Here is a 72089-nt window from a genome sequence, read left to right on the forward strand (position 1 = left end):
GCCTTGGAGGAAGCTTCCTTCCTCACTTGCAAACAGCCCCTGGAAAACCAGGAACCGGAAACAAAATCTCCTGCCCCTGATAGTCTGCCTCCTAAGGAGCAGAGGGGGGGTAGGAGAAACAAAAGACCCAAACAGACACAGTTTAAGGAGGAGGCACAGATCTTCCAATTTGAGGGAGAGGGATCCTGAGAGGATCCTGGGAAAAGGATCTTCTCCTTCAGAGAGGGGGGAACACCTCCCAAAGAAAAATGGGTCCCTAGGGATGCAAATCCCGACTGGGGAGATGTGGAGACTGAGCTACCGCCGCCCACCATCTCATCCCAGAACCAACAGCAAGAAAATCCCCTGGTTCAAACCCATCCTGGTGACTGCCTCCAAAAAGGGGGGGGCGGCCCGGAACCGGAGCCAGGGGAACCCACAATGGCTCTGATCTCCAGTTGCCAACTTTTTCTTTCAGATTCCCAAGGCTCTCCACAGAATTCTGCCCAAATCTCTTCGCTAGCGATGTCCAAAACCAGAAAATTAGCCCACCAGTTGTCCAAAAATGTACATCATCTGTGCCCCCTTGAGGAGAAGGAGGGAAGATATTATGCCCCGGTACAAGTACAGGGGCAGGGTACAATTTTGGCACTGGTGGACACTGGATCTCAAGCTACCCTTCTGTCCAGAAGGGCCTTTGACGAACTGAATGCAGGAAGGGGAGGGAATTACCAAATTCCTCTCACCTCTCTTCCTGGGCAACTCCAGAACTTTGACGGGAAGGAAATTCCCGTCGAGGGGACGGCAGATTTGGACATAAAAATTGGGCGACATAAGTTGAAACACCCGGTCATAGTTGTGACCCCAGAGGGCACCCCTTGTTTACTAGGGAATGACCTCCTGAGAAGGTTGTCACCCCTAATAGATTGCGTAAACAAGGTCCTCTGGACCCAGACTAGCCGACCAATAAAATTAAAACAGAGTGTCAACCATGTTAGTTTAAACGGCACCTGCCACATGGTTGAACAAAAATCTGACCAAGTAGAATTTCACTTCCAGAATAGCCAAATTCCAGACGTGACAGTAATAGCAGTAGGACAACAGACTGGTGATGGGGGGTCCTCTCTATTTCTGAAAATCAACCTCCCTTCCAGTCTAAAGTGGTACTCCACGCTGGAAGGAAACACCCTGAAATTCTATACTAATCCACAATCAGAAACTCCCACTCCTACAGTCCAGAAAGATGTGAAATCAGCTCAAAGCCTGGCTGAGATTCAGCAAATTGGAGAGCAGTTGTTCATCCCTGCCCAATTAAATGATGGGAAGGACTCTGTTCTCGCTCGAGTGTGTGTGAAAAACGGTAAGAGCTTCATCAGCGAAGCCATGTTTCGCCAACTCCCAAAAGATCCAGCCATTCCCAACTTCAAACTGATAGACAAATGGGAAATGGACCTGGAAGCACCTAATTCCAAACATCTCCTGCCAAGCAGGTGTATGCTCAAAATCTCCATTGGCAACAAGAGCATAGTCCACAATTGTTGGGTCGTGCGAGACGTCCCTGCCGCCTTTTACTTAGGCAGTGACATTCTCAATCGCTTTGCCATTAGTTTGGACCTAATAAACGTCAAAGCTTGGTCCCAATTAGCGGATAATCCCATGGGCTTTGATGATCCAGAAAAAGCATTTAGGTCAGCTCAATTGCTACCTTATGCAGTTGAAATTCAGGTTAAAGAGAAAGTCACCATCCCAGAAAGGACCCGACAATTCTCCCTGGAAGTGAAAGTTAAAAGGGGACAAGAGTTGAAAAACCCTGATGCTTACATACATCTAAATGCTACTCTCCAACAGCAAGGGTTGGGGGTAAACCCAACTCCATTAGTCAACATAGAACATGACACCATTCCAATAGAGGTGGATAACAGCGACTTAAAGAGTATTACTCTAGCCGCAGGCACCATTATTGGAATGGCGGTTGATGACCAACATTTTTCCATCGACTTAGTAAATGAACTGTTAGGACTAATCCCCAAGGACTGTTTTGACAGTGACAGTGATGACAATACAACACCAGACAGGATTTTTACCCGGCATGGGGGGAACTTCCTGGTGTACACTTCCTGCCCCTATGGTAAGGAAGATGTGACTTGTGACTTCAGGAGGGATGAGGTGATTTTCCAGGTCCATGAGGGCTGCCTTTCCCACCTGAAGCCTCCGGTCCAAATCAGCACTCTGACCAGGGACTTCTCCACCCAGCTGGAGGAGGCCGCGGAGATAGCCAAACCAGAAGTCTTTCCAGGCTTCAGGCAGATGGTGGAAGAGAGAGTCAACCTAGCTGACGCCTGTGTGACTCTGGAACAAAAGCAAAAGTTGAAACAAGTTTTCTTGGATTTCCAAGATCTCTTTGCGGTAGACTCATATGACTGTGGCCGCACCGACATCCACACAACAACAATCCCCACGGACCCTGGCATGACTCCTGTGTTTGTGAAGCAATATCGCTTGCCTCTCGAATCAATGGAGTCCCTTACTGAAATAATTAAGAACCTTGAGTCCAGGGGAATAATCCGTCCAGTCCACAGCACCTTCAATAATCCGGTGCTGGGAATATTGAAGCCAAACGGCCAGTGGAGACTCTGTGCTGACCTCAGGGAGCTCAACAAACGGGTCCATACTTCCCGATGGCCTCTGCCCTACATTGACCAAGGGCTGGCCCAGATCCAGGGGTCACAGGTATTCACAGCAATAGACCTGACCAATGGATACTGGACCGTGCCTGTCAGTAGGGAGGACCAATACAAGCTGGCTTTTACCTTTGGGGGCCAGCAGTATACATGGACCCGGACTCCCTTCGGATACCTCAACTCCGGCAATGAATTCAACATTTTTCTACATAAGGCCATGCCCGACCTGGGTGCGAGGGGTAACCTGGCTTATGTAGATGATGTCCTCATCAAAAGTTCATCTGTGGAGGAACACATAGCGGAGATCCGTTATGTTCTGACACAGTTGAGGGCCGCCGGAGCAAAACTTTCCTTTCAGAAAGCACAGTGGTGTAGAACCCGTGTTAATTTCTTGGGGCATGAGATTACTCCTCAGGGTCTCTGTCCCCAGGAAAAGAAGGTGGAAGCACTCCAAAAACTGAAAGACCCCACAACTCTGCGGGAACTAAGGAGCCTCCTTGGACTGACTAATTACAGCAGAAAGTTCATTGAGGGCTACGCAGAGATCACCAGACCCCTGATTCATCTCCTGAAGGGGGGGGTCAAGTGGGAATGGGGTCCAGAACAAGCCGAGGCAGTAAGACAACTCAAAAGAAGCCTCTCACAAGCGCCTTGCCTAGCTTACCCTGTCAGAAACAAGGAGTTCTTCCTGGAGACGGGGTTCTCTAATACGTGCTTGACGGCAGTATTATACCAAAAGCATGACAAGGTCAATAAAGTAATCTCCTATGCGAGCAAAACTTTATCCTCTGTGGAGGAAAAATTCAACGATTGTGAGAAGCCACTCCTGGCAACGGTGTGGGCATTGAAGAATTACCGCCCGTTTATCCAGGGGGAACACATCATAGTGGAGACTCCACACCAGCCTCTGCAGTATCTCCAAAGTGACAGAATCCGGGCCGGAAATGTGAGTAATTCCCGAATTACTTCCTGGATTCTGTCAGTGCAAGGCTTTCCTGTGGAGGTCAGATATGGCCAAAACAAGAAGAGTCCCCTCGCGCAAGGTCTGGCTGACTTGCATGATTGTGCCAGAGAAAACTGTCTCGAGGACGAAAGTCTAAAAATAAAGGACAACACGGAGGCATACCTTAATTCCCCACACAAAGTCTTTGAAGAGGACAAGTGTGAGGGAATGCCCACTGTCTATGTGGATGGATGCTCTTACCATGTTGACAACAACGGGGAAAAAGAACTGGTGGCTGGCGTAGGGAATGCATGGGTGAATGAGTCCCCAGAACCCTCCGCTGGATACAAAATTGGTCCCCGAAGTAGTCAGGTGGCAGAATTGATGGCTGTGCATCAGGCCATCCTCACTGCTGTCCAGCATCAACTCCACGAACTGGTCATAATCACAGATTCGGATTATGTACGGAACGGGTTCGTGGAGCACCTGGTTAATTGGAAAACCAGAGGCATGTTATGTGCTAACAACAAACCCTTGAAACATGGGAAGTTGATCCAAAACATTGATGATCTGGTCACCTCGAATGAGATGACCATCTATTGGAAAAAGATCAAGGGTCATTCCAAAGTAGAGGGACCAGACAAAACTGGAAATGACTTAGCTGATCAGCTGGCCAAAACCGGGGCCATCCAAGGGGATCTAATTGAGATTGAGTCCCTGTTGGGGGAAATCCAGGTCACTGCTATCACTAGGTCCCAGACAAATGCTCACAACGACCTTTCAATTGCACAATGGAGCAAGGAGACCCCTGATGCTGATTTGATTACAGCTCAGAAGGGGGATCCAGTTATTGGTAAGTTTTACCAACACCTTGAGGACCCTGAGGACTTTCCCCTGACGGATACCGATTACATTGGGAAAGAGGACCTAAGAGTGTTGATGAAATGTCCAAAAATGTTCCGGATCCAAGACGGTTTGTTGGTAAGGAAATCCAAAGCTGGCCACGATCAGTGGGTGGTTCCTACCTCATTCCGAAGCCTGATGTTAAGTCACGCCCATGATGCGGCCACCGCTGGTCATAGGGGGTTTCACACAACATTGGAAATCTTAAGAGAGGTTGCATACTGGCCACACATGGGGCAGGACCTCGACCAATACTTGAAGGGGTGTCTTGTGTGTGCACAATTTCAGCCATCATCCCTCACGCACCGTGCGCCTCTCCAAAAGAGGGGGATGACACTGCCATGGTCAGATTTACAAATCGACTTTGTAGGCCCCGTGATTCGCTCTGCTAGGGGGAATAAGTACATGTTGACTGTGACATGCTTGTTTACCAAGTGGGTGGAATGTCTCCCAGCCCCAAATTGCAAGGCAGAAACTGCAGCTGCCTTGATGATTAATCACATCTTTTCCCGTTTTGGTCTACCTCAAAGGATTGAGTCAGACAGAGGTAGCCACTTCACCAGTGAAGTAATGACAAAGATGTGGGAGATACTGGGGGTCAAAAGGAAGCTGCATATTGCTTATAGACCAGCTTCTTCTGGGGCAGTAGAGAGATATAACCGGACAATTGTGAGCATCTTAAAAAAGTTTGTGGCAGATTCTGGGCCAAGTTGGGATATCCGATTACCTCTGGTCCTAATGGCCATCAGATCTACCCCTTCATCTGCAACCAAAATGTCACCATTTGAGTTGATGACTGGGCGCAAGATGGTGCTTCCGCAGCATTTGCTCTACAGGACCCAAGAGCAGACCCTGATAAATGCCTCCACTACTCATGAGTATGTGGAGAATTTAAGGAAACACCTTCAACATGCTTATGCTCAGCGGAATCTAGAAAGATCGGCTGATAGCATGAAGACCCATTATGACCTGAAAACTTCCAGGAAGGAATATCAGGTGGGAGACCGGGTCTATCTATACAACTTCCAAAGGAACCAGGCCAAGCAGCGGAAATTCTTGCCTACATGGAAGGGACCCTTTGAGTTGAATTTAGAAGTGTGCCCAATAGCCTCTGTGAAAGTTGAATTTAGAAGTGTCCCCACTAGCCTCTATGAAAAGTTGAATTTAGAAGTGTGCCCAATAGCCTCTATGAAAAGTTGAATTTAGAAGTGTCTCCAATAGCCTCTTTGTTAAAGTTGAACTTAGAAGTGTGCCCAATAGCCTCTCTGTGAAAGTTGAATTTAGAAGTGTGCCCAATAGCCTCTCTGTGAAAGTAGAATTAGAAGTGTCCCCAATAGTCTCTCTGAGAAAGTAGAATTTAGAAGTGTGCCCAATAGCCTCTTTGTTAAAGTTGAATTTAGAAATGTGCCCAATAGCCTCTGTGGAAAGTTGAACTTGGAAGTGTGCCCAATAGCCTCTTTGTTAAAGTTGAATTCAGAAGTGTGCCCAATAGCCTCTGTGAAAGTTGAACTTAGAAGTGTCCTGAATAACCTCTCTGTTAAAGTTGAATTTAGAAGTGTCCCCGATAGCATCTATGAAAAGTTGAATTTAGAAATGTGCCCAATAGCCTCTGTGAAAAGTAGAATTAGAAGAGTGCCCAATAGCCAAGTTGCCCAGTAGCCCCTGTGAAAGTTGAATTTAGAAATGTACCCAATAGCCTCTGTGAAAAGTTGAACCTAGAAGTGTTCCCAATAGCCTTTTGTGAAAACTGACTTTAGAAGTGTGCCCAATAGCCTCTGTGAAAAGTTGAACTTAGAAGTGTGCCCAATAGCCTCTCTGAGAAAGTTGAATTTAGATGTGTGTCCAATACCCCCTGTGAAAGTCGCATTTAGAAGTGTCCCTGATAGCCACTATGAAAAGTTGAATTTAGAAATGTGCCCAATTAGCCTCTGTGGAAAGCTGAATTAGAAGTTTGCCCAATAGCCAAGTTGCCCAGTAGCCCCTGCGAAAGTTGAACTTAGAAATGTGCCCAATAGCCTCTGTGGAAAGTTGAACCTAGAAGAGTGCCCAATAGCGTCTGTGGAAAGTAGAATTAGAAGTGTGCCCAATTGCCAAGTTGCCCAGTAGCCCCTGTGAAAGTTGAACTTAGAAATGTGCCCAATAGCCTCTGTGGAAAGTTGAACCTAGAAGAGTGCCCAATAGCGTCTGTGGAAAGTAGAATTAGAAGTGTGCCCAATTGCCAAGTCGCCCAGTAGCCCCTGTGAAAGTTGAACTTAGAAATGTGCCCAATAGCCTCTGTGAAAAGTTGAACCTAGAAGTGTCCCCAATAGCCTTTTGTGAAAACTGACTTTAGAAGTGTGCCCAATAGCCTCTCTGTGAAAAGTTGAATTTAGAAGTGTGCCCAATAGCCTCTGTGAAAGTTGAATTTAGAAGTGTCCCCACTAGCCTCTATGAAAAGTTGAATTTAGAAGTGTGCCCAATAGCCTCTGTGAAAGTTGAATTTAGAAGTGTCCCCACTAGCCTCTATGAAAAGTTGAATTTAGAAGTGTGCCCAATAGCCTCTATGAAAAGTTGAATTTAGAAGTGTGTCCAATAGCCTCTTTGTTAAAGTTGAACTTAGAAGTGTGCCCAATAGCCTCTCTGTGAAAGTTGAATTTAGAAGTGTGCCCAATAGCCTCTCTGTGAAAGTAGAATTAGAAGTGTCCCCAATAGCCTCTATGAAAAGTTGAATTTAGAAGTGTGCCCAATAGCCTCTCTGTGAAAGTAGAATTAGAAGTGTCCCCAATAGTCTCTCTGAGAAAGTAGAATTTAGAAGTGTGCCCAATAGCCTCTTTGTTAAAGTTGAATTTAGAAATGTGCCCAATAGCCTCTGTGGAAAGTTGAACTTGGAAGTGTGCCCAATAGCCTCTTTGTTAAAGTTGAATTCAGAAGTGTGCCCAATAGCCTCTGTGAAAGTTGAACTTAGAAGTGTCCTCAATAACCTCTCTGTTAAAGTTGAATTTAGAAGTGTCCCCAATAGCCTCTATGAAAAGTTGAATTTAGAAATGTGCCCAATAGCCTCTGTGAAAAGTAGAATTAGAAGAGTGCCCAATAGCCAAGTTGCCCAGTAGCCCCTGTGAAAGTTGAATTTAGAAATGTACCCAATAGCCTCTGTGAAAAGTTGAACCTAGAAGTGTTCCCAATAGCCTTTTGTGAAAACTGACTTTAGAAGTGTGCCCTATAGCCTCTGTGAAAAGTTGAATTTAGAAGTGTGCCCAATAGCCTCTCTGAGAATGTTGAATTTAGATGTGTGTCCAATACCCCCTGTGAAAGTCGCATTTAGAAGTGTCCCCGATAGCCTCTATGAAAAGTTGAATTTAGAAATGTGCCCAATAGCCTCTGTGGAAAGCTGAATTAGAAGTTTGCCCAATAGCCAAGTTGCCCAGTAGCCCCTGCGAAAGTTGAACTTAGAAATGTGCCCAATAGCCTCTGTGGAAAGTTGAACCTAGAAGAGTGCCCAATAGCGTCTGTGGAAAGTAGAATTAGAAGTGTGCCCAATTGCCAAGTTGCCCAGTAGCCCCTGTGAAAGTTGAACTTAGAAATGTGCCCAATAGCCTCTGTGGAAAGTTGAACCTAGAAGAGTGCCCAATAGCGTCTGTGGAAAGTAGAATTAGAAGTGTGCCCAATTGCCAAGTTGCCCAGTAGCCCCTGTGAAAGTTGAACTTAGAAATGTGCCCAATAGCCTCTGTGAAAAGTTGAACCTAGAAGTGTCCCCAATAGCCTTTTGTGAAAACTGACTTTAGAAATGTGCCCAATAGCCTCTTTGTGAAAGTTGAATTTAGAAATGTTCCCAATAGCCTCTTTGTGAAAGTTGAATTTAGAAATGCTCCCAATAGCCTCGTTAGAAGATTCTAGAAAACACTCGAATGACCATATAACCCACCTTATGCTTACTCTATCCTTACACCACCACTCAACTAGAACACAGAGATACTATGACACCATTCGGTATAACTGTTCTCATACCAACATCCGTCACATACTCCACATCACTCTATGTAAACACTGCTGGTTACACACCCCCAGCCAGGCGTTCTCCTCAGGCCTAACGCAGCCACATCCGGTCTGGATAAATCCTGCCAGAACGAACACATACTCCTGACCCCTCAACCACCACACCTACCGCTAAGAAGCAGCTATTACACGAATACCACACAAGCTGCACACATACATGGTGCCCACACGCATCTTTGACTCTCTCTACTCCCTCTACTGATCTGAACTTCGGTTCCCAATGGCGTTCAACCTACCAGCGCCTTCAGACCATACCAATGGTATATAAGGCGCTATATAAATGCAAAATAACAATAACAATAACAATTATAGACAAAATCTCCCCTGTGGCCTACAAAATCCACATCCCCAAAGGTCCTTTGGCAGCGGGGGAAGACAAGTGGGTCCACATAAACCAGTTGAAATGTTGCCATCCCAGGCACACTCTGCAACAACTGGAGGAATCCTCTGGAATCCTAGCGGGTACTGTCTCAGATTAATTCAGTTCCAACCATAAAACATACCACATCTAGTCTCCAAAATATTGTGATTTGCATGAAACTGTCTCTTAGTTATACTGTTTTTTTTGTCAAAATAAGAATGTAATGTTTCGTTATGATGAAATGCATATGCTGCCCCACTATCTCAACAGTGGTGGAAAAACGTCTATGAATAGGTATTGCCGCTCTTCCTTTGTCGTCCTAGGAGAAAGAAAACCTTGAGACGGGCCAAGGAGGACGATCCGGAGACCGGGAGCAGAGACGCAACGGGCCCGGGGTACCGCCCAATATTCCCATCAGGACCGGCGAGGAGAACCGATCGATCCGACTGGATGGAGGAAAAGATGTTGAACTGTGCCATCTATTGGAAGAAGATGAGGAAACATCCCAGGTCTTGCGAGTCCCATTAGTGAAATAGAATGGCCATCGCAAGAGGGGGGCTTGTGGGATGTATTTACCCATGCATCCGAGCCCTACCTCAAAAACTGTGCAGTACTGACATGGAAAACATCATGATGGCCAGAGCTTCCCAGAAAATGCACAGGGAAATGCATGAAGAATAGGCTGCCACTCATTTTTGCCGATGTTATGGGCACAGAAGGACACTGCCTAAAACCACCATTGGACTACCCACACAGTAGTCTGAAACCATTGGGAATGGCAATGCTGATTGCCAAAAGCAAACCCATAACTGTTGGGAATTCATTTTCTTAAATCCCAAAAAGGGGTGCAGTACCAGTACTCACCACTATCCAAAAGCCGGCGTTTTAAAACAACACCAGATTTTACTTTTTGTAGAAAACTGAATCAATGAACCCAAAACATGCCAAAGAAAGACATTTTAAGAGGTGGATCCAATGTAAAGTTATATTCTGAAGTGACTTGAAGGTTTATAACAAGACTGGCTGAGCTGTGGATTTCAGCAGTTTAAGTAAATTTGGACTGAAAGACACTACAAATCTAAATGTTTAAAAGAAATGAGTGACCTACTTTGAGTGTCACATAGGTTGCAATTGTTTAAATGTCATAGTTTTAAACTTAGAATCAGCATCCTAGCTGCATATGTAAAAAAAATGTCTTGACTTAAACTGGGGAACAGAAATGACATGTAGCTAAAAACTGTCTTAAAGAGATTCCAATTTTGCCTGGCAACTACCCCCCATCAGGAGTGAAACTTGAGTCACAGCTGTGTTCCCAGGCCTATCTGCCTTTTGCTGGCCACACTAAGGATATGCCATCTCTCTGATAATTGAATTAAGGGGAGCCCCCACAGAATACAGGAGCTCTGAACAAAGCCCTGTCCTGACCCAGGCAGATGGTTTATTGCAGATGTCGTAAATGTAGCTTCCTCCTGGAAGGACAAAGGAGGGGCACTGCCTGTGAGAGCAAGCTGGCTTGGCAGAACTGGAAAAACCAGAAATTCAACCTTGTGCTGGGGGGAAACCACACCCCTTTGGGGCCAGAACATAACTCTAAAAAGATGAATAACTCATAGTACGGACATGTGAACATTTTATAAATGACACCATAATTCTTGTGATTTTTCTGCCCACATTTTAAGAGGTTTTTAGAACCGGTGGCATGTTCAGGGGGGTTTTAGCGGAAAAGAGGATATTACTCAAAATGTGTGCATGTGAAAAATCTGACACTTCATCAACTAATGTCCATACTCCTTGCGCACATGTGTGTAAATTTGGGTTAATGTCCGATATTGCAAACCAGTTAAAAAGTGCAAAATAATGCCATTTCTGAATGCAAGCCCCCAGGAAGAGCAGATTTGGACAGGGTATACCTCCTGTGATATGTGATGGGTGCGTGTAATTTTAAAACAATATGTACCTCTGCAAATATGTATTTGGTTCAAATCTAGATTTGTGTGCAAGTTGACAGGAGGAGTGGACTTTCTGCAGGCTGTAAAATGACATCACTCTGACACAACTTAGCTCCCCCAATCAGGGGAGAAATGAAAGCTTGGCCAAGGATAAGTGGAGAGGGGTTGGCTAGTGATGCTGCTCACACACACCCATTTTAAAAACACATAAAAGCAGACAGACAGGACAGATAGGGACCTTCAAATCCATTTGCTGCGGGACGCTCTGCTGGAAAATCCATACTTTACCTCCATCAATCTCTAGAGAAAGCTGTGCAGAAAGATCCAGACTTCAAATCCATCAGGCCAGACCAGAGGCAGAGCAGAGCTGACCCAGATCACTGTGAAGTGCAGAGACCAGAGTCCAGTCTAAAACCTGACCAGATCCGTGGCGAGGCCCATTTAATTCAAGAATATAGTGTGAGTGCCTAGAAAACTGTGCAGAACCAATCTCTTAGTTAAAATAATATAATTCAATCCTATTTTAATCTAAGTAGAACTGCCTCCTAACTGTCACCTGTTATTTGTAAAGCTGTCACTTGTCATTTTCTAGTCGCAAGCTGCACTTGTCTTTTTGAACTTTAAAATTTCAAATCTGAAAAACGACCTTTATTTAATCGCTCACATCTCCGTAACCGTTTGTCCTAGAGACTTGCAGTAACTTTCCTCTGAAAGCTGGGAATCGTGGCTTTTAAACGAATCCAGAACTGCATTCCTATTCTTTATAGTTTTGCCGTAATCGTGAAAAACGCACTCGCGAATTTTGCCGCGATTTGCAAATTTCTCCACATGTGAAAACAGAAGCTTCTTGCTTTCATTTGCCAAAAATTCGTTTAACCTACCAATTACTCCTAGATCCTTGCTAAAGTGAGCCTGGACTAATATTAACTTGATTTCACTCACCCTGAACCTCCTAGAGGGAATTAAAAGCATTTTAGCATATTTTTTTCTACATTGCCAGCACATTTAAAAGCATTTGGGCCTGTGTTTTCAACGTCTGTAGTCTAAGTTGCTGGGTGAACTGAATCACATTTGATTGCATTTCTGAGAACTGTGTGCCTTCCTTCCATTTCCTTGCATTGCATAAAAGGGGGGGGTGAATTGTCCAAGAAAGTGATTACATTGTCTTTTGCTGCAATCCTATCAAGTTATTTTCTGTACTGCATTTCATTCCACATTGCATCCATTTGAAACCATAAAAGTATTGTTGCTATCTTATCCATCCTATAACCACTCATCATTGATTATAAAGAAGTGTGCTAGTGCCAGATTCTCCGTTGTTAATCTTTATCATATCAGATTAAGTGTGATATTCAATTATTAATTTATTATAAAGCGTGATATGGGATACATTACTCACCGTAATCGTATTTCTGATGCTTGTATCTGCTTAGATTCACATGCTGTGCATAGGCCGACATCTAGTGGAAGCTGCGGAGTATTACAGTTTGTTTTTCGAAACTCGAAAATGGGCGTCGACACAGGTGTGCCAGTAATACTATCCCTAGTGTGACGTCCACCGTACCCAAGATCCCTCACGCGTCTGGGATCCTCAGATTGTATTTTTTCTGACATGAGGAAGCATGAGGAGTAGCGTGAGTACAGATAATCCAAGCAGATAGACAGAAAGGTAAGACTACAAGCAATCATGCGCCTTCTCTCGGAGGGGAGGAAGGGTGGGTCGCATGTGAATCTAAGCAGATACAAGCATAAGAAATACGATTACGGTGAGTAATGTATCCCTTCTGAGGCTTGTGGAATCTGCTTAGATCACATGCTGTGCATAGATTAGCGAGCAGTACCCGAAGAAGGAGGTGGGATGTGAGAAGGGTCATGAGCAAACAGGTGTCTTAGAACCGCTTGTCCCACTTGTGTATCTGTCTTGGAATGAGTGTCAATGCAGTAATGCTGAGTAAAAGTGTGAATAGAGCTCCAAGTAGCTGCTTTGCAAATGGTGTCGAGGGGAACATTTGCAATGAAAGCCAGAGTGGCCCCAATGCCTCTAGTAGAATGGGCCCTTGGCGTAAAAGGCAGAGTTTTTTCAGAAAGAGAGTAACACAGCTGTATACAGTTGATAATCCACTTCGAGATCGCGCCTTTAGAGACGCGATCCCCCTCTCTGCCTGTAGCTACGGAGACAAACAGTTGATCTGTTTTCCTTAGCGGTCTGGTTTTATTTACATAGTAGAGGACCGCCCTACGCACATCAAGGGTGTGTAGTTTCACCTCAGCTGAGCTTTGCGGGTTCTGGAAGAAAGCCGGAAGCTCGATGGACTGGTTTACATGGAATTTAGATATAAATTTAGGTGAGAACCTAGGGTGTGTGCGTAAAACCAGTTTGTCTTTGTGGATAGTAAAGAAAGGATCCTGCACTGACAGAGCCTGAATTTCACTGACCCTTCTTATAGAGGTAATGGCTACTAAGAAGGCCGTTTTATAAGTCAGGTGTTTGAGACTACTTTTATGCATGGGTTCGAAAGGGGGACCCATGAGCTTAGCTAGCACCACATTGAGGTCCCATCCTGGCGGTGGGTTCGAAATAGGAGGGTGAAGTCTCTTTACTCCTTCCATGAAGGCTTTAACTACTGGTACTTTCCACCACGATACTTTGTTATGGGATGTGGTGTAAGCCGAGAGGGCTGCCAGGTGTACTTTCAGAGAGTTAAAAACCAAACCTGCGTCCAGCAGGTGGAGCATGTATGTTACAACGTTGGAAGGAGTGCAATCAACTGGGTTGATTTGTTTATTCTGGCACCAAATAACGAATCTCTTCCACTTGTCAAAGTAACAGTGCCTTGTGTTTGGTTTCCTGGATTCTTTTAGGATGTCCATACACCTCTGTGGTAAATTGAGATGGCCAAACTCTATGACCTCAGGAGCCATGCTGCCAGGTTCATTGAGTTGGGTTCCTGGTGCACTGTTTGACCTTGTTGCTGGGACAGTAGGTTGTACCAGGCTGGGAGTTTGATGGGCTCGCACACCGCCATCCTGCGTAGGTGTGGAAACCATGGTTGTCTCGCCCACATGGGAGCAACAAGGATGAGCGTCATCGATTCCTTGTTCATCTTGTACACCACCTTCCTGATGAGAGGAGTTGGTGGAAAAGCGTACGCAAACATCCCTGACCAGTTCATCCACAGGGCGTTCCCTTGGGAGTCTGGCTGGGGGAACCTGGATGCAAATCCTGGGCATTGTTTGTTTTCGCTTGTGGCGAATAGGTCTATAGTGGGGAAACCCCACTGAGAGAAGAGATCTTCTACGATATCTCTGTGAAGGACCCATTCGTGTTCTTCTGGGAGGGAGTCTCTGCTTAGGGCATCCGCTAGGGAATTGAGCTCCCCTGGAACATGTTGTGATGACAGGAAGATGTTCCGTCTGAGTGCCCATATCCAGATTTTCTGGGCAAGCTTGGACAGATTTGGCGAACGAGCCCCTCCTTGTTTGTTCAGATAGAACATGGCTGTCGTGCTGTCTGTCCGGATCTGCACCGACAATTTTAGCAGATGGGGCTCGAACGCCCGAAGCGCTCGGAATACTGCCAGAAGCTCTAGCAGGTTGATGTGGTTCTTGGCTACTGAGTGAGACCAGAGACCCTGAGCTGTGTGGTGGAGATGGTGAGCTCCCCACCCAGTCAGGCATGCATCTGTAGTCACCACTGCCTGTACTTCGGGATCGTAAAAGGGTTTTCCCCTTGCGAGATTCTCTCTTGTCCACCAGTGTAAGCTCTGTACGAGTGTTGGCGAAACGACCACTAGATCGTCCCACTGACCACTTGCCTGAGACCACTGTTTCGCCAACCATTCCTGCATGGGACGCATGCGCAGACGCGCGTGGGGGACCAGGTAAATGCATGACGCCATCATGCCCAGTAACCGCATTGCTTTGCGTACCGTTATTTGTTGACCTGACTGATAATGTGGAATTTGCAGTAGTATATTCCGAATTCTCTCTTCCGAAGGGAAGGTCAACCCTTTTTGAGTATCTAGGATTGCTCCTAGGAACTGTTTTGAGGTGCTTGGCACTAGACTTGACTTCTTCTCGTTGATAGAGAAGCCTAATTCGTGGAGGAGGTCGATAGTCCTCTGAATGTTTGACCTGCAAATTCCTGGGGTTTCCCCCGTTATGAGCCAGTCGTCCAGATAAGGGTACACTGGGATTGCCTCCCTGCGTAGGTGTGCAGCCGCCACCGCCAGTACCTTGGTGAATACCCTTGGTGCTGAAGCTATCCCGAAGGGCAGTACCTTGAATTGGTAGTGGCGACTGTCCACTTTGAAGCGCAAGTATTTTCTGTGCGCTGGGAGCATGGAAATATGAAAATAAGCATCTTTCATATCCAAGGTTGCCATGTAATCCCCCCTTTTTAGGAGGGGGATTACCTCTTGTAGCGTGGTCATACGGAATTTTTGGGGCTTGACATACTTGTTGGCAAGCCGTAAGTCCAATACTGGGCGCATTGTCAAATCTTTCTTTGGCACAAGGAAGTAAGTTGAATAGATACCCTTGTTTACCTGGTGTCCTGGGACGAGTTCTATCGCGTCCTTTTCTAGCAGAATGGCGATCTCCTCGAGAAGGATCTTCTGATGTTCTAAGGAGTGTATTCTTTGTCGTGGAGGGTGGTTCCGGGGACGCTGCAGTAATTCTATACAATATCCTGTGGACACTGTTGATAGCACCCATCTGTCTGAGGTGATCCCTTCCCAAGCCTGGGTGAAGTTGGAAATGCGTCCCCCTACTGGGGTTGCGTGAGAAGGGACCCTGAACTGAGCGTCACTGCTTTGGTGGAGGCGTGCCACCTCCCTTGTTGGGGCTGCCTCTGCCTCTTCCACGACCTCTCTTGTTACCCCTGCCGTAACTCTGGGTAGACTGCTGGTTGTTGTTCCATTGTGTACCCTGTCCTTGGGCATAGTTGCCTCTTTGTGAATTTTGGCCGCGTGGGCGATGAAAATTACTGTTCCCCCTCTGGTTAGGGGGTTTGTTGGTAAGCTGGCCAAGGGATTTGAGAGTCTCGTACTCGTCCTTGGCATTTTTAAGTGCGTCTTCGACCGCTTTCCCAAACAATAGATCGGGTTCCACCGGCTTGTCTATTAATGAAGCCTGGGTTTCTGTTTTGAACCCCGACTGCCGTAACCACGCATGTCTTTTGATAACAGTACCTTCTGCTATCAATCTTCCTGCGTTGTCCGCAGCGTCGAAAGTTGCTTTTAATATGCAACCAGACACGGCTCTCCCTTCTGCCGAGATCCGAGCCAACTGGCCCTTTAACGGTTCAGGAGCAGAGGCTATGAGCGCCGCGACCTCTTCCCATTGATGGCAGTTGTAACTAGCCAACAGGGTGGTGGAGTTTGCAATCCTTGCTTGGTAGGCGGACGTTGAGGCTACCTTCCTGCCAAACCCGTACAGTCTTTTGCTCTCCTTGTCGGGAGGAGCTTCTGACGACGATAAGGGTGTCCCAGCCCTCTTCCGAGTGTTGGTAACCACTAGGGAGTCTGGTTTAAGATGTCCTCTTATATAAAGAGGGTCAGACTGGGCTGCCCGAAAAAGTTTTTCGACTCTGGGGATGACGGCTCTGGTGAGGTTAGGATTCACCAGGGATGGATCTATTCTACGTTGGATGGATTTAAGGATAGGGATGGTCTGAGCGACCGGCCTCCTCTCTCCCACCAACTCTTCTGCGAAGTCCCTTTCCTCTTGTACACCGTGGGTGTCGATGTGAAAATGTTCTGCTGCGCGAGCGAGAACTTCATTAAGGAGGGGCTGGTTATCAACTGGCGAGTCGGTAACTGGGGCTTCGCTCTCTACCGGGGAATCTACTCTGTAAATTTCCTGTTCATCTTCTACCTCCTCCAGGTCCTCATCATCCGCACAGTATTCAGTCCCGGTTTGTTCCTCCATAATTGTAAACTCCTGGTCACCTTCAGGGAAAGGCTGTCCTTGGTATCTGGGGTGTGGAGTAGAGTATGGAGTAGAGAAAGGCTGCACCTCGAAGGGTTCAGGTCTTTCGAACCGGGCCTTCTTACTTAGGGGGATAGGATCAGAGGAGCCTGAGGGTGTGGCCCCTTGAGGGTCATACGAAAGGAAATGTTCTGGGTTTTTGTCATAAAAATCAGCTAAGGAAGACATCCTTGACATGACCCTGTCTATGTCTTCACTGGACCATTCTTTGGAACAGGGTATGACTTTAGTAGGCAACTTAGAGGACTTATCAAGGGTACCTTTGCTGGAAGTTTATGTCCCAGTAGATTTATGTTTGTCTGTCTGCTTAGGGTGGAAGGATGGTCTTACAGGAGTGGAAGGCTGTGCTTTCCGCTGTTTCCCCCCCCCTCCCCGTGCGTGGAAAAATGTTTTCCCTGCCCCTTGGAGGCCCCAGAGACTTTCGACGCCTGGCGTCGAGGGTCTGGAGAGGTATCTTGTTTCGAGCGTGGGGCCTCGCTGGTGTTAACTGCGGCCTCGGTCTCCTGGAGCGCGGCCTGGGGGTGGAAGTCGTCTTCGTCTTCCGACGATCGAACTTCCGTTAATCTAGGGAGCGAGGCACTCTTGGCAAGAGTGGATGATTGCCTTGCGTCATGAGGCGATCTCGATCGAGAGCGCCCAGAGGACACCGAGTCGGACCGTTCTATTTGTGCCTCTTTCCGAGAAGTCGACGTCGTCGAGGTTCGGTTGGACTTAGTGTGCTTAGTGTGTGTAGGGTGTGTAGCGCTTGCGTCGCCGGGGGTCTTTCCCATAGCCGCCCTGCCGGACAACCTTCCGAGGTCGGGGACCTGCGCTCGGCAGTCTTTCGACGCCGTAATGCCCTCGCCGTCCGAAAGTACGGCGTCGCTGCCATCGCTGAAGGCGCCCTCCGCTGCCATGGCCGCCTGCCTGGCGTGGTGGGCCCAACGCTTTGTCGAACGGTCCTTAAGTGTCTTAGGCTTAAACCTACTACACGCTCTGCAGTTCGCTTCGGGGTGGTCCCTCGGCAAGCAGAGATTGCACGTGGCGTGCCTGTAGACCCAAGGGTATTTGCGGTTGCACTTGGGGCAGAATTGGAAAGGGGTACCCTCCATACGCACCTTGAGGCAGCGGGCTGGTAAGTGTAGGAAATATATAAGGTGTACCTATATACCAAGAGTGAAGAGTATGTACCACCCCCCACTCTCCCTACTTGCAGGGCCGAGGCCAGCGGCCTACTAGGCCCGGGCCGAGGCCAGCGGCCTTCCGAGGCCCAGATCCGTCGTGCAGCAGCCGACGGTCGATGTCTTCTCCAGCCGTCGTCGAGTGTCGAGGGTCGACGTTGGGGTGGGGAAGGATGTCAGTAAATAATTTTAAACTTCTATAATTAGCAAAAGTATGGCTAAGGCCAGGGGACTCCGCAAGATGCTTCCGACCAGTATGGCGGAAAAAAACAATCTGAGGATCCCAGACGCGTGAGGGATCTTGGGTACGGTGGACGTCACACTAGGGATAGTATTACTGGCACGCCTGTGTCGACGCCCATTTTCGAGTTTCGAAAAACAAACTGTAATACTCCGCAGCTTCCACTAGATGTCGGCCTATGCACAGCATGTGATCTAAGCAGATTCCACAAGCCTCAGAAATATATATGGAACAAGTTACTTACCTGTAACTGTTGTTCTCCAGCATGGGTCTGGCATGGATTCACATGCTCATGAATATTCCCCGTCGTCAGGCTGGGAATCCTCGGTAAAGAAAAAACCAGTATCAGTTTCGTTTCTGATCTGTCTTTCGTAGTAATAACCAATCACTGGTCTCTGCGTCATACTGACCACAGCCAATGACTGCCCTCTACCTAAGCACCGCCTCTGGCAGCCATCTTCAGATTTGGAAGCACGTGAAGTGGCAGTATGACCAAGTGAAGAGCCGCAGAGGGGTAGGCGGGAGGGTTCGCATGTGAATCCATGCCAGACCCATGCTGGAGAACAACAGTTACAGGTAAGTAACTTGTTCCTTCTCCAGCATGGGGTCTGGCATGGATTCACATGCTCATGAATAAAGAATACATAGCAGTACACACATGCACAACCACGGGAGGTGGCAAAGGCTCAACATTAAGCATCACATCAACTCAACATTAAGCATCTTACCTCCTCACCAGGCTCACCTCAGGCGAACAGGTTGCGCAGCACTGCTTGGCCGACCCTGGACTCCTCTCTGGAATCCCGGTCGACGCAGTAGAATTTCGTGAAGGTGTGCGTCGACCTCCACGTAGCAGCCCTGCATATGTCCAGCAGGGGCACACCAGATAGGAACGCCGTGGTAGCTGCGATCGCTCTGGTGGAATGGGCTCTCGGACGGCCAGGCAGCGGTCGGTTTGCCAACCGGTGACAGCACATGATACAGCCGGAGAGCCATCTGGAGATGGAAGCCTTCGAGAGAGCCTTCCCCTGATTGACAGGTCCAAAGTTCACAAAGAGTTGTGACGTCTTCCGAAAACCCTTCGTGCGGTCCACGTAGAACTTCAGCGCTCTAGCTACATCCAGCGAGTGCAAAGTCCTCTCAGCCGGCGACGAAGGCGACGGGAAGAACACAGGTAACACCAAGGGTTCGTTGAGATGGAAGTCCGACGGTACCTTGGGCATGAAGGAGGGGTGCGTCCTGAGCACTACCCTCGTGTCGTGGAAAGTCAAGTACGGGGCCTTGCAGGAAAGGGCCTGGATCTCTCCCACTCGTCGTGCGGAGGTGATGGCCACAAGAAAAGCTGTTTTCCACGATAGAAACTTCAACGGGGCCGAGTGCAGAGGCTCGAACGGAGGTCCCATGAGCTTGGTCAGCACCACGTTGAGCTCCCACGCCGGGGCCGGAGCCCTCACCGGCGGGAATGATCTGAACAGTCCCTTCATGAACTCTTTCACCAGACGATGAGACCACAAGGACGTCCGCCCCGTGGTTCTGGTGTATCGGGAGATCGCAGCAAGATGAATCTTGATGGATCAGACCAGCTTTGGCCAGCGTCAGCAGGTACGGCAGTACTTGGGGAGCCGTAATCCGTAGAGGGTTAATCTTCTGTGCGTGGCACCAGACAGAGAACCTCTTCCATTTGTGTCCGTAGCATTTAAGAGTCGAGGACGCCCTGGCCTTTGCAAGAACCTCTCTGCAATCGGCCGGTATGTCGTATCCTCCAAACTCTAGCGCTGCAGGAGCCAGGCCTGCAAGTTCAGCGACTTCGGGTCGTGGTGGAGGATGGCGCCTCCTTCCCTGGAGAGTAGATCTGCGTCCGCCGGCAGCTTGATCGGCGGGGACGCTGACAAGTCCAGCAAGTCCGGGAACCATATCTGCCTCGGCCACGCAGGTGCGACGAGGATCATCCTGCACCGTGACCTCTTGAGCTGGTTGACGAGCCGGATTAGCAGAGGCAAGGGAGGGAACGCGTAGAGGAACAGGCCCTCCCAGGGGAACGAGAAAGCATCGCCCATGCTCCTCGTCTGGGGAAACCTGCTGGCGAACCTCCGGCACTTGGTGTTCGTCGCCGTCGCGAACAGGCCGATCTGGGGTGTGCCCCACCGTCGGAAGAGGCGATCCACCAGATCCTGCCGTAGTTCCCACTCGTGGCACGAGCGCAGCTCCCTGCTGAGTGAGTCGGCGATGGTGTTTTTTATCCCTGCCAGATGAAACGGCACCAGAAAAATCCCTTGGGCGACGGCCCAATGCCACAGGTCCTGCGCCTCCTTGGACAGCGCTGGGGACCTGGTTCCGCCCTGTTTCCTGATGTAAAAGATGGTGGTGGTGTTGTCGGTGAAGATCCTCACCACCTTGCCCTTGAGGGACGGAAGGAAGGACCTGAGGGCCCAAAACACTGCACGGAGCTCCAGGACGTTGATATGCAGGGACTTCTCCGTCGGGAGCCAGAGTCCCCTTGCGTGCAGATTTTCGGTGTGCGCTCCCCACCCTTCCAGGGAGGCATCCGTGGTCACAGTCTCCTGGTGGGCTGGGGTCTGGAAGTCCATGCCCGCCGCCAGATGCGCGCGGGTGCCCCACCACCGTATCGCTCGTCGGAAACTCTCGTCGAGCTTGATCCTTTCCTCGAAGCTGCCCGTCGTCTGGATCCAGCGCGCATCCAGGAATTCTTGCAACGGGCGCATCCGGAGCCTGCACATGGGAATGAGGTAGATGCAGGAAGACATCATCCCGAGGAGGGACTTGATGGACCTCACTTTGGCCGCGTCGGCCACCAACATCCGTTGCACCTTGCCCAAGATGGTCCTGGTCCTCTCCTCCGACGGGGAGGCCAGAAGGGACACTGTGTCGAGCCTCGCTCCCAGAAACAGTGCGACTTGCGCGGGCACCAGGTGGGATTTGGCGTAGTTCACGGAGAATCCCAGGTCCGTGAGGAGTTGGACGGTCCTTGCCGTGTGGACCACGGCGAGCTCCCTCGTCTTGGCGCGGATGAGCCAGTCGTCCAGGTAGGGGTAGACGTGAATCCCCTCGCGGCGCAGCTGCGCCGCCACCGGTGCGAGGCACTTGGTGAATACCCTGGGTGCCGACCGTAGTCCGAAGGGAAGGGCTTTGAACTGGTAATGACGCCCCTGGACCACGAACCTGAGGAATTTTCGGTGCCCCTTTAGGATGGGAATGTGGAAGTAGGCATCCTCCAAATCCAACGACGATAGGAAGTCTCCTTCCTCCAGCTGACCCAGGACGTGCTGGAGGGTGACCATCCGGAACTTCTGCGCCTTGATGAACTTGTTCAGACGTCGCAGGTCTAGGATGGGGCGCCATCCTCCCGTCTTCTTCTTCACGAGGAAGTATCTCGAGTAGACTCCGGAGCCCCGAAGCCTCTTTGGGACGAGTTCGATGGCGCCCTTTCTGAGCATCGCCTTTACCTCCAGGAGAAGTTGAGGGACGTGAAGTTCTTTCCTGGCCACGGGGGGGACGCGCGGGCACCTTCTTTGAAACTCGAGCGCGTGACCCCGGACCAGGGCGTCCAGCACCCAACGGTCGGTGGAGATGGACCCCCACACGCTGACGAAGCCCGCCAGCCGGCCTCCCACCGGAGTGCTTCGGTGGGGGCCCGACCCCACGGCCGGTTCAATCCTGCTTGGACGCGGCCTTGCCGCCTTGACCTCCTTGGCGACGACGGCGGGGTCCGCTAGACTTGCCTCGTCCTCTGTAGGCCTCTTGCGACGACGAGCGGGCCGCTTGACGGTAGGAAGCGAAACCGCCGCCGGAACCTTTGGAGGCGCCCTTGCCTCCGCCGCTCCGAAAGGGCGTCCGTCGTTGCTGCAGAACTCCAAGGGCCCGGGCCGTCTCAGTATCCGCCTTGATGGCCTGAAGGGAATCGTCCACTGTCTTCCCAAACAGGTTGTTCCCGTCGAAGGGCATGTCCAGGACTCTGGTCTGGACGTCCTGCCGGAAGTCCGTAGCTTTGAGCCATCCACGACGTCGAAGGCAAACGCCGTTGCCCAGCTGGCGGAACCCAGTGTCGGCGATGTCCGTCGCCACGGTGATGGCGTGGTCCGAGGCCACCTCACCTTCCTGCAGGATCTCCAGGGCCTCCGCCCTCTTGTCGTCCGGCAGAAAATCCAGCAGGGGAGCTATCTTGTACCAGAGCTCACTGTCGTAGCGAGCCACGATAGCCAAGGCATTGGCCGCTTTAATCGTCGTCGCTGCCGACGAGATGACTCTACGTCCCATAGCATCCAATTTCTTTCCCTCGCCGTCCGGCGGGGAAGTCGATGTGGAGGCCGCACCCCCCCCGCTTTCTTCCTGGCTGCCGCGGAGACGACGGAATCCGGGGTAGGCTGCGCCCGGAGGCATAGGGGGGCCGTGTCCGGGACCCGGTACTTTTTCTCGTACCGGTCTCTTCTAGCTGGCGTCGTGGAAGGGTTCTTGAGGAGGGAAAGGCCCTCATCCCAAATGTCGTCCAACAGAGGCACTGCGAGGACCGTCTTCCTCTTGGCCTCGCGCCGCTGATAAAGGAAGCCTTCCTTTTTCTTCTCCTCAGGGCAGAGTTGGAAAAGCTCGGAAGCCCTGGAGATCATGGAGTGGAAAGATCCGATCTCGTCGGGCGGAGAAGCCCTGGTGGGAGGCGACGACGGAATATCCTCGTCGTATGCCTCGTCGTCCGTACCCGTCGCTGCCGTGTCAGTCCCCGTATCATCCCCTCGGGTGGACGGGGAGGAGGGCTGGACGGGGCGCGACGGTTGAAAAGGAGGTGGTGGATGGATCCTTCTTTTCTTGGTAGGGGGAACACCAGAAGGTCCCGGTTCTGGATCCCCCGACGGGAGAGGTTCCTCCGTCGGTAATGGTAGCCTCGTCCTTATCTCGGAGCATAAGGACTGTATGGCCAACAAAATGGCCGCCGAGTTGTCTTGCGGCGCTGGCAGAGGGGAATCCGACGGGCGAGCAGGGGCCCCGTCGGTATCCTCGACGATGTCGTCGTCGTCACCTGCGTCGGGGTCCATTCCGACGGGCTGGCCTTCTTCCACGCCTAGGCCGTGGCTTAAGACCTCGATCAGCTCCTCTTCTGAGGTTGAGGCCGAATCTACGACGACGCCCTGCCCCCCCTTCTTCTTCCCCACGGAGGGTTTCACGGGGGTCCTATCGATGGGCACAAAAGAAGACTCCCTCCGAGGAGGCAGGGAGATTCTGGGCCCTGAGGTCGCCACCACTGGTGCAGCCTCCACAGGCTGAGCCAGGGCCGCCGCGACCGTTTCGATAGAGGGCTTGGTCGGATGGATCAAGGCCTTCACCACCTTAGGTGCGCTCACCGCCTTATCCTTGAGGGAGGGGGCACTGCCACGCTCCTCCTCTGCCTTAGAGCTCGACCGGGGCCTCTCCAGGAGCTTCGCCGGGTGCTCGGCCTTCCTCTTACCCGACCCAGAGCGTTGGCTCGTGGTTGATGGTGCCGGGGAGGGTGCGCCCTGCCTGGCGCCCGTAGAGCCCGACCGTTCGGCGCTCCCGGTGCCAGCGGACTCGCGGTGCTTGGCCTTATGTTGGGCCCCCGTCGCCGGGGCGCCCTCAAAGGTCTTAGAAGACCGCTCGGATTTCTTCTTCTTCTCGCCAGACGGGCTCTTACCCTCCAGCCAGTTGGCGAGACGTTGATGGCGGTCCTTCATGGTCCGTTCCGACATGTTGCCGCAAAACGCACAGTCCTTCTCCACGTGCGTCTTGTCCTCATGAAGGCAGTAAAGGCAGAAAGAGTGTTCGTCCTCCTTAAAGACGTTCTGCAGCTGGCATCCAGGGCAGACCCTGAACAGCTTTCCGGGCGTCGAGCTTCCCTTCTCCTGGGCCATCTCCGAGACCGGGCCTGAGAAGCTTCTGGAGTCCTCCGAAGTGTAGCTCGACGAAATCTTCACCCTTGAGGGGCACAGACAAATCCGACACGGGTCCCCGTTGATCGGATGTAGGATCGGTGGAGCTTGAGGCTCTTTTGACCGAAAGAATCGAAGTTTTTGTGAAAAAAGCGCGAAAAATAGCACTAACGCTCGAGAGCAATAGCACGAGGATCCCAACACATGAACGTGCGGTAAAAATCTGAAGATGGCTGCCAGAGGCGGTGCTTAGGTAGAGGGCAGTCATTGGCTGTGGTCAGTATGACGCAGAGACCAGTGATTGGTTATTACTACGAAAGACAGATCAGAAACGAAACTGATACTGGTTTTTTCTTTACCGAGGATTCCCAGCCTGACGACGGGGAATATTCATGAGCATGTGAATCCATGCCAGACCCCATGCTGGAGAAATATATATTGTTTAAATTATCAATTAAACCTTTTAACTTGCAAAACAGAACTACTTCTTGGCTCAGTGGGGTCAGGAGGATTCCAAGAGAGGGGTGTTATATAGGGGTAGTCATCCAGAAGGCATGAACTGGACATAAAGATATATCAATAAGGGTTTTCATTCAGTATTCTAGACTAGGCGTTGACTTGGCTGTAGTGCTGAATTGAATCCTCTTACAATAGATATCTGGAAGAGTTTACGGACAGACCCAGGGCGTTATACAGTTTTCTCACCACCACATCAAACATACACAAGGATAGATCTCCTCCTGATCCCGAGAGAGCGGGAGGGGGAAGTGAGGGCGCCCAAGGTGGTGGTAATTACATGGTCAGACCACAAACTGATGACAGCGACCTGCCAGGCGACATGGCAGCTCCCTAAACCCCGCCAAGGATTTTAGGTGGAGGTACAATGATACCTTGTTGAGAGACAGGGGTCTTCAAAGACTTCCTGGGAAAGGAGATGCGGATGTACTTTGAAACTAATGATGATGGGGAGATGGCCATAGCAACAGTCTGGCAAGCAGCCAAAACCACCTTCAGGGGGTTACTTATTGCTGAGGGGTCTCATAAAAAGAGAAAGAGGGGCCTAATTGAAAACAGGCTATGAGAAGAACTGAAAAGCCTGTGGTCCCAGTTGACTCGACGAGGTGCAGATAGGGAAGGGCTCCTTGGTGAGATGAGAGATAAAGGCAGGAACTCTGCACAGTGTTGATAGGGGAGGTGGTCAAAAAGATGAGGTTCACTCGGCAGAGATACTATGAGAGGTGGGGACTCTCTAGGCAAACAGGGTAAGAGCCCACATGGTTGAAAGGCGAATAGAAGAAATATGGGACACCGAGGGACAGGTAGTGAAGGGGGCAGAGGATATTGCGGCCTGCTTTGCGGGTTACTACAGAGGCTTGTATGCCACACCAGAGGGGCAGGACATGGGGGAAATGCAGCATTACTTGGCTGACTGCGGTCTCCTTGGACTTACAAGGGCAGAAGATTAGCCCCTAGAAGCCGAGATAACCCGGGAAGCGGTACTAGGGGCCATTCAACGGCTGAAATCGGGAAAAGCCCCTGGGTCAATGGATTCACAACTGACTTTTACAAACAATACCAAGCCACACTGGTGACCCGTGGCTAAATTGTTCAATTCCATAGTGGGGGAAGGTACAATACCCCTGACATTCTTACAGGCCCTTATAGCGGTTATACCGAAACCAGGGAAGGATTAAACTAATTGCACCTCATACAGGCCCATCTCCCTCCTCAACATTGAAGCCAAGATATTCGCGCGAATTCTCGCATTGTGTTTGGAATCCTGTCTCTCTCGATTAATCCACCCCGATCAGACAGGCTTTGTCCTCCGAGGGCAGGGAGACACACAACATGAGAAAAATGATCCACGTCCTCAACGTCCCGGTTGTAAAGAAAGAGGGGGCGTTGCTGCTGGCCCTCGACGCCGAGAAGGCATTCAGCCCGGGTGAGCTAGGCTGTCATGATGGAGGTCTTTGAAGTTCTGGGGATGGGCCAGAGGCCGGACTGGCTGGATGGCGGCCCTACACTCGTGGCCGACAGCCAGGGTAGTGGTCAATGGGATTGAGTCGCAGGCCTTCCCCCTGTAACGAGGCACATGCCAGGGATGTCCTCTCTCCCCATTGATTTATGCACTGGTTATGGAGCCATTGGCGGCAAGGGTCAGGGACTGTGAAGGGATTAAGGGAATCAGGGTGGAGGGGCTGATTGCAAGATTAGCCTGTTTGCTGGTGACGCCCTGCTCTACATTTCTAATCCATCTTTCTCGGTGCCACCTTTGCCAGAAAGTCTGGAGCAATACGGGAGGCTATCAGGGTTTAAGGTCAACCTGGGAAAGTCAGTGGTGCTCCCTGAGTAGTGGTGGGGGGGGGGGTTTGCTACTGACAGAAGGGGAAATAGAGAATGTTGCGGGATTACCATTTAAGATACAGGAAGATACTTTCCATTACCTTGGGATCCAAGTGACAAGGATCTCTTCCCTGAGAACTTCCTCCCCCTGTGGTCAACTGTAAAGCAGGATCTGGAGAGATGATCGAAATCGGGACTGTCCTGGATGGCACATTTAAATTGCATAAAGATGGTGGTACTCCCAAAATTCCTGTTCCTATATCAGATGTTGCCCATAGGGATTCCGACATCATTCACAGCCGCGGTGAAGGTAGCCATGCTGAGATTTCTTTGCGCTGGGGCCAGACATACGGTAGCCTATAGGACACTAATCCTACCAAAGGAGGAAGGGAGAGTGGGATTTCCTGACCTGGCAACGTATCACAAGGCGGCTCAACTACGGGACCTAGTAGATCACTTTAACCCATTCTCAAATAAGCAATGGGTGACGATGGACAACGAAATACTGGCCTCAGTCACGTTAGACGAATGGCTATGGGTCTCCAGAGCCAGCATCCCAAAGTAAGTGCTCTATCACCCGATTTTGGAGGTTCTATGGTCTCTATGGAGGGGGGGCAGGGACAATAGATGGCTCACAACGTGGCCTTCACCCTTGAGTTGCATTTGCCCCCCCCCCCTTGAGGGATGGAATAGAAGAACCAATGGCTTTCCAGTCTTGGTATGAGGGTGGTTATAATAGGGCAGGACAGATGTGTGAGGGGGAAACTTTCATCTCCCTGAACAGGCTGGAGGAGGCTCTGGGACTCTCCAAATTGTCACCTTTCTGATTTTTACAACTGAAAGAGGTCCTGACGGAAGGCAGGTGGGGGGTGAACCTGAGGAGGGAGTTGACGTGCTTCCAGAAATGTTTGATCACACAGACAGGATCCAGAGGGCTCAGAGCTGGAATGTATAAGAGGATCCTCCTGGCAAACCCTAGCGACCCCCTGCCATTGGGAATCAAATGGGGACAGGATATTGGTAGGGACATTGAGGACACTCTGTGGGTACAAATGTGCAGGAGGGCTAATAGATCCACGACCACACTCCAGCATAGACACCAGGCCCTAAAGCTGATACATAGATGACACTACCCCCCTGCGATGATTGCTCAAATGAGTGAGCGATACGACCCACACTGTAGGAAATGCCACTCGAAAAAGGGAGACTATATTCACATGTGGTGGGGCTGCTTGAAGGTGCAGACATATTGGAGAGAGGTCCTATCCTGGATAATGGGGGTGGATGGGATTCAGAGATACTTTTTGCCATGGCTTCTCCTGTTTGGGGTGTAGTCGAGGAAGAGTCAGAATTGGAACAGGGACACATGTTCCTGATTATGATGCTTGCTGCTGGATGCTGCTTGGCCTAATTGTGGAAAAACCTGCAAATGCAAACCGAAAAGGAATGGGTCTCAAAGATCTGATCTATCTATGACATGGAATATCTCAACCATCTCTTAAACGAGGCCAGGTCTGACATCCAGGGCCTGTGGCTTCCCTTTCTTGAAAAATACAGGCAATAAGGCGGACAAGGGATTGAAAGGGAGCTGACAGGAGGCGGAAACCCACCTGCTGCAGGAATGGCTAATGCGTCCTTCACTTTACCAGGGGCTCAACAGAATGTAATACATTAAAGGGGGAGTCTCCCGGTCAAGCGTGTTCTGGTGACACTTGGTTGGAAATGCAATACCATTCTTAGTTTGAACTTGGAGGAGACAACTACACTTCGCTGCATGGAAGGGTGGGGCGTGGGGGAGGGATTTAGGGGAGGTGTTATAGGTGGAGGCACTATTGCTGACATGTGTTGTTATTGACAAAATTCCAATAAAGTTTCATTTTGAAAAAAAAAGTTTATGAGCTGGCTAAAAGGGACTGAGGTGAGGTGCCGGAAGGTGGGCTTCGGCAGGGCGTTCCCACATCCGAGGCCACGCCCCTGCCTGTTATTCTAAATTTAATGGAGAAGCTACATTTTTCGCTGCCAAAGGTTCTGGTACCGTCCCCATGTTATGGGAGGCCCATAAGGATGGAGGAAAGGGGATGGGACATATGAGTATGCTGCCTGCCACCAAAGTGAGAGGTTGGTGCCCCTCCACCCATACAAACAAACCACCACTGTTCCATTCAAATTGTGCAAAATAAAAACAAAAAAGATAGCAGACAGGAAAGGACCCCAGAGAAGTAAAAGGGTGAGTCAGTCTTAGATGGTAGGTCAAGGGATAGGAATCCTTAAGGTCCTGAGCCAAGGAGTGCTCCTAAGCTGGGAGAGAGGATGGTTTCAGGGTCAGAGTCAAGTCGAAACATGGCTCTATGTGAAGTGTCACTGGAGACAGCCCTATGTTGAGAGGATTTTAAGTCCAACAGGAGGAAAAAGATTGAGTATCATGGGTACACATGTGTATTATAATACCTGACCCCTGCCAGACAACCTAACGGTGCTGTGTGATGGTTCCTGGTAGCACTGTGCATGAAGATCAATGCAAGAGCTGTAAGACTTCTATGAAAGCCTAAAAACACACTGGGCCTCACTACAAGTCTGGCGGTAGCCGTGCCGGTTAAACCGGCATGCTGCTGCCAGATTTGTGGATTTTTCCATCGCCTGGCTTCACGGAAACACCGGGAGATTATGACCGTGGTGTTCCTGGAAGTCAGGTGCCGGAAAATCGTTAATCCCATTCCCTTTGAGTCCCATAGGACTCAATGGGAATGGGGATGACGGAAGCACCGGCACCATTAATAACGGTGCCGGTGCTTCTGTGAAAGCCTGTTGGCAGTTGCCGTTCTGCAGACTCGGAGTGTGCCAGTCCGGTAACAATGGTACCGGTAGGCTTACCGGCACCATTGTTACCAGAAGGGCACACTCCTAATGAGGCCCACTGAGACAAGAAAAATATTTTCAGGACACTATAAGATTCCAGAGATTGCAAGTTGCAAATCACTGTCTGAACCGGACCTGAACTAAGGCAGAGAAGGAAGGACTGATGACTACAGTCGTAAATGAAGGTAACAACCAAATTCACTGCTGCACTGTTTGCTCCTCTGTTTCCATTACGCCAGTAGTGTTTAAATCAACAATAATACATTCTGTAGTAAAAAAAAAAACGAATAGAGAACTTTAAGTTGGTTTTGCCCATCTCTCAGCTATTACAGGATCCTCACATAGCCCTCAACACATCATCAAATAACCTTTAACATACCATCACCACTCTTGAATATAATTGCGCCATAAATGCACACTGATGTGTTCTTTACATTATGCAAATAAAACATTGCTTGCAGAATGAGGAAACTGTTTCACTTCCATGATGTCACCGTTAAGAAAATCTCCTTCAACCAGCAACTGAAATTCACTGAGATATTCAACTTATTCCTGCCGTACAGACTCATATTAGGGACTTGCGAAACACTCTTCCTCATTCGCTGTTAAAATGTAAGCTAATACTAGACCAAAATTGAGACTAAGTTTACCTCCACTTTATATCACTTCGTTATGCTTTTTTTTATTATGCTTACTTCACGTGAGCTGACAAATCTACGAACCATATGGGAAACCGACATAGGCCCATTGGACCCCGAGGAATGGTTGGAGGCACTGATGTTCCCTCACGAGGACACAGCTCGAAATTCTACATATAACCTATTATGCATGTACACTGCTCTTTAGATGTGGCCGTGTACAACACCCACAATGTGTATGCTGTAAGACGGCTGATGGTATCTTTCTTCATATATTATGCCAATTTACTGTAGTACAACAATTCTGTTACTTGATGCAGAACAAACCATGAAGAGTTATGGGTACAGATCTACTACACAACCAGAGGTTAGTATCACTGGTAATATGGACTGACACTTTTTTATTTTCTATGAAAAACTATTTTTATCCACTGCCATAATGATTGTTTAATGTAACATTGTCATGATATTGGGCATTGGAGAAAGTCCAATTACCATAAAATGGAACGCAGATGTTGACATTTGCATGTTACTAGAGGAGCGTATTTATAATTCACGAGGTTGCACCTATAAATTACAAAAATAACAGACAAAAGATAGAATGCGTGGTAAATTGCATTGAATATTTTCGGAGGGAGGGAAATGTCAAACACTGGGAAGAGTGCAGTACTGTTCAATGTTATGGTACGCTATGTTACTTGTGAAGTAGTTCTAAAATGATAAAAACCAATAAAAACATGTTGGCAAAAAGAAAAGAAAAACTCCTTATGTGGTGATACAAGTTCTAGACAATTAACGTCTAACATATGCGATGAAGGCTACAAGAGAACACAGGAGTTGTCCGTAGGGTTCAACACCTTTAATATTACTCTACAGGTGGGGTGAGTAAAACACCGATAGAATGTACGGGATCACTCTTAAACAAATAAATGCTAATTGCTAGAAATGAGTCAGTATGAGATATCTTAAAATACTGTATTGTTCCTCCTATGGAACCAGAGATTTCATTACTACTCTCTTCTACTGCTCTTAAACAACCTTTGGATTTATAGTCTCAGGGCTACAGCATCTGTCTCGCTTCTAGACTTCAGTCTTTAGAGTATAGCGTCCAGTTTGCTACTTGATCCGACAGTCCCTGGAATGGAGCAACCAGCCCGTTTCTTGACGCCGCCTAGTGGCAAGTACTTCTTCCTGCCTTGACCTAGGGTATGACTTTGATTAGATATTATCACCCCCTAGCCCTTGGTCACCATCTTGGGCTGACGAAAATCATGGTGATGATGAGGTTACCCTTTGCCACTGTCCAACCAGCAGGTATTTCGTCTCCCCAACTAAGGGCTTTTGTCAGGCTGTGTTTTATAACACACCAGCCATAGGTCACCTTACTAGGCCAATTTCTTTTCACTCTCTACTTGGGTCTGTTCTCTATTAGAGGTTTACGCAATCTCTTAACATACTGCTATCCTTTCTCTGGATCCTGCCATTGTCTGAGGTATTGAAATCAGCAGCCTTTTTCCTTTTCCTACCACCTTCTTTGGATCTGGTCCCTGTCAGCCTCTACGAAATAGCCCTCATCTAGTGCAGTATTTCTTCTTTCAAGCATTTCACTCGTCTCACCCAAGCTCTGTACCTCTCTCTGGTATTCCTTCCCTACATCTTTTACCTCCAGGGGGCCAGCCCAGTCTATGGCACTCCGTGTCTGAGTCTGTGTCCTTTTATAGTGGGTTTGCAAGAGCAGGGTACCCAGTCCATTAACAGTTATTTCACTTGCTAGTTTAAAAACTGATTGATTACAGGTTTTGCAAACACACTGCGCACAGACACTAATTAAGACCACGTTGGTATAGTAGTTTTAATTAACACTAGGGTAGCCTGACACGTGTTTCGAGCACTTGCTCTTCCACTGAGGCTACAAGATTTTTGTACATGCAAAGTGATGTAGTACAGATAAATTAAGCAAACTCCATATGGAGGACCCAAGGTAGCAAGGCAAACACAGAGGTGAACAACAAAACAAATACATTGGTCATTCATGGCACAAAATTGCAAATTGTTCAGTTCATAGTGCCAGGAGCCGAAATTTTAAACAATTAGGAGACAAGACAAAATAATAAATCATCCATAAGCAGCGTAAATTCAGTAAAGCCCATACCATGTGTATATTAGGAAACCATCAGGTCAGGGAGAGAAGAAAGGAAGGGAAAAAATAAACAAAGGTTTCATTAGCTTTTAAGTTCTAAGTGGGCCATACAATTAGAAATGGCTATTCAGGAAGTTTAATCTTTTACCTACAGTGAGGTGTGAATCAGTTGCGAACTAAGGAATAATGGGATCCGAATGAGGCAAGTCCATTTAATGATCATTATCAAATATACGTGCTAATGCTTCGATTCATTACGTGGAGTAAATTGGCTGTGCACTTACCCATAAGTATGGTAAGTGATTGAAGAATAATTCTCACAGGCTCCACTGTAAATTTAAATCGTGTGATGTATTAGACATTGGGCCTCATTACGACCCTGGCGGAAATGGAAAAATGATGGCGGAAATGCAATACCGCCATCGAACACCGCTCGTTGCGATTATGACCCGTCACCGTAAAGTACGATGCCATTAGCGACACCGCAGTGAACGGCAACGCTAACTGCACCAAGTACGCGCACGCGCGCCTTGCAAAACCGGAATCACCGCCATGGCGCAACGGTACGCGAATTCTGACCCTAGCGGACATGTACTGAACGCCATCAAGCACGTCGTAAAGTACCATTCCGCCATGGCGAGAAATACGGCATCGTGAACCAACCGTAAATGGCCCACTGAGTGCCTGTACTCCACTCCCTGGCCACATTGCACAACTCCTGGCAGGCGCAATGTACTCACACTATGCAACCAGTGAAATCTACAATTCACCCATGCATGCCAACGTAGAAAAGCATGCAGGGGCTCAAAGCGCCCCGTGAGTGGGCATCCATGTACGGCATGTCACCATAGCCGTACTGATGCAGCACAGGCATGTGAAGGTACAATACATCAAAATGAAAATCAAGAACACATGACACAAAACAACAGTAGTCCCCCATCGCTTGCCACCAGCGCAAGGCAACATCCAAAACAGCATCCTGAGGGGGATTGCACCAGCCCTGTACTCTTGCCAGTAAACAAACCAACCATCAGCAGAAGCATGTACCACACAAGTTGGCAGAGTGACTGAGCAGCCAGGCTCATCCCAAGAGGGGCCGATGGGAGCTGCAGGGCACAGATGGCATCAATACAGAAGCTATTCCAATGGACATGACCCCAGTCCCCCTCCAACAAACGCACGCAAACACAGTCACCTGTGACCAGCCACATTCTGAACATCCCATCATTCCACCAATCGACCTGGCTGACAGGCACCAGTCGGCCAAAAGCCAATCCCCCGCCCCTGAACAGCACATCATGTAAACAGTCACAATGGCAGCCCCTATCCGTGACCATACTGTGCTACGTAGGCAAACGCGGCCAGTACTGTACCACACAACTCAACTCAGAAGGCGGAACACAATGCAGATCATCTCGCAATACATACCGCCACAAATCGAAAATCGCCACATCACCTGCAAAGAACAACGCAACACGACAAATATCGGAATACAATTTAAATGCACATCCAAATGACAAAGGCCCCACAGCAATTTGCAAAATAACACCAAAACAACCATCATCACCAAGGGCTGCATCTGCAATAATTGACCAGCTTCCACTTGTGTGACGCCCTGTACCATCATGGCACACAGGGCCTACATCAACGTTCCAAAAGGCAACATGGAAGCGGCAAGAACCGCAGGTCCGTCCCATGAGGCAGGCACTAGTCGAGCTGAAAGGCCGAAATGTTGCACCTAGCCACCAGTACAGCGTAAGGGCATGTGGCCCATTGGCGATCGTCCCATAAGATCGAAATGGTGCTCCACTGATTCACCCGAAGCTGCAGGAGTCGAGAGTAAAAACCATCTGGAGGAGTGGCGTAGAGATGGCATCTGCAATAGGGCAGGAGATACCTGTCACCCAAAAGAAACACAAATTAACCGATTGCATTACGGGACTCATGATGCATTACAATCTTCATTCAACACACCAATTCCACACCCATATGCATGCTAGCCCACTCCAAAGGAATAAACAGACCCCTAAATCAGTATCGAATCATAACGAAATCAATCGAGGTAAATACACCATTGGCAACGTCGGTTACTGTGCATGCGTCCGTCAAGATAGAACCCATGACATGGGATTAGTAACGTGCCTAGACACAAGTGTATGAAGGCGCGTCGAGACAGGGAGGATCCGACAAGGGCAGATAGACGTAAGTCCCACTATGGCAGCCTTGCATCACATAGCGCAGGGGAAGGGGAGTGATTCAAAAAACCCATGTACATGGCAGACCCTAAACGGAATCATCTGTCCATGCATCCATTCATCATTCCCTCATCCCGCAATGAAAACGCATGAATATTCACTCACATAATATGTGAAACTTCCATCGCGTCTGTGCGTAATGCAGTCTGCAAAAACCACTGTGCTCCTGGCCGGATCTGTAGTGTTGTGAAGCAAGATGGATTTGGGAACGTCCTGCCTTATCGTCCACTACGCTATTGCGCATCCCATTCAATTCATATCATTCATTGCCTGCTCGTTATGGGCCATGTCCCAAGGACATTCTACAATAGAACGTTACATTTCCAGCCAGACCTGTGGGCGTATCCTCGCCGCTACTTCAAAACCAAAAATGCTGGCCTTCGAATTCCTCACTTGCAACATTACGTCGAAAAGGCTTCTGTGAACGCTTGCATTCACAATTACATCAATGTAGTGCGGCTGTGTGTCATAATGCTAACTGGCTGCAATCACAAATGGGACGCCACGCCCGTCGGTGAAGTACGTTACTGTGCTGCATGAGGGTCGGCCATCGATCGAGCCCTACATACCACTGACTCTTCACAGGTATGTAAGCGGCTGCAATCATAGCATGTGTAACAATGGGAGCATAGCATGAAAATCAGTCAAAGTACATCACACTGCCATCGGGATTTGATACATGATTCCAATCCCAAGATGCCATGCGGCCAAATGCAGCCTTACGTGCGGGACGTGCTCGGCCAGAAGGGATTGCATCTGCCACAGATTCATTCAATCAGCACAGGTGGAGGCCATACAGGCCGACAGCACATATATAGCAGACCCAAACCCCTCCCACAACCACTCCCACTCCAAAATGCTACCGGCAGGACTAGCGATGTTGGGCCTGGGGGACCAGATAGCACTGCAAGTGCTACAACTACAAGAAGACGACGAACAACAACAGGTACAACAACCGGGCGCACAGGGGAGACGGAGGAGAAGGAGGAGGAGGAGGGCAAGGCAGGGTCAGCAAGGCCCACAAGCACTGCCACTACCACCACGCAGGCGGCCCGCAATCCCACGCCTCCGAGCCGATCCGTTCAACCTCACTGCTGAGCAGATCCACACCCTCTACCGTTTGGACCGGGACACCATAATCGCCATTGTGGACATGACACATGCTGACCTCGTGAGCATGATAGATAGCCCAACCGCCATCCCACCCCTACTGAAGGTGGTGTCTGCACTCCACTTCCTGGCCACAGGCACCTACCAGCACACAGTGGGACAGTTGCATGGCATTTCACAGCCACTGTTCTCACGGACACTCTTCCAAGTGCACGATGCCCTCCTGAAGCACGCCGACGACCACATCACACTACCACGCACGTACCAGGAGATTACCAACGCAAAAGTGGGATTCCATGCACTTGGCGGCATCCCGGGTTGCATTGGTGCCATCGACTGCACCCATGTTGAATTGGTTGTCCCACATGCCATGGAGGTCCAGTACCGCAACCGGAAACAGTTTCATTCAATCAATGTGCAAATGGTGTGTGACTCCAACAAGATATTTACGCATTGTTGTGCCAGATTTCCAGGATCTACCCATGATTCTATGGTCCTGAGGAACACAAGAATACCACGCTACATGGAGCGACACGCAGGGCACAGATCCTGGCTACTCGGTGAGTCTCATTCCATGCATGACATCGTGGCCCATTTGATGCGTCAATGACCTTGCAGGAGGGGGGGGGGGGGCTACTTAGCACTATCATTCCACTGACACCCTTTATTCGTCTCATACAGGTGATGCCGGGTATCCACTGAAGAGATGGCTCCTTACACCAATCCGGAACCCACAGAACGAGCATGAGGAGGACTACAACCATGCCCACTCACGTACCCGTGTGGTCATTGAACAGGCATTCGGCCTACTGAAGGCTCGTTTCCGCAGCCTCAGCAGGTCTGGCGGGGCACTCATGTACAGCCATGAGAAGGTTTCTAAGATGGTCATGGCATGTGTCATGCTGCACAACATGTGCATACGTAGGAATGTGCCCATGCCCCCTGACGCTGTACTGCATGCACCTGAAGATGATGATGATGATGAGGGTGGGGATGTGGAGGCACCTCAAGGAGTCCATGAGGCACAGGATGCACGTGCAATCCGACAGAGCATCATAGATGCATGCTTCTAGCAACCACGCATGGTGCCTATTACACGGAAAGGGGACCTGTGGCACTGTGTGTGTGTAGTACAGGCACATTGTGGACTGTACGCCTATGAAGGCCTCGTACGCAAATATCAATGTCCACACATGTCATTGGATGATAATGAGATGCTGTATTGTTAATGTGATTTGATTTATACACCCTATGGACCCGCCACCCAGTGAAGCCCAACACACCCCCTCCACCCTACTACCTCCCCCCCCAACACCAGTGTCCAAATATGCATGCTGTCCGTGGTTGGACGCTATTGCAAGCCCCCTCTACGGGTATCAGGGGCACCCCTGCCCGTGGAGCGCAGGTTCCTGCCAGATCTGCGTTGGGGGCTGCCCTGGACGGAACTTGCCACGGATGATGTCTCTGCCTGCTCGCGTCCATGCATGTCTCTGAGGGTTTGTGAGAGCTCCGAGAGCACACGGCGCACAGCAGCGAGTTCAGCACAAACGTCTTTGGACGTCGCATGCAGTTCCCCCCTCAGGCTCTCGGTGCTTTTCTCCATTTGTGCTCTCAGGCTCTCGGTGCTTTTCTCCATTTGTGCTCTCAGGCTCTCGGTGCTTTTCTCCATTTGTGCTCTCAGGCTCTCGGTGCTTTTCTCCATTTCTCCCCTGAGGCTCTCACTACTTTTCTCTATTTGTGCCCTGAGTGTCTCGGTGGATGTTTCCATGGCTGCCCTGGAACCCCCGCATTCATTTGCATGGTCCTTGAGTAGCGTGGACACTTCCTGCTGTTGCTCGATCAGCAGGTCGAGGGACTGTTGCCTCTGCTGGGCCATGGACATTTGCGGTGGTGTGACAGGGGGGCTGCTCAACACATGTTGCCTTGGCACAGGACTTGTGGGGGTTGGCCAGTCGTCGTCTTCAGGGTGCCCCTGCGTGGTTTCGTCATGGTGTAGGGGATGGAACATGCAGGGGGATTGGGAAAGGTCATGGATGGTACCTACGTCGCCAGCACTGTTTTCCGTGTCGGAGCATGCTGGCATGACAGCTGTGTCACCTATGGTGCTGCTACCACCAGAGGCAGTGCCATCAGATACGTTCTTTGGGGGGACCTGTGGTGCTGGGGTTGTGGACTTGCTGGCTGCTGGGGTGCCTGTTGCAGTCCCCTCCAGTGTGCTGCCACTTGATTCCTGCTGCTGCCGTGTCTTGATCCTTGCACCTGAGGTGGAGGCTCTTGGGACGTTGGTCCTGGCCCTCTTTGCAGGCGTGCTGGTAGGGGTGTCCTGCAGCTCGTCGTTGGTATCGGACCCTGTGGTGGAGTAAAGAGGGGCGAGCGTTAGTTATGGGTCTGTCGGATTTGGAATGGCAACGTATCAAATGCATTGGGGTGGTACATGAGGCTGATTTGGGACTGGGCCTTGGAGGTGGTCTCATTTTCGTGTGGATTGAGGATGCATTCATTTGGCTGCCTGCAGTTAGGGGGTGCATGCTGCACATGTAGGGGTTGTTTATGGCATCTTGATTGATTTGTTTATTCATTCTGACTTTTAGAGGGCGCTGTCAGGGCAAAGTATGTATTGCACTATGGGGTCACATGGTACTGCACATGTTCGTGGTTTGTGGATTTCGCATTGTTTCTCTTGGCCAACCTACCTGATTCTCCGGATGTCGGCACTCCTTTCTCCATCCCTCCGACTCCCTCTATGCTCTCCATTCCTATGGTGGAGGCGCAGATATCCTCCCAGGGGGTCAACTTGATGGGCGACTCTGAACCCCCCCCGGTAGCTGTGGCGATGTTCCTGTTCGCAGAAAGTATGCTGCGTACGCGGATCCGCAGGTCGTCCCACCGCTTGCGACATTGCTGTGGCGTGCGGGGTGTTGTCCCCACCGCACTTACGCGCTGTGCCACCAGGGCCCATATGGCCTTCTTGTTGGCAAGGGCCGTCCTGGTCATTTGACTGGAGAAGACGACGGCGGCATTTTCCTGGAGGGTCTCGGTGAGCACGGTCAGTTCCTCTCGGGAGAAGTGTACCTGCCGCTTGCGGTCACACGCTTTCTTGGCTACCTTTCCCATATTTATTTTTTTAACTGGGGTTGCTAACGGGTTGGGATGTGTGTCAGGGTCGGATTTTTAATGGTTGTGTTGGGATTCGGATTTTATAGTTGTGCGGCGTGCTGTTTCCCGTTCCGGCCACATGCTTTTACTTCCGTTTCCGTATATTTACGGTGCCCGTAATTTGCGGTGCCCGCTCGTTACGGTGACCGCTCATTACGGTGACCGCTAAGATGGGTGGCGGTATTGCACCTGGTGCAGCGTACGGCGGCGGTAAGGGCCGTTTTGGGGTCATTTCCGCCATCGCAGCCTTTCGGATTCCGCCATGGCGTAATGCTCGTGCCCGATGGGTCGTAATTAGCCGCACTTTGCTCCTTCGTGCAATGGCGGAAACGCTATTTACGCTGTTGCGGTCCGGTCAGTCACTTTCCGCCAGGGTCGTAATGAGGCCCATTGTACTAATGCATAAGCAGAGCAATTAGTCATTTTGTTATAAGGAGACATATGACATAAAGGTACCTGTCACTTGCAGTTGCAACAACAATTATTAAAGTGTTTCCGCGTTGAAGCTTAGGAAGACAATGTGGGTTGAAAGGACGAGCGTTCATCGCGGGCCCAGCAATGAGGGGAAAATAGGAAAGAACAAAACAGACAGCCCAATTAGTAAAAGCTGTGCGTCTGGCTGAGTAATTAATCCACGCGTAGACCCTCAAAGCTCTAGGGGTCTGCGCGCAAGTGTGGTGCTTACCAGCGTCTCCGCTGCAAATCCGAACTGAACCGAACTGGAGCCTGCCGTCCGCGACTTCTGCTGCCAAAGTTATTGACAGTAATGTATGCACAGCAACGTGCACGGCCGTACGTGTGGCAAGGAACGGCCGCCATCTTGTGTGTGTGTGAAAACCAGGACAGCCAATTCAAGGCGACGGCTGGTTTAGGCTTGAGTTTAAGCGCCTGGAAATGGGTTGGAAGCCCTGGAGGGTACTTTAATAGGATTAGAATTAAAACAACACGATTCTATAGCAATTCATAACCGTGATTAATATGCAAAGAGAGCAAGGGTGTGGGGTACCGAAGTTAATTCTCTTATAATATCTGTCGCTTTCATTAATGCGATGATGAGATATCCGCATATTTGCTAAGAGAGGGGGGGAGGGGCAAATAGCTGGTCGCCCGGCCTCGGGATAGAGAAGAAGTATATAAAAAGCAGTCAGAGGAGGGGGCAGGTTGTGCCCCGAGGGGCAGCCTCTCCTATTGCACCTCATGTGGGCAATTGGGCATTAAAAGTTTTGTCTGAGAGGGAGCTAATTGTATGGCAAACGAAGAACCACAAGCATGGAGGAAGGAATTGAAAGAGGAAACGTGAAGTCAGTTAGACAGTACATTTATAGATTGCACATTGCTCATAGGAATACAGAAAATTCATGGTCCGTATTGAGGCCATGTGTGACAGTGCGGTATTGGCAGATGAGCTGCGCTTCTAATTGTCTCAATTTGAGAACCAAATTCCCACCTCGTTGTGGTAGCGTAACCTTGGCCATCCCAGTGAATGTAATTTCTGCTTTGTTATCCATTTGGTGGGCTTGTTGCCAATGTACTGATAATGGATATTTAGAATCTACCTGGGAAATAGAAGCCAATTGCTCTCTGATTCTAATTTTTAATGGCCGGATTGTACTGCCAATGTAGCACTGTCCACATACACAAAGAATACAGTATGCACAAAATTTGGTATTGCAATTTATAAAAGAGGTGATTGTATGTGTACCCAAATGGCCAAATTCGAACTTGCTTGTTTCATATGCAAAGGCGCACATGGAACATCCCCCACACTTACGAAATCCACAGATACTTGCTAACTGTTACCAAGTTGGTTTGTGTTGTGGGTTAGACATAAATGAGGGTGAGAGGATGTTCTTTAGATTATTCGCCTTAGTGTAGATGAAATTTGGCGAATCATCTACCCAAGGAGTAATGTCTCTGTCCAGTTGGAGGATATGCCAATGTCTCTTGACTATACTATACAGGCTGGAACTTTCTGTATTGTATTTGGTAATAAATTTTAGTTTATTACTGTGAGTACTCTGAGGGCGTACTTTGGGAGTGAGTAAATCCTCTCTCTTTAAGGATTTCACCTCCCGTTGTGCTTTATCTAGGAGGAGAAAGTCATACCCTCTTGCCTGCCAGAAAGCGGTTGCGAATAAATGTGCATTCCGCAAGGAAATCCTTGTTTGAGGAGCAATTGCGTCTGGCACGGATGAATTCTCCTTTGGGGATATTACACGAGACCGATTTCTTATGGCAACTGCTCGCGTGGAGTGATGAGTTGACTGAAGTAGATTTGCGATAAGTCTTACTTACCAGTTTGTTCTCGGAGATAGTGATGGTTAGATCCAAAAAGTTGATACTACTATAGCTGACGGTGTGTGTAAATTGAATGCCCCATGTATTAGAATTAAGATAGTTCACAAAATCATTTAATGTATCACAAGAGCCCGTCCAGATCAGAATCACATCATCTATATATCTCTTCCATATGTGAATATACGGTAAGAACATAGAATTTGTGAAAACAAAAAGTTGTTCAAAGTGATGCATGAATATGTTTGCAAGAGCGAGGGCATAGTTAGCTCCCATTGCTATGCCAATCAATTGACGGTAATAAGTGTAATTGAACAGGAACGCATTGTTAGAAAGTGCACATAAAAGAAGCTCTTTGATCAATTCAATATGTTCGAAGAACGAGGCAGAATGCTCACGAAAAATATAATCAATACTGGTGACTGCCTTGTCATGGTCGATAGAAGTATACAATGCTTTAACATCAAGCGTCACTAGTAACATATTAGGTAGTACAGGTAATTGATCCAATATATGTAGAATATGCATGGTATCTCGGATGAAGGTAGGAATAGAAGTCACCAAGGGTGCAAGACATTCATTAATATAAATGGGAGATTGGCTCAAAAATGCCACCGCCCCCACTCAAGATGGGTCTCCCTTCTGGTATTATAGTAAAGGCTTTGTGGATCTTGGGTAGGAAGTAGGCTGTGGGCATAACTGGGCCATCTACAATAAGAAACCGTTTTTCAACATCTGTTAGAAGGCCTCTGGTGTGCCATCTGGCCACAAGTTTGCTCACTATTGCCCATAGTGCGCCAATTGGATTTGATGGCAAAGTCTCATAGCAGTCGGATGAATTCAAATGCTTGAGGCCCATGGCAATGTAGGCCTTCTTATTCATTATTACCACATTGCCACCTTTGTCTGCCTCTTTGAAAATCAAATTATCGTTATATGCCAGCTTTCGCAGAGCCATTTGTTGTTGGTAAGATAGATTACGTTTGCACCCTTGCTTGTTATTGGTAGTGTCTTGCAATTTGTGTATGTCATTGATGACCGCTTGGTGAAATGTGTCAATTAAGTTGTCTTTCGGGAAAGTATTCACAAATTTTGATTTACTCGATAATTCCTTTATTTTCAAATTATGCTTTTGTATACTGAGATCTTCTAGTAAATCCATCACATTAACAGTTGAATCATGTTCGCATTCATCGAGAGACATGAGAACATGTGTACTTAACATAGTCTGTAGTGTGACGTCTGAAGGGGCAGGCTGATGTGGATTAGATTTGAAATACTTAACTTGCGTTGCAAAATATTTTTTTAATTTTATTTTGCGGATGAATTTGAACAGATCAATCTGAATCTGAACATAATCATTGGGGTTAGTTGGAGCGAACGAAAGTCCTTTGTTCAGGAGTAAGCGTTCGTCTTTAGAGAGAGGAAAGTCACTCAAATTAGTGATCAGATCTATCTTGTCTGATTCCTGAGATTTTGCTGGTACAGTGACCGAGTTGCTCTGCGTTGCGGGGGCGGGGGGGGCATTTGCACCTATGGGATTGGCCACCCCTTGTGCCCCGAGGCTTGGGTCTGGGGTTGTAGTACTTGTGACTAATGATGTTTGGAATCTGACTTTTTTCATAGCCGCCAATGCGGCTTGGCGATTGCCTTTCTTGTAACAGCGAATTTGCTCTAAAAAAGGGGTAGGTTGGGTAATAAAGGCACGGTTGCCATTGGGAGCCTCTTAGTCATCAGAGAGGTGCAACTCTGTATGGCTAGACACCTCTGAAGGGTCTCTTTCTGTATCTGAAAATGTATTATGTACAAAAATAAAGCAATGAAATGAAAGCATAACAAAATAGCAAACATGAAATGAAAACCATGTGCAAAATATGAGTAAATGAAAAGTATAACCAATCCAAAGTAATCCTAAAGAAAAATAGTCAAAACTCTCCCTCCACCATTGCAAATCCAAAGGAAACGTAAAAAGAAAAATCCATTGATCCATGGTGAAATCAAAAGAAAAAGTTCAAAATAATCCATTGTCCAACGATGTACAATCCATTGTCCAAAAGAAAAATCCATTAATCCATGTTCAAAATCAAATAAATCTATTGTCAAGGGTCCATGAGCCCAACGAAAGAAATTAAACCTACCTAATAAAAAAACTATATACAAATGTGTGTGGCATAGTCAATTCACCACAAATCAAAGGAAAAGGAAAATGAAACCTAACTCTAAAAACTATTTACAATGGCAGCGGGCTAGTCCAACGGCTCACTTTTGGATGTCCCGGGCCAGGGCATCATCGAACTCCCGCTCAATGTCCTGGAGGCGGTCCTCTTCCATGGCCCGAGGGTTTGCAGGGATGACGACATGTTCACCTCCAACTCCCTGCGAATTGCCTCGAGGCACTCGCAACGCCTCAGGGCGCTCCGCATGGAGTTCTCCGCCCTGACCATTGTGAGCCGGGCCTCTTCCGCCCGCTGCCGCTCCGCATCTATGGCGTGGCCCAACCACTGCCACAAGGAAGACACTTGAAATCCTGGGTCCTCCTGTCCTATGGCCAATGCCTGCCCCTCCGATGTTGAAGGCCCCGAGCCATCATTGCTCCCACCATGTTGCTGCTGCTGTGCCTGTGCCTGCGCCCTGGCTCTTGCTGTCTGCACGTCCTCCTCCGGCTGGGGTGCAGATGTCGTGGCGGCCACCCCTGCTGGACGTTCGACTCCCAACTGTGGCAGGGATGTGTCCTCCACCAGCCTGGCCACTGGGTCAGGGGCAGCTCCACAGGGTACCCAGGTGATACATGGGTGGGAAGATGGCATGGAGGATGACTGGCGCGTAGGGAATTCAGGTGAGGAGGGGGTCGCAAGAAGGTCCAGCACACGGAGGAATCCAGCACCAGTGACCCGTCCCAGTAGGTCAACGTGGTCAAAGAGGCATGCGAGACGACGTGCAGTCTCTCCACGAAAAGACTGCAGGTCACCTCGCATGCCCCGTTGACGCAACGTTATCCCAGCCAGGACAGGCTCAACACGGTCCCAGATAGCCACGTCCGCAGGGAGAGGAAGGCCAGTTGTTGTGCGCTCATCCCCTCCCTGAAAACGGGTCTGGACGTAGGCATCCCTGCTGGTGCCAGATGATGCAGTGACAGGAACAGGGACAGGATTACACACAGGCACCTCCACAGCTGCCTGTGCTGCCTCCTGTCCCTGCCCCTGCACTGCACCACTAGCACCAGTGGAATCCCCACCTCCAGACCCCGTGTGTGTCCCTTCCGCGGCCTCCTCTTCCACCAAACCCCCCACCAACCTGGATGACTCTGTGCCATCTTCCTCCGTCGGACCCTGTGGGGTCTCAGCTGCCCCTTCTGCTGCCGAGGAGTCCACCTCCGACCTCCGCCTCTTGGACCTACCCTCGGCAGCTGCGGCTTGGGACGCGGCACCAGACTCCTCACTCCCCAACGAGATGACAATCTGGGAGGGGAGCCGGGCCTTGCGTCTCCGGCTGGTGGTGCGATCCCTGCCGCTGTGCTCCAAAGCACCCTCTCCGCCCTCTTCATCAGTTGACACTGCAGACAGGGAGAGATAAAACACAGGCATCAGAGCATTGTACAATGGACTGATACACACATGACAGTTGTACATGAGTGGCAGTGTCTTCAGACATGGCATCACACTCCCCAACACACATGTCATTTGTACTCACACACATGAGCAATTCCACAGCAATATTGGACCAGCCAGCACCATCCATACACATACAACAGCATGAGCATCCAAAGGTGAGCCTGACGTCACATGAAACACGGGGAGCGCACAACACATGCACACACGCCACCACACTTACATGCATGTGTACATGTCCACCAACTGTCACAGTGATGAGATCGCCATCCATGTCACATCTGGCATTCAGCCTTCTACATGTCAGTGTCACATGCATCAAAGTTGCTTTACAGTTGCACACTTGTCAAATACACACACATGCACATGTACACGGTGCAGATATATGCAGCAGGAACCACCATCCATGTGTGACACCACAACCATGCCAACGTACATACACAGAAATTCAAACATGTGTGCTCCCACACCTGCATTTGCCCAGCATGCTTACCAACACATACACCATCGATGTGTCTCACACCTGAGAGGACTCACATGTGGCAGCCTCACGCCCATGTTCATACACATCCCTACATGGCCCTACAAAAACACATGTGCAACCTGCACACTGCTGGCACACCACGACACACACAGCGTCCAATCAGTATGCATTTACAATTACCGCTCCACTCCAGACGGGTCTGCCTCTCAAGGACCTGGACATTTGCGTTCCAGGACCCTCATTTGGTGGTCGGACAGGTGGCGCTGGCGCCCCTTGGCATCCACTGCCTTCGAGAGGCGCCGGGCCTTGTTGAGGGTCCTGAACCTGAAGTCCTCCCAGCGCTTCTTGACATGTGGTAAGTCGCGGACTGCCACCCCCTCCGCGTTGATGGCAGTCACGATGTCCATCCAGATCCTGGTCCGTCCTTCATAGTCGGCGCGCAAACTTCCAAAGAGGGCATCGTACTGCCCCAGGACTTGCTCCACCAGGACACCAACTTCCCTGGCACTGAAGCTGGTGGCCCTCTGCCTCTCTGGCTGGGGGTTGCCAGTGGTGCCAGATGGTGTTGGACCCAAGCTACTCCTCACTGATGATCCCCAACAAGGGTGAAACATGTTTGGGGATGCTTGTGGTCTCGTGCAGAAGGGATGTGACCTAGCAGTTCGGGCTGGACTTGCCCTTTTGGGGTGGGGCCAAGCCTGATTTGCATATGGTCTTTCCCCTTCTGTAATGGCTTGGCAGGCGAAGAACGATGGTCTGGAGGGTTGCCCCGAGCAATGCCAGTGGTCAAGATTCAATCTAAACCTTCCAGCCATCACCTCTTTGTTTTTGCTTTGTCACCCCGAGTGGGACGGGTATGCCCAGACGTGGGTCCCGTGCCTGCTGGGCCTAGAGACCCAAGCTACTCCTCACTGATGATCCCCAACAAGGGTGAAACATGTTTGGGGATGCTTGTGGTCTCGTGCAGAAGGGATGTGACCTAGCAGTTCGGGCTGGACTTCCCCTTTTGGGGTGGGGCCAAGCCTGATTTGCATATGGTCTTTCCCCTTCTGTAATGGCTTGGCAGGCGAAGAACGATGGTCTGGAGGGTTGCCCCGAGCAATGCCAGTGGTCAAGATTCAGTCTAAACCTTCCAGCCATCACCTCTTTGTTTTTGCTTTGTCACCCCGAGTGGGACGGGTATGCCCAGACGTGGGTCCTGTGCCTGCTGGGCCTAGAGACCCAAGTTACTCCTCACTGATGATCCCCAACAAGGGTGAAACATGTTTGGGGATGCTTGTGGTCTCGTGCAGAAGGGATGTGACCTAGCAGTTCGGGCTGGACTTGCCCTTTTGGGGTGGGGCCAAGCCTGATTTGCATATGGTCTTTCCCCTTCTGTAATGGCTTGGCAGGCGAAGAACGATGGTCTGGAGGGTTGCCCCGAGCAATGCCAGTGGTCAAGATTCAGTCTAAACCTTCCAGCCATCACCTTTTTGTTTTTGCTTTGTCACCCCGAGTGGGACGGGTATGCCCAGACGTGGGTCCCGTGCCTGCTGGGCCTAGAGACCCAAGCTACTCCTCACTGATGATCCCCAACAAGGGTGAAACATGTTTGGGGATGCTTGTGGTCTCGTGCAGAAGGGATGAGACCTAGCAGTTCGGGCTGGACTTCCCCTTTTGGGGTGGGGCCAAGCCTGATTTGCATATGGTCTTTCCCCTTCTGTAATGGCTTGGCAGGCGAAGAATGATGGTCTGGAGGGTTGCCCCGAGCAATGCCAGTGGTCAAGATTCAGTCTAAACCTTCAAGCCATCACCTCTTTGTTTTTGCCAGATGGTGTTGTGCCTGACATGGCAACCCCAGAGGCAGGAGTGGGTGGGCAACTGGGTCCTGGGGCGGGGCTCTGGAGCGATGGTATCCTAGTCGGGAGTCTTCGGTTCCAGCAGGGGTGGTCACAGCAACTGCACCCCTGGCTGACGTGCAGGCAGCAAATAGCAGGGCACCTGGGCAGCAGGCAGTCAGGCAGCAGCAGATGGCAGGTGGGAGCGTGCTCGGGGCTCTGGGGGGCAGTAATTCGGCCTTCTAGGCAGGAGCGTGGTCTTCCGTGTGTTTTCGCGTGGCCAGCTTGATACGGAGTGATTTGGCACATGGAAAAATTGGACGTCAGCGTGTAATTTGAGGAAAGGCCCTTAGCGCGTAAGTGCGTCTGTGACGTTACGCGCAGGCGTTTCCCTTGTGACGTGGGCATAGTGGTTCAGCGCACTTGAAAAAACTGCACGTCCGCGTGTGAATGCGTGTAATCCGAGGAAAGGGCCTACGCGCGTAAGTGACGTGATGCGCGCGGGTGTTTCCCTCAGCAGGGGTTAAAGGTGAGCGGGGCCAGCAGTTCGCTGTACGTGCTTTTTGTGGAGACCGCCGTGTGTTGCTGCTTCGTGTTATTTCGCGTGCCATCAGAACTTCACAGCTATTAAGGACGTATCTCTTCTTTTGGCGGGGGTATTGGCTACGCGTGTTTTTCTGCATCGAGCTAGTCAGACGGTGAGTCGCACACGCCATTTTTCCCACTGCGGGGGAGCCGTGTGTATTGCACCCGTTTACGAGGTCATAGTAGCCTGCGTGTCCCACGCGTACGCATTTTTCGTGTTACTGGGTGCCACCGCGTACTGCGGGAGGTTGATTCCACGCACGTAGGCTGCAGGGTTGCGTGCACGGTTTTAATGCAGTTTTGGGGTGCCTGAGCGTTGCGTGACCCGTCACTAAATCACTGGGGTCACATACAGCCTTGCAGGTGCAGGGGGGCTGTTAACATCTTGCATCCCACCCCTTCACCCCAATTGCCCAGCTCCCATTGGCACTACTCCATCTGTGCCGGCACTACTACATCTGTGCCATGGTTGGGAGGCCACCAAAGGTGAGGGGCGCCTCAGCTGGGCGTCCCCCTCGTGGCGGGCGTGGTCAGGGACGTGGCCAGGGTGACCAGTGGTTAGGGGGACTCCAGGGTGTCCAGAGTGGCCGCAGAGGGGGAATAGGCAGGGGTGCGCCACTTGAGCACGATGTTGTGCCATGTGTCGGTGCAGTCATGCCACCATCCCATGTGGTTCCGGGAGATGCAGCTTCTGCATCTGGCACTGGCGCCCGTGTGACCCGGCAGTCCGTTTCATCGACTGCCACGGGCCCAAGGGTAGTGGTAGCTGCAGGTGCAGCTGTGGACACCACCACCCAGGCTCAGGGTCTGCCAGCGCAGGCTGCGTTGGCACTTGAAGAGCCCTTGGAAAATTTCCAACAGGCCAGGAGGGAAACCGTAGGGGCACTCGGGGCTGCCCTGACCAAGACACGTGTCCCTGGGGCAGTTATGTTATCTGCTGCCCCGAACAGCTGGGTGTTGGCAAGTGCAGGGGCAGATGCACCCAACAACACCCCGGTTGTGAGTCTGCCAACCAGGACAGTTGCTGTCAATGACCCTGCCACAGCGGATGTTGCTGCGCAGGGTTCATTAGAGGGCACCCAGCTGCCACTGACACAAGTCAGGCCTTTGGTCGTCCCTCCACCTGCCACTCCCTTGGCTCAATCCACCGAACCCACTGGCCATACTGATCAGGGCGGCATTAGCCAGCCAGGGTCTGCGCCACAATCCAAGAGGAGGAAGGTTGCACCTGCAGCACAGGCTGGGACCCAACACACAGCCACAACCTCCTGCATGTCGAGGAAGAAGCCTTTCTGCCACCAGGAACTGGACTTCCGCGTGGACTATGAGCGGGACCACAGCCGTGACATGCTAGTGGGTGCTAATTGCCAGACTACGGCTGCCCACTGTGATACCCACTGGAACATGTGAGTGCAATCGGCCATGCACCCTACTCACATGCTGGTTACCAGTATGCCCCTCCGGTCCATGTTCCAGCTCACTGGCCCTTCTGCATGTAGCGTGGGGTGACCTTCCTCTCAGCCCAGGGACAATGTCATAGCATGAGTGACGTGCATGTGTCCTCTGCCTGCATGCGGGTATTCCATGTAGGCATGCTCCCTTGCCCCTCCACCCCCCGCTCTGCACCCCAATTCCACCTTTGCACTGGTCTGCTTCAATATTGCCGTTGGGTACTTCCCTGTTCATGCGTCCTGTGTACATGCTAACTTCCAGCGGCCAATCTGCCAGACATATGCTGTGTGGTACATCCTTAGTACTTGATGCAGGGTATCTCACTTGTACTGTACAGAGGTCAGATGCCCCGCAGGGACATGAGTGCCCATTCATGCTCCATGTGCATTCCACGCATGCCCCTATGTGTCCTTGACTGGATGATCACTGTAATACAAATCCTGGGTGGCATACATTTCATGGCATTTCATCAGCCCTCCCATGTCCACTGTTGCTCAGTACTGCTTTGCACACATGTTTAGGGCCTGACAGTCTGTGTGTGTCACAGGCCTCAGCCTGTTTAATGGCCAATGACTCTGTCCAACTGGTGTAGTGTCTTCTTCACACGTGGGTGTACTCCAGAGGTTTCATCATGTGTCCTGCTTACTGTCCCATCATCATTTGCTGTGTTGTCACTTGATTCACATGATGCTGTTGATGCAAGTCAACATTGTCTGTCAATACACAGTTCTATGTTCGGCCTTTTGATACCATGCTAGGCATCCCTGCATTTGCACTTGGGGGAGGGGTGGTTTGCTTGTAGACATGCTACCCATTGAATGCACATTGCACGTGATGCCTGAAGTTGACCTTGCACTGCCTTCACATTTTATGACACACATCATGAAGTTCTTGTACATGTAGATAGTGAGTAACGTACATATTTGCTGCACTGCATTGACCCACTTCAGTGCAAACTGACACCCTTTGACATGCCTAATCACAGAAGCAATTTCAAGTTGACCCAGCATGCATGGCAGGTTCTATTTTGTGTGTGACATGTCTGCTTTATGTGTTTGGTGTCTGTGTGTGTGTGTTCTGTGCTTCTAACATGTGTAGTGACCTTATTTCTCTCTACTTTTCAGATGATGACGCAATGGAGCCAGAGGATGGTGTTGTCATGCCAGGCACAGGGTTGTTATCACTACAGCAACCCGGCACAAGTGGGGGTTGTGGGGTGGTAGGCCACGAAAACCCACATGTGCTACAGTCCATCTTGTCTCTGGCTAGCAATGAGTCCAGCCCTGATGACCACTCTGAAGTCCATGTCGAGTTGGACGAGCATCAGGTCCATATGTCAGGGGTGAGTGTTTCTGATGTGGACACTCCTCTGTCCGCGACACCTGCACTGAGGGGTCAGACAGTCTTGGAACCTCCGCCTGTGGTGGATCGGGATGCAGGGTCACCCTCCACACCAGTCACTGATGTGCCTGGGCCATCACGTCGACGGGGGCATGTAGTCGTGCAGCCGCGGGAGGTGCCAACACAACGAGGACACCCAGTCCTTGGGTCCCGCAGGGGTCAAGCCCAGCAATGCGGTCGCCACGTGCAACCGCAGTATACGGAGTGGGAGCAAGACATGACTGCCAATTCTGAACGGCAGGGGGCAGCAATGGAGAACATCGCTGAGAGCATGGAGCGTGTGACCCAATCGGTGCTCCCTCCTGCTAGGCAGGTGCTTCTCCAGCAGCAGGCAGCACGGTCCACGGCCCGCTCGCACAGAGTGGGCATGGCGGCCTCAGACAGGGCACGCCAGGCTGAAATGTCATCTCTGCGTAAAGCAATTGCTACTCACGCAGAGGCACACATGGAGGCCCTGAGGCAAGAGTATGCTTCCCTCGGATCCACTCTGGGTGTCCTTATGATGTCCCAGAGGGAGCGGGCAGAGGAGAGGTTTGCGCAGCTTGAGCGTACCATCTCGGCTGAGCCCAAATGATTGCAGGGAGGTGCAGCAGTTGTCCAGCCAGGGCTTGCAGGAGGAACTCTGTGTTACACGTGCTACCTTGCAAGAGGAAGCACGTGTATCACGGGTGGTTCTGCATGCAGACCTACGTGTGATCGCCGCACAGAACCAGGCTCACTCGTCCGGCAGACTTGCTGCCGACGAGGGGCAAAGTGCGGCTAGGTGTGGTCAGGCTCTTGCGCCACGTCCTCCTTTCTAGGAAGAGCCAGACTCGGACGACAGTCTATCTCCCACATAGGTCCGGCTGTGCAGGCGTTGAGCCCATGGAGGTTTTTTTTTTCCTCAACATCATCGCATGTGGGTGTTAAGCAGCACCCTGTACCTCCCCCCTCCTGCATGCCTCCCCCCCCCAGGTCGTATGTGGCCATTTTTGATTTTTCTTTTAGTTTAGTTAGTTTAGTTTCAATTTGATAGTTCGTTTAAATAGGTAATGTAGGTTTTTCATAGTTAGCGTAATTAGTTAATATAGTTTAAAATTGTATGTCTATTGTGCTTTCATGTGACGGTGTGGTGCTTTGTGGCTTTTGAGAGCATCCACTGTCTGTTCCAGCTGGGCCCTTCAAGCTTGTCTTGTGTATGTGTTTGCAGCTTGGGGTCCTTGACTCACATATGCCACTCCTGCTTCCCTTATCCATGGGCTCGCAAGGATGGTTCGGTGTAACAGCCTATTACACAAGGGCTCTGGAGTGTCATATCTGTGGCATGTCTGCTGCTGTGAAACTTGTGCTAACCCCCCTAGTGTGGATGATAGGGATGTTATTGACCACTGTTCTTCATTCGCTAGATGGGGGGTTTCATGATTGATGTGTACATTCATTGCTTTTCATTGTGTAGAATGTTTATTATCTATACTGTACATGTGCTTGTTGCAATTCATTGCGTAGATGGTGTGTTCAACAGTTTGCCTGTGAAAGACGGAATGATGGTGTGATTTGTGATGTACGTCTCTGACATGGTCCAGTCATGTAATGCCTGAAGAGACAAAAACAGATGATTTTAAAGCATTAAGCATGTGTTTCATGCACTTTCTACAGGGGGATGAGCCTCCAGACCACCTTTGCCAGCAGACATGGGCCACTGGACGTCTGGAAGCTGGACACATTTGGTGGTGCCGACATGCGCATGTGTGCGCAAGCAGAGGCACAGGGATTGTGCTCATGCATCCGAAAACAGCTGACGTGTTTCAAGGGACTCCAGGCAAGGTGAGCAGCACAGGGGGGCCACAACGCAGCAGACCTTCCACCTGGCCAATTGCACATGCATGCTTAGTAGCAGCACTGATGGTGGGCTTGGACAAATATTGGTGTTGAAGCACACAATACAGCTGAGATGCGTTGGTGTACTAATGGCTAGTTGATGGCAAAGTTGTCTGGGGCACCTGCAGGGCCAGTGGCACATACCTTCCGGTGCACCATGGTCCATTGAGGCACTTGTATTAGCCATGTAGCATTGCAAGACATGGAAAAAAGCAGCTCACAGGGACAGACAGCAAGGGACAGACTTGTGTGCAGTGCATTTCATTACCATGTAGAATTTGACACATGCACTACCTACTTTATTTGGGTCATGGTGGACCACGACTTGTTCTGAAGTCATACCTTGCTATTTGCGTCTGGCTGCTTACCCAGGGAACAATGCATGTTGTGTGATTCATGACACATTGGTCTTCCATTTGCAACGCACCCAGCGGCGCATGACTTACTGCATTGACTGTGTATGAACCATCACAGGGGTAATGTTATGTATGGGTACGAAGCATACACACCAGATTGTTTGTTTGTAGAGTATTTTGTTACTTTGGGGCATATATGGTGGTGTGTTTGTGTGTTATGGGCATGCACAGATTAGTAACTGTGGCTCTCTTTGCAGCATTAAACTGCTCCTGTTACCGGACCTGAGAGTGCGCAGGCAGGAGGCCAGCACTCACCCAGAGATAAGTTTCTCTTTGTCTTCCGTTTGAGTAATTTGTTACTATGTGCATGATGATCAGGATCAGGTTTGGTGTACTTGTGTATGTGTAAATGTGAGGAGTACATTTTTGTGCATTTCCTACTTTCCCGTGTGAATCCTACTCCCCTCTCCTGCCCCTCATTCCGGTTATCCAGTATAGCAATGCCTGTCCCGACTGCATATCCCTGACCCGCCTTCCCCACCCAGGTCTCAGAGGCCTGTGTGAGTTTGACCTTGTAGGCACCCCGACCACGGTGGGGGTGGCTGGTTCGTGCCACTCCTGCACCTGTACACGGGAGCTGCGACAGTACACATCAGTTCGTGGTGCATTATTCTGTGTTATGTACCATACATGGTACACATCCTGTTGTGACATTGTTTTACTGTGCTACCTTGGTTGTTACGTCATTGTGGTAGTACTTGGGCTTTGTGACGTACTGCTACTTCAAGTCATCTACTGGAGGCTCTCTGGTTTGTTTTGCTGCCTGCAGGCTTTTTGCTTGGATTCTGTGTAGGCCTGCTTTCAGTTCTCTTTGATTTGTTGCTTTTGCAAGTCAAGGTGGCCTCTGAGAGTGCTGGACACTTTTTGCACACAAGGTGGGAGATTTTGACAAAGGGGAAGGGTGATCCTGTGGCCAGGTGAACTTCAAGGATGAAGGCTACATAACCCAGGTGCTGTTGTTCAGTGGGTCATGGTGATTTGTGAGGGAGGGGGGGGTGTTTTGTTGTTGACAGTTGCCTTGCCCTACAGTGTGATGCGCACCCTGACATTGTAATTGCGGTACCCTATGCACATGATGTATTCTGCTGATCAATGCCTGTTCATGTGTTGTGTTTAGCTTTCAGGTGTGAGGGAATAGTTGTGGCTTGACATGCTGGGGTGTACACATGGTGAATGTTCACATGTGATGTGTAGAGGACACTGATGGTCACTTGATTGCACATGCATATATTGAGTGCATGTCCCTACTGACCCACACACTCGCACTATGATCCACTACATGTACAACTACCCTTCCATGTCCACATGTACACTCTGTTTGCCTTCTGGTGCCCACTGTGTCACTGCAGCACAAATTGTGGATCCTGTACATGCGTATTTTGTTTTTTGATGTAGTTTGTCGCTTAGATGTGATGCTTAGGGTGTGCGTCACACACAATGGATGTTCACTATGCTGTGCGCCGAGCAGTGTGTTGCATGAGGTGGACACGGCACACAGAAGGTGCAGTGTTGATTTCGCTATGCACAATGTGCATGTAGGCAGGCATTGATTGTTATGTTACAACTACAATTGTTGGAATGCATTTGGGTATGACTTCTTTTGTGTGGGAGGTTGTTGGTCCGTCATTTCATCTGATTCCTTGTCAGGCATCATTGTCTGATGCCACTTTACATTTTTCACATGTCAATGTGTACCTTATTGGTACTGTGCTGGTGTATAGCTATTGCTTGCCATGTCCTGTTGTGGTTTGGGAGGGTTTGGGTGACATAACAGTGATAGGCCTGTTTTGCAGGTCTGTGTGATTCACAACTTGCATGTGTGCCTTGTGGTCACACAGGATTGCTTATGTTTATGTAGCTAGGGATGCACACAATGTGGTACTTCCATGGCAACATTCTCAGGGTGGTAAGGTTGTGACAGTTGACTGTCTCTTTGTCATCATCGATTTTCACCTGGTATGTGCCAGGCCTGTGTGCACACCGCAGGGGTGGGAGTTTAGGTGAAAAATGTGGCCACAAGCTGGGTCCGGGCTTCCTCGCCACGTGCCCTATCCCCTCCCATGGGCAGCGCCTGTGCCTGTGGTTGGGGATGTGGGGGCACCACCATGTCCACCGGTACGCCCTGACGTGTTGCAACATTGTGCAGGACACATGCTGCCACAATGATCCTGCACACTACTGGGGGTGCATAGAGTAGCTGCCCGCCAGAGCGGTCAAAGGAAAGGAAGCGTGACTTGAGCACTCCGAATGTGCGCTCCACTATGGCCCTGGTTGCAATATGGGCCGCGTTGTATCTTACCTGGGGTGGTGTGGTGGGATTCCGGATTGGCATCATCATGTGGTTGCTCAAAGGGTAGGCACTGTCCCCTGGAGAGGTGATGATGGTTGTGATTATTGGGGTTTGCGTATTTGTGTGTGTGTGATATGCATGCATGTGCACGGGCATTTTTACTCACCTAGGAGCCATGTGTCGCCATGCTGCCCAGCTTCCAGGGCCCGGCTCAGGGTGGACATTCTGTATATGAAACTGTCATGGGTGGAGCCAGGGTAGTTTGCATAGACAGAGGTGATGATTCCCTTTGCATCGCATACCACCTGCACGTTGATGGAATGCCAGTGCTTGCAGTTTCGGTAGATGTGCTCAGTGGCCCGAGGTGGACCTAGGGTCACAAGGGTGCAATCTATGGCACGAGCACTTTGGGGAAGTGTGCCACCCTCTAAAAGTCCTGGACAGCGGCCTGCCTTTCTGCGGATGTTCTGGGCATGTATATGTGCCTGCAGACTGAGGGGCGTGCTGTGATGATTGCCAACACCTGGTGTAGGCAGCCTGACTGCGCGGCCTGTGAGACCCCCCCACTATGGCAGTAGTCCGCTGACATGACCCATTGGCCAAAAAATGCAGGACATTGAGCACCTTCTCCAAGGGGCTCAATGCTTGGGAGCAGAGGGTGGGGGATGTAAGGTCATCTTCCCACTCCCTGACCAGGTCTAGGAGGATACGAGGTGGAAACCTATACCTGCCGTAGACCCGGTCGTCAGTCATCCCAAAAAGGCTTGTCTGGGTTGAAAAAATGCGGGCCCTGGCTATTCCCCTGCTCCTGCGGTGTCCCACGATCAGTGCTGCGACAAATGGGGCATTCATTGTAGTTGTATATACGTGTTTGTTGTTTGCGCGCACTTTTATACTGTGCGCGGGACGCTTCCGCCTGCCTTCGTGTGGCGGACGCGTTGACGCCTGTGCGCGTCTTTTGACGTGCGTGGGTTTCCCCGTATTCGAATCCATGAATACGGGTTGTTCGCGTGTGGGTGGGCGTTTCGTGTAGTTCCCTGCAGTATTTCCCCAGTTACGCCTTCTTTTTCACACGTTATTCCCCATTCCGCGTGTTACGCCCACTGTTCCGCCCACTTTTGTTGTGTGCGCCATGCTATGTGCGATTCCCCTGTGCGCGTAGCGCACGCTGTTTGATGACGTGTGCACCTGCGTGCGCCATGCACGGATTTGGCGCACAACCAGTGGAAAACACGCGCAGTGCCTTCCTTGAATCGCACGCGTGCGCTTGCTTTCTCACGCTTGCGCCAGCTTGCGCTGGGATTTTCGGCGCACATTTGTTCCATGAATCGGCCCCTATGTGTCTCATGAGCATACTGCAGGCTTGTTTTTTTTTTAATGCGTGTAGTCATTTATACTGAACTTGCACACATTTGCGGGGTAATTCATGGAATTTCGCACAAAAGTGGCGCACGCTGCTGGCGCACAGTGTTCCCGTGCGATAGACTGTGCCAGCCGCGTGCGATGAAATCCATTTCATCGCACAGCGTATTCATGGATTTTAGCCTCCAAAACCAGCCGTGGCGCAGAGTGGCACAGCGACCCTGCAGCAGCATCAGTTATGCCCCCAAGAACGCCCTCGCGCAAGGAAAATCCATCAAAAGTCCCAATCAAAAGGGCTGCGCTAACCCTGGACCAGTTTACAGGGCAGCCAAACAGCAAACGCCAAGCGGGGAACGTGTATTTCAGGGGTGCGCAGGAAGTTCCACACGCAATTGGGCTGGGTATGTGTATTTCGGGGTGCGTGGGAAGTTCCACACGCGATTGGGCTGGGTCCGTGTATTCCAGGGGTGCGCGGGAAGTGCCACACGCGATTTCAGCAGGGTACGTGCATTTCAGGGTGCGGGGGGGAAGTTCCACACGCGATTGGGCTGGGTACGTGTATTTCAGGGGTGCGTGGGAAGTTTCACACGCGATTGTGCTGGGTAAGTGTATTTCAGGGGTGCGCGGGAAGTTCCACACGCGATTGGGCTGGGTCTGTGTATTTCAGGGGTGCGCGGGAAGTGCCACATGCAATTTCAGCAGGGTACGTGTATTTCGGGGTGCGCGGGAAGTTCCGCACGCGATTGTGCTGGGTACGTGTATTTCAGGGGTGCACGGGAAGTTTCACACGCGATTCCAGCAGGGTAAGTGTATTTCGGGGTGCGCGGTAAGTTTCACACGCCATTGGGCTGGGTACGTGTATTTCAGGGGTGCGCGGGAAGTTTCAGACGCGATTGGGCTGGGTACGTGTATTTCAGGGGTGCGCGGAAAGTTCCACACGCGATTGTGCTGGATCCATGTATTCCAGGGGTGCGCGGGAAGTGCCACACGCGATTTCAGCAGGGTACATGTATTTCGGGGTGCGTGGGAAGTTTCACACGCGATTGTGCCATGTACGTATTTCAGGGGTGCGTGGGAAGTTTCACACGCGATTGGGCTGGGTACGTGTATTTCAGGGGTGCGCGGGAAGTTTCACATGCGATTGGGCTGGGTACGTGTATTTCAGGGGTGCGCGGGAAGTTTCACACGTGATACCAGCAGGGTAGTTGTATTTCGGAGTGCGCGGGAAGTTCCACACGCGATTGGGCTGGGTATGTGTATTTCAGGGGTGCGCGGGAAGTTTCACACGCGATTGTGCTGGGTACATATATTTCAGGGGTGCGCGGGAAGTTCCACACGCGATTGGGCTGGGTCCGTGTATTCCAGGGGTGCGCGAGAAGTGCCACACGCGATTTCAGCAGGGTACGTTTATTTCGGGGTGCGCTGGAAGTTTCACACGCGATTGTGTGGGTACGTGCATTTCAGGGGTGCGCGGGAAGTGCCACACGCGATTTCAGCAGGGTACGTGTATTTCGGGGTGCGTGGGAAGTTTCACACGCGATTGTGCCATGTACGTATTTCAGGGGTGCGCGGGAAGTTTCACACGCGATTGGGCTGGGTACGTGTATTTCAGGGGTGCGCGGGAAGTTTCACATGCGATTGGGCTGGGTATGTGTATTTCAGGGGTGCGCGGGAAGTTTCACACGTGATTCCAGCAGGGTAGTTGTATTTCGGAGTGCGCGGGAAGTTCCACACGCGATTGGGCTAGGTACATATATTTCAGGGGTGCGCGGGAAGTTTCACACGCGATTGTGCTGGGTACATATATTTCAGGGGTGCGCGGGAAGTTCCACACGCGATTGGGCTGGGTCCGTGTATTCCAGGGGTGTGCGAGAAGTGCCACACGCGATTTCAGCAGGGTACGTTTATTTCGGGGTGCGCTGGAAGTTTCACACGCGATTGTGCGGGTACGTGTATTTCAGGGGTGCGCGGGAAGTTTCACACGCGATACGCCATGTGCGAGTGGGGTACGTGTATTTCAGGGGTGCGCATGAACATTCACACACGACTGGGCCTGGGAGAGCGGGTTATGTGTATTCCTGGGGTGGGCGAGAAGATTTACACGGTCGCCTACAACGCTCCAAAAAAGACGGTCCAATCCGGAAACACGTACGCCAGCATGAAGCCGGCATACGTCGACTCGCAGGAAGCAGGCGTACGTCGACACGCGCAGCATAAAAGTGCGCGCAAACAACAAACAAGCTCATACGCCAGGATGAATATACCGTTCCTAGCAGCAGTGGCCGTGGGATACCGCAGGAGGAGGAGGAGGATAGTCAGGGCCAGAATCCTCACACCCAGAACCAGCCTTTTTGGGATGCCTGATGACCAGGTGTATGGGAGGTACAGGTTTCCACCTCACATAATACTCGACCTGGTCAGTGAGTGGGAGGATGACCTCACATCACCCACCCTCTGCTCCCAAGCACTCAACCCCTGGAGAAGCTCCTCAATGTACTGCACTTCTTGGCTACCGGATCATTTCAGCGGACAAGTGCCATAGTGGGGGGGGGGTGTCACAGGCCACGCAGTCACTGTGCCTACATCAGGTGTTGGCCATCATCACTGCACGCCCATCAGTCCGCAGGCACATATACCTGCCCAGAACACCTGCAGAAAGGCAGGCTGCCGCCCAGGATTTCTATGGGGTGGCACAATTCCCCAAAGTGCTAGGTGCCATTGATTGCACCCATGTGGCTCTATGTACCCCCAGGGCATCTGAGCACATCTATAGAAACCGCAAGCACTGGCATTCCATCAACGTCCAGGTAGTATGTGATGCCAAGGGAATCATCACCTCAGTATATGCCAACTATCCAGGGTCCACCCACGACAGCTTCATTTACAGAATGTCAACCCTAAACCGGGACATGGAAGCTGGGCGGCATGGCGATGCATGGCTGCTTGGTGAGTATAAATGCCACTACACATGCATGCATGTCAGATACAGAGTAATGTCACTACCCCACTAATGATACCCATCACCACCTCCCCAGGAGACAGTGCCTACCCTCTGAGAACCCACATGATGACGCCAATTCGGAACCCCATCACGCCTCCCGAGGTAAGATATAACACAGCCCATATTGCAACCCGGGGCATAGTGGAGCGCATATTCGGAGTGCTCAAGTCACGCTTTCGCTCCCTTCACCGTTCTGGCGGGCAGCTGTTATACGCTCCCCCAGTAGTGTGCAGGATCATAGTGGCAGCATGTGTCCTGCACAATGTTGCAACACACCGGGACCTGGCTGTGGACATGGTGGTGCCCCACATTCCCAACCACATGCACGCCCGCTGCGCATGGGAGGGGAAAGGGCACGAGGTGAGGCAGCCCCTACGCAGCTGGTGGCTAATTACTTCACATAGAAATCACACCCCTGTGGAGTGCACACAGCCCTGGCACATACCATCTGACAATCAATGATGCCTCAATCAGACAATGATGATGAATGAAGGGACAGTCAACTGTCACAACCATAGCAGCCTGAGATTGTTCACCTGGAAGTGTTACAATGTGTGCATCCCTACCTACACAAACACCACCAATGCAGTGTCATCAAAAGACACACTTCTATGCAGCAAAAATGAATACCCACTTGCAAAATACAACATGAGAACAGTGCCATGTCACCCAACCCCTCCCCGGCACCGCCACACAACACACCATAGCATGTCATGCAATGTGAGAGCAAACAAAGTAATCCCCACAACATGACACAAGTGTCACAAAGTTCAGTGTCCCTAATGGAAACTGGCCACACATGAAATTCTCACAGTAATGCAGGAGCAACAACACACATGAGCAAATATTTAGCAATAATACTAATCAGCTACACAACCTCAAACCTACCATAAACATGACAGTATGAATTTAAAAAAATTGGTAGTCTCACTACCTGATAATGCCACCACTTCGACCACTTCCAACTGTACACTGTTGGCGCCACGCAAAAGTGCAGGTGCACTGCTTACAACATGGACTCCATCTCCAAAGTAGACGGCCTTGTGAAGAAATGAGGAATGGACCTGCAAATCAGGAGGATGAGATGGATGCAGAGGCACATATCAATACACCATGCAGTGTACAATACAACAACAATATGCACCAGGAATGTATACACAGTATTGACTACAGACTGCCCACACAGCACATGGGAGTCCAACGTCACTGTGTAAGTCAATGTCACTTGGGCACACCCTTTGCAAGCCCATGGAAACGGGAAGCAGGAGGGGTGTGTGTCTCACAAACCCAAGCATCTAACCCAAATTCAGGACAAGCCTGCATGTGCCCAGCCACAATACAGCGGATGCCCACGGGAGCCACACAAGGCAACACACTGAAAAGAAATTAAAAAATCAAAAATCAAAATTCAAAAATCAAAAATGGCCAGGAGTGTGGGGGAGGCCACCCAGGAGGTCCGAGGACAGGGTGCACACCAAAACCCACCTGTGTGGATTCTGCAAAAAAAAAAAAAACACCTCCATGGGCTCATGGCCAGCACGGCTACCCTATTGTGGGAGAATCGCTGCTGTCGCTCGAGGCAGCCCACGCAAAGCCCTAGTCTGATCCTCCATGGCAGCAAGAATGCGGGTGTGAAAGGTCTGGTTCTGGAGGATAATCGTGCGGAGGTCCCCATGCAACAACTCACGGGATGCCCGGACCTCCTCCCGAGTTGCCTGCATCTCAGCTGAGAGCGTACGTGTGAGACGCCCCAGCTGCTGTTCAGTCCTTGTGTCAGTTGAAGCCTCAAGCTCAACAAGAGTCACCATGAGGTGACGGAGTTCCACCCTCAGTGCTTCCCTGTGGTCCTGGGACTCTATAGAAATGGCTTCCCGCAGAGTCTCCAGTGCCGCCCGTCTGTCCCTGTTGGACGCCAACATTTCCTCCCTGTGTGACTGGCAAATGGAGTCTGTTGCCTGCTGTAGTTGCTCCATCAACCTTTCTTGGGGACAATGGAAGTGGCCACCCTATCCATGGCCTGAGCCATCATCTCAGCTGATGCTGCCTGTTGGTATGCCATACCGTATATGGATTGCTCCCATGTGGTATTGCCAGGTGGCGTACGGCCACCGCGTCGGTGGGCACCACACCTGTCTGGGGCAAGGCGAACTGCGCCTTGCTGTGCCGGCACTGCCTGAGGTTGCAGGACTGCATTCCCCCTCTGATCTGCGGGCCCAGGAACAGGATCAGATGTTGCGGAGTGTGACCCTGCATCCGTAACCACCAAAGACAGACCTACCAACACTGACATCCCCATTGAGGGTTCTACCCCTGGTGCAAGTGGGTCGGACAGAACAGAATCCCTCCCAGAAACACTTACCTGCGACCGCACATAGGTCTCATCATCTGAATCGACACCTGAATAGAGCTCGGGGGAGGTGCACCTAGAGTCACCCCTTGAGAGAATGGTCTGCAGCAAGTGTGGGTTCTCACCCACCACCACACCACCTCCCTCATTGGTGCCTGGTCGGCCCTGAGACCCCTCCTGGGTCTGCACCATCTCCACAACCCCAGCAGTATCAAGTGCGTGATCCCCTGCAAAGACATGAAAGAAAAAAAATGGGAACAGGCATTAGCACCATGGCACACAATTAGGGCTGACAAGCAACAGAACCAGTACTTCATTGACACATGTCCCACATGACTATAACCCTCCCATGCATGCACCGTCACTGCGTATGAAGGGGAGGCAAATGGCACACATTGATGACACCAAGATGGAAGATCAACACATTTGCTGCATGCTGGCTAGCAGTGCAATCACACATTGGCCTGTGATTGGCATGTCCAATACACATACATGACACATGCCATCACACAGATGGCATGTACCATAGCCATGTCACACATGTGACAATAGGACTGAGAAATGCCTAGTGAAAGTGGTGGAATGCAAGATGACACTCCAAGGGCAACTGGCGTGATGTTGGGCTAACTGTCTACTGTTGCCAGAAGGGGTACTGCAATACCCAAATCCTGGTGCGCAGAATGTATTGGATGAAGCACATGGGTGACCCAAACCACTCAGGCACACACACCCTCACCTGGCACTCAATCAGAAGCCCTCACACACACACCATGCACATGGATGACACACACATGCATGTGCACTCACCGGACAATGCCTCGTAATCTGGCAGGTCTCCCACGCCTTGGATCTGTTCCTCCGTGACGTAGGTCCCAGCAACATACTCATGTGGAGTGAGTTCAATGTCCTCTGCTGGAGACCCACCTCCAGTCACCAGAGTAGCGGCATGACTTGAGGCCAGCTTTTTCTTTGCCCTGCGCTTCAGGTCATTCCAGCGCTTGTAGCAATCATTAGCGGTGCGCCTCACGATTCCAAGGGCACTTATGATGTCCGCGATCGTCTGCCAGTGTGCCTGACGTTGAGCAGGTGTCGTCTTGCACACTGCAGTAATCAACATTTCCCGGTCATGTGCGGACACATACTCCACAAGTGCATCACGTTCGGCCTCACTGAAGATAGGCTTCCTCGAGGTGCCAGACTGTGTAGCCGTGTCTGGGGCATCAGCCTGTACTGGACGAGCACTCTTCCTCTTCCGCTTGGAAGGTGGTGGGGATCCTGAGTGTCCTATGCCACTCTGGACACCAGGGGCAGGAGCCCCGGTGGACTGCGTACTAGGAGTGTGGGAATGAACACTGAGCATGGGACTTGGTGCAGGCATTAGCTGAAGTGTGATGTAGTCAGTGGGAACGTCAGCAGGATGGACTGGGACCGACACTGTCCTGGCTGGGTGAGTGAGAGCTGGGGTGGATGGAGCCGCAGCTGCCCCTGCAGCCTCCACACCCTGCCTACTTGGGGCAGCAGATGACATAGCTGCCCCTGATCCACATGGCCTGGTGACACCAACGTGCACCGCCACACGTGGCCTAGACCTGCTGACCTGGAAGTCAGCCTGGGAGTCACCCTGTGCCAGGTCTGGTGCCACAATGGGCTGGTCCAACAAGGGCTGAGCAGGGATGGTGTCAGCCACGTTACCCTCAACCAGGGGTGGGGGGGCATGGGTGTCCCTGACTGGTCCTCCACACATGGGGGGCTAGGGGCACCCTGCAAGTCCCGGCCACGTCCCCTACCGTATCCACCACGCCCACCTCTTGAGGCTCGGCCACCTTTGCCACCCTTACCGCGTGCTCGCCTCCCAACCATGGCACTGATGTTGTTGTGAGTATGGGAGTTGCAGTAAACTATTGTCCTGGGCAATTGGGGGTCAAAGGGGTAGTGTACTAGATGGAATTCGTACCCCAGTGCTCTAGCAAGGCTATATGTGACCCCTGGGGAAAGATGACGGGTCACGCAACGCACAGGCACCCCAAAAAAGGGAGATAACGTGCACGCAACCCCTCCTAGACCACGTGCGTGGAAAAATAAACCTGCACTACGCTGTGGCACCCAGACACACAAAAATGAACGTATGCGTGTCACACGCAGCCTAGAATGACCTTTGAAGGGGTACGCGACACACGGGGCAAGCACAGATGTTAAATACGTGCGCGACTCACCGTCTGCCTGGAAAAATAGCGTGAAAAAGATGCACGTGTGCATGCTGGCAACACCCACGCCAAAAGAAGAATTGTACGCTGTCTGAGGAAACAGGCCCAGAAAAAAGACAAAAATAGAAAAAGCTGTCAGAGGTAACAGGGAGTACGAACTTGAAACGCTGTGAAGTAAATCGCGTGTGAACCGACAAGAAGTACAGATTTCACCCACTCGCTCTCCACGAAAAGCACGTACAAGGAAATGGCGTCCTACACGTGCCTTTTAAACATGCCCACACGTCCAGCGTCACTTCCGCGTGTACGCGCTAAGGCACTATCCTCCAATTACACGAGCTGACACTCTGACGTTCAGTCATTGGACGTGTAACATGCACCCATGTACAGGGTAACGCCCGCGCATGCACGTCACAGACGCGCATACGCGCTGAGGCCCTTTCCACCAATTACACGCTTTGACACTCGGACGTGCTTATTTTTTCCACACGCCATGGAAAACGCCTACACGCTGGGGGCCTTTGGGCCAATGCATTTGCTTACGTGTGCTGACGCGCTTACGCACTAAGGGCCTTTCCTCGAATTACAAGCAGACGTGCTGGATTTTCACGTGCCAAATCACTCCGTATCAAGCTGGCCACGCGTAAGCACACGGAAGACCACGCTCCTGCCCAGAAGGCCGAATCACTGCCCCCCAGAGCCCCGAGCACGCTCCCACCTGCCATCTGCTGCTGCCTAACTGCCTGCTGCCCACGTGCCCTGCCATTTGCTGCCTGCACATCAGCAAGGGGTGCTGGAACTGAAGACTCCCGACTGGGATTCCATCGCTCCATAGCCCAGCCCCAGGACCCAGTTGCCCACCTACTCCTGCCTCTGGGGTTGCCATGTCGGGCACTACACCATCTGGCACCACTGGCAACCCCCAGCCAGAGAGGCAGAGGGGCACCAGCTTCACGGCCACCGAAGTTGGTGTCCTGGTGCAGCTAGTCCTGGGGCAGTATGATGCCCTCTTCGGAAGTTTGCACGCCGACAAGGAAGGACGGACTGGGATCTAGACGGACATTGTGACTGCCATCAACGCGGAGGGGGTGGCAGTCCGACAATTCCATCATGTCAAGAAGCGCTGGGAGGACTTCAGGTCCAGGACCCTGAACAAGGCCCGGCGCCTCTTGAAGGCAGCGGATGCTAAGGGGCGCCGGGGCCACTTGTCGGAAGATCAGATAAGGGTCCTGGAAAGTATATCCCCGTTCGCTCCACGTCCAGGTCCTTGAGAGGCAGACCCGTCTGGAGTCGAGCGGTAAGTGTACATGCATACCGATTGTAAGCTGTGCGTGTGGTGGTGTGCCAGTAGTGTGCACGTTGCACATGTGGTTTTATGGGGCCAAGTATGGGGGTTTGTGTACAGGGCCGTGAGGCTAACACATGGGAGGGCTCTCATGTGTGAGACATGGATGGTGCTTGTGTGTGTAGGCTTGCATGCCAAATGCAGATGTGTGTGCACACATGTTTGAATGAATGTGTATGTAAGTACGCATGGTCGTGATGTCACACATGGATGTTGATTTCAGCTGCATGTATCTGCACCGTGTACATGTGCATGTGTGTGTATTTGACAAGGGTGCAACAATGATGCAACATGGATGCATGAGACACCGGGATGTGGAAGACTGATTGGCAGATGTGACATGGATGCCGATCTCAACACTGCGACAGTTGGCGGAGGTGCACACATGCATGCAAGTGTGGTGGTGTGTGTGCATGTGTAGTCCACTCCCTGTGTTGCATGTGATGTCTGGCTCACCTTTGCCTGCTCATGCTGTTGTATGTGTATGGATGGTGCTGGCTGTTGCGATATGGCTGTGGTATAGCTCATGTGTGCGAGTTGAAATGACATGTGTGTTGATGATTGTGATGCCATGTCTGAGGTTTGCCAATGCCACTCATGTACAACTGTCAATTGTGTATGAGTCCATTGTACAGTGCCCTGATGCCTGTGTTTTATTTCTCCCTGTCTGCAGCGTCAACTGATGAAGATGGCGGAGAAGGTGCTGTGGAGCACAGTGGCAGGGATCGCACCGCCAGCTGGAGACGCAAGGGCCCGCTACCCTCCCAGGTTGTCATCTCATTGGGGAGTGAGGAGTCCGGTGCCGCGTCCCAGGCTGCAGCTGCCGAGGGGAGGTCCAAGAGGCGGAGGTCGGAGTTGGACTCCTCGGCAGCAGAAGGGGCAGCTGGGACCCCACAGGACCTGACGGGGGAAGATGGCATGGAGTCATCCAGGTTGGTGGGGGGTTTGGTGGAGGAGGAGGCCGTGCAAGTAACAGAGACGGGGTCTGGAGGTGGGGATTCCACTGGTGCTAGTGGTGCAGTGCAGGACCAGGGACAGGAGGCAGCACAGGCCGCCGCGGAGGTGCCTGTGTGCAATCCTGTCCCTGATCCTGTCACTGCATCATCTTGCACCAGCAGGGATGCCTACCTCCAGACCCGTTTTCAGGCAGGGGGTGAGCTTACAACAACTGGCCTTCGTCTGCCTGCGGACGTGGCTATCCAGGTACGGGTTGAGCCTGTCCTAATTGGTGTGGCGTTGCGTCAACGGGCCATGCGAGGTGACCTGCAGTCTTTTCGTGAGGAGACTGCACGTCATCTTGAATGGCTCATTGACCGCATTGGCCTACTGGGACGGGTCACCCAGGCCGGATTCCTCCGTTTGCTGGAGCTTGTTCCAACCCCCTCCTCAACTGAAAACCCTATGCGCCAGTCGTCCTCCGTGCCATCTTTCCACCCATTTGTCACCAGGGTGCCCTGTGGAGCTGCCTCTGACCGTGCGGCCAGGCTGGTGGAGGACACATCCCTGCCACAGTCGGGAGTCGGACGTCCAGCAGGGGTGACCACATCAACGACTGCACCCCAGCCGGAGGAGGATGTGCAGGCAGCTGGAGCACGGGCACGGGCACAGGCACAGCAGCAGCAGCAATGAGGTGGGAGCCATGATGGCTCGGGGCCTTCGACATCGGAGGGGCAGGCATCGGCCGGAGGGCAGGGAGACCCAGGACGGGAAGTGTCTTCCGTGTGGCAGCGGATGGGCCACGCCACAGATGCGGAGCGGCAGCGGGCGGAAGAGGCATGGCTCACGATGGTCAGGGCGGTCAGCGCACATCCAATATTTTTCTCGCGCACGGACTTCCATGAATCGATGTGCGCTGGTTTCCCTGCGATTTTCGCACTTGCACTGCGATTCGCACGTTTTTGGCCACTTGCGCCGATATTTTCGGCGCACATTCATTCCATGAATCGGCCTGTCAGTCTATTTTTGGTGGCAGAAGATTACAGCAATGCAATGGTTAAGAGACAGAGACTACACATAATGTTCTTGGCCCGTAAAACTTTTAGCTTCTCTCCTGTATTCTGCTAACCATTCTTTAAGGGAGGTTATGGTTTGAGTTGGATTATTCCAGATTAAGGATGTCATAAAAACAAGTGGTAACTTCTCGTATATGCGCAAAGACGGAAGGTGGTGGAAGGTTCGAGAAGGCTGACGTCATACCATCTATAAACCAATGCATGCTTGTCAACACCCTGGAGTCCAGCTTGAAATGATGCACTCTGCCAAATTCCCCAATGTAGTGGTCCTTCACTGAAGAGGTTGTCCAAACATTTGTGATGTTATCTTTTATGTCCTTGGTATTCGTCTTAGCAGTGCACAGTGCTCAGTTTACCATTACTGATGAATTTCAAGGGTTTTTCGGTTTTACTTGTAACCAGAATGTCCTTTTAACAATGTTTTCTAACTGAATTTCATAGGTTTTAATTAGTGCAACTTAACCATGACGTCCGTTTAACCAAGTGTTTTCACTGAATTGTATGGGTTTTCACCAGTGCACCCTAATTTGTTACAACTTCCTAATATAATACTTAACCCAAATATAGCCGCATTTTTGACCGATGTACAAAGTGTTAACTTAACACTGTGCGCTCTCCACACCTCCTAACAACATTTGTAGCACTTTTATACATTTTTTGCAACTTTTTCTACTGTTTTTGTGTTCGCCGATGTTCGCGAACGTCTGACGTCCCTGCAGACTTTCCAGACAGTGTCACGTAACCTCACGCATGGCATGATGACATGTTCACAAATGCGTCGGCACTTTGCGAACGGGTCTGTGCTTCGCGAACAGTTTGAAACAGCATTTTCAGCTGATCTAGGAAGTTTGTAACTGAAAATTTGCCCTTGCACAGTTTCAAGTCCTATTTTTACTGATTATCCATTTGCAATCTAGGACACAGCACATGCTTGCAAGAATATTAGCAGAACTATTTTCAAAAATGTCATCGGCTATTGCCATCACTCCTCCCAGGGAGCCAACAACAACACCACTACCACCAGCTAGAGAGCCTACACAATGGAAGAAGCACAATAATTCAGAAAACAATCAAGAGGACCAGGAAGATGAGGTAGAGGAAATTTTTACCTCCAGAACCCAGAGATAATCCTGGGTGTGGGAGTTCTTTACCACCGTTGCGGTGTACCAAAGGCTAAAGCTACCAACGTAAAATGCTCGGAGTGCTCAGTCACGGACAACCCGGACAGTACTTCTACGGGACCACCTCCATGCGCCACAACACCAAATCCAAACACGGGGATGCTCTGAGAAAGGCTGTTCCTTTCTCAGGAAGTAGTAGGCTGCCTTCCTCTACCTCATCTTCCTCAACCAATACTGCCACCACACAGGCTACTCCGGTGGGGCACAAGATCCCACCAGCTACCTTACAAGCTATAAAAGATGCTGTTGATCCATATCTTTCGAAGACAACTGTACTCTGTATATACTGCAACACACCACTCTGCAGGGCGGAGCAGTTTCAAAGTGCTTTTGAGGCTCCAATCAAGGAGCATGAGCAACACTGCCCCTGCCTTAGATTTAATGCACAGCCAATATCTTCCCCTGTTCACCTGCCCCTCCGTAGCTGTGCTTGCGGCCCCTTGCCTTACTTACTGACCTCTCCTGGAAAAAAACATCTTAAAATCAAAAAACACCAATGAAAAAGGTTCCTTTGGGAACCACTTTTCACAGTTAAAAAATAGAAGTAAAAATATATAAGCTTATAGACTCCATCTACTTTACATTTTTCAATAAAGTAGTTAGATTCAATAAGATTCTCCAACATTCCCATTAGTATTTTTTACTATGCTAATGGAAATAATGGACAATTGTATACTACAGAAAAAGAACAAAACACATACTATTTTCTGGGCAAAATACTTTTCTCTAGCATACAAATAAGGACCATAATCAATGGCCCTTCATGACTATCCGCGGTCTCTGTAGTCCCCTTTATAGGCCATGCTTTATTAAAAAAACAGATTTCACGTGCACACCATGGCACAAGACAGCCCTTTTACCCTTTTTACTGTTTTGTTTGTAGCACTCGCTCATTGCCTGCTTTGAAACACCCTATCAGCATATTAAAGTTTCACACACCAACTGCAACTTAAAAGTATTGTACAAATCTTGTCCAAATGCATTTCCCTTGTTTATCGAAGAAAATTGTACACACTGCTGCTATAAATGCACATATGCATTGTGAAGTAAAATAAGTGCATAAATGGAAAGAGGAGTAAGGATTACCAAGTGCTCATAGAAGCCCATAATGAAAGTACAAATACATGCCAAAGTGGGAGTCCATTACCTGCTGGGGTAAAGAAGTCCCAAAGGTGTGCTAACAGCTGCCAGGTGGTACACCTGCAATGGAAGTGCTGAAAGGTGGAGAGGGTGCACTGGTGTCGCCTAAATGTAGGGCCTTGAACCTGTGAGGTTTATGAGGGACCAAGCCACCAGTGTCAGTGGTATTAGTTAGCAGGAAAGGGATTAAGTGAAACAGGAGAAGAAAAGCACAGATTTCATATGTTTTCAGAACAAAAAGCAGAACATACAACATATTATAGTCCTTGCAATTAGCAGGAGCCAATGTACAGATTTTTGGGCTGCAGCGATACCTTCCCTGGGCTTTAGGCCAAGGATAAGTCTTGCAGCCCTATTCAAGATTAGCCGAAGAGGGAATAGACAACAAATGGGGAGGTTAAGGAAAAGGATGTTGCACTAGTCCAGCCTACACATTACCAGGGCTATACAGACATCGAGCTCCTGGGGGAAGGCAAGGAACGGTGCAATGCCTGTAAGAAGGTCAAGCTCAAACCATGGGCTTTCTTTATAAGCTCAAAAATGTAAGGAGTAAAAGAGAAAAAACACTTAAAGATAACCCCAATGTTTTTGGCCTCAAAGAATGGTAAGAGTAGATGGCCCAAAGGCAGCAGCCACATGGTAGGAGAAAAACAGGGTACATGTGTCATAATAAGAAAGATCTCTGTCTTACTGCATTGAGACAGATTGTTAGCCGCACACAATGCCTCAATGGGTGTCAGACAATCAGGGGTAAAAAAACAAGGAGAACAAATGAGTTCAGGGAAGCTTAAAGAAAGCTGTGTGTCATTAACATAACACTGGAAATGCGAAAAGAAGAAAGACATTAGGTGAGCCAAGTACACAGTGAGGTGGTGGAGTAGAAACAGCCCAGTTGCAGCTGCGAAGGGCGGTTAGTGATGAAAATAGATGAGCCAGTCCAGTGCCTGGTCCATGATGCTAAAGTTACCATGTAACTGTTTAATAAGGATACAATGGTTCACTGTATGAAAGGTGGACGAGACATCAAGGAACACTAGCCTCAATTGTACTACAATCATAAATACCATATACACTTTAATTATATAATTCCACCATATCACAAATACTGTATACTCCCCCTACATTACCTATAATTACTATAAATATATAACTATACTATGTGTTGCCAGTGGCCAGATTTCTGGGGCATGGCCGTAGATTTAAACCATATAACAAGTACATACAATGCACCTTCAAATGACAAAACATACCTAGAACCCCCTGCCATGCATATAATGTCTGCAGGCAGTGGGAAGTGCCCGCTGACTCAGCGGCACCTGCACACCCCTTTATCTATCAGCAGCTAGATATTATCTTCATTGCACTCCGCTACCCTTTTCACACACTCTTTCAGCCATCAATAACGCCAAATAAGGTTTACAAACTGTTTGTTCACTGCACTGTCCATGGACTACCGCGATGTCCATGGACCGGCACCCACTATTTTCACCTATAAAAACAGCTCAATATCATCTTTTTTCAACCCCATCACCCCTTCCAGCCCCTCTTTCAAACACCAAATAACCCCTACTGTGTGTTTCATACTTTTTACCCACTTCACTGTATGCAGACACCAGCGATGTCTGCGGATCCAACATGTCCACTGGTTAAAAAAATATGACGTACCTCAGCTTTTCACTGTCCAATCACCGGGCGTGTCCGATGTCCGCGGACATCAAAACCGACCCTGATTGGCCCCGGCGGGTGTCCGTGGACCGAACAGGGAAGTGAGTATGCGGACCGGACCCAGATATCACAAATTTCTTTTAACTACTGTTTGGCAGTTTAAAAAAGAAACAACTGGACAGAGTTACAAAAGCACGCTTTTGGGACCAAGCCACCGCTCCTGGCGCTAATTCTGTGAAAATCCTTCCAGTGGTTTGGGCTGTAGGTGTGAGCAAAATTATTTTTCCATTGCGTCTATGAGGATTTCTACACCTTTTGGGCCCCCCCTATAACTGTGCCCGCACTTGACGAAACCGCACCACACTTCCAAGAATCGTTCAGAGGGGGCCATACACTTTTATTTTGCAAAGTTTCATGAGGATTCATCCGGGGGGAAGAGGGGCAAAGTTATAAGCCGCCAAAAAGTGCTCTTTCTATGAGTTGAGCAACTTAACCATAACTACAGGGCTGCTACCGCAAGCCATTTTTTAAATATATAAACAGAAAGAAAAAAACAAACAATAAAGGATAGTGTTAGAATTCATCATGTGATATATCCTTTAACACTCATCATTATATTGTTCTAATGATAAATTACCTATAGTATTCATATTCATGTTGCTAGAGATTCCATCTTAATCTTTAGGAAAATAATTTTATATATTGATAACTTTCTCTTAAACAAGGCATCACCACTACTATCTGCTGGTTTGGCAGACATTACCCCTGTGCTCATATATAATCTATGAAAGTAATTAACTCTAATGGTTTCACCATATTTAGTGTATTCATTCTATTCCATTCCCTTTTGAATTTGAGGCACTTCCTCACTACCCTAAATGGAGTTAACACATTTTTTTTTTAATTGTGTTTGGTTTATAATAAACCTTTACAAATACACTTCTTCTCATGGATTACAATTAGAACAAACATATAGAAATCTAATACATTAAAAT

Source organism: Ambystoma mexicanum, chromosome 9 (genome assembly GCF_040938575.1).
Source record: "Ambystoma mexicanum isolate Mex_15411 chromosome 9, UKY_AmexF1_1, whole genome shotgun sequence".
Classification (NCBI taxonomy): Eukaryota; Metazoa; Chordata; class Amphibia; order Caudata; family Ambystomatidae; genus Ambystoma; species Ambystoma mexicanum.